Source organism: Sciurus carolinensis, chromosome 1, assembly GCF_902686445.1.
Source record: "Sciurus carolinensis chromosome 1, mSciCar1.2, whole genome shotgun sequence".
Taxonomy (NCBI): Eukaryota; Metazoa; Chordata; class Mammalia; order Rodentia; family Sciuridae; genus Sciurus; species Sciurus carolinensis.
Window position 1 is genome coordinate 97,459,835 of NC_062213.1, and position 72,089 is coordinate 97,531,923.

Genomic DNA, 72,089 nt, shown 5'->3' on the forward strand with positions numbered 1-72,089 from the left:
AACCACTACATACTTTGCTTCATAAAGAGGTCCATGAAAATACAGCATTCACTCACCCTGCTGGAATTTAGGATTTGGGCCCTACTTTGGCACCATTAAGTGTGATTCAACACCTCATCCATCTCTCACCATCCCCAACTACTGTGCCCTACTCTCTTTTCCACCCAATTCCATGTCAGATACACTGTCAAGCATCACCCTCTCTATGTCCTAGGCCCCGCAATTTACAACTTTCTATATTACATATTCATTAACAAATTATTATAGCTATAGCTATTTTTAATACTTTGTCCTTTAACTTTTATAGTTAAGTTAAAAGTTATTTATGCACCATCAGAGAAATGTTATTTATGCAATCAGAGAAATTGACAGCATGAGTCAGTCCAGATACATCCAGAAGTAATGATTTATCAAATTTCTAGGTATCTTTCATTCCAGTTAAACTGACACCCAAAATTAACCATCACAGAGACTAGTGCTAGAAACTACTATTCTGACATTTCATTGATATCACCCTCCCATATATATAGCCTTTTACATTCTCACATGTAAATCTCATATCAACCCTTCAAAATCACTATTATTATGAATACCTTACAGGTAAACCAATGAACTTAGGTGACTTTCCCAAGACGGTCAAGCTACTTAACATGCGGCAGGGCTTGAACTTGAACCCAGAACTTGAGAGTCAAAACCCAGGACTCTTGCCAGTGTCTCACAACTAGACCATCTTTGGCATAGAAATAAATGCATTGGAGCACCAAAAAAGAAATAATCAGAATCAGATAAAATCAATCAAACATTCCTTGGAGGAGCAACTTTGAACTAAATCTTTAATTGAATGAACACAGACTGGCATCCTGGAGAAGGACTCTAATTTCAGCCAAGACACAGAGGAGCATCTACCAGATAAAATGCAGGGAAGAGTAAATGGATTAGGTCCCTATAAGAGAAGCTGTGTTAAGGAGTAACTGAAGATTATGTAGGAAAGTGAATTCAACCTTATACATTCTTAGTGTCCATAACACCCTCTCCCTGATTCTCCCACTCTTTTGGAAACTTCTTTGGCTTCTCTCTTATTTTATCACCTTTAATGAGGCCCTTACAGTTTCTCTCAAACATATTCTTCTCAACATTGGCTTCCATTTTGTCATCCAGAGAATTCTAAAACACTGGTGTTGAGGTCCCATTTCTAGGATTTCTAATGTTATAGGTCTGAAGTGTGGCTCTGGCAATCTGCATTCTTAGAAGTTCCCCCAAGTGGTTTTAATGCACAACCCCTGCATTACACCCTTCCCCCTGGTCAATCTTACCTTTGCTTGTGATTTCAACTATCAAATTCTTCCAGATGGCTTCTAAATTTATACCATTATCCCAGATTTCTCTTCTGAGTTCCAGACCTATGTGTCCTACTACACCCCTGGACCATTTTACCTTAATGTCTCACAGGCATCTCAAATTCAGCATGTTCAAAATGGATATCCTCTTTCCATGTCCTTTTCCCTGTGCTGTGGTTTGGAATGTGTTTGTCTCCACCATAACTCACGCTGGAATTTAATTACCAATTTAATGGTATTGAGAGGTGCTGGGGCCTTTAAATGGTACTTGGGTCATGGGGAGAGTACATTCATGAAAGGATTAGTCTAGTTTCCAGAAGACTTGATTAGTTATTGTGAGGGTAGGTTGGTATAAAGAATCTGGTCCTCTTTTTCCTCTGCTCTCTTTTGCACATGCCCCCTTGCCCTTCCATCTTCTGACTTGAGTTGAAGAAGCATGAGGCCTTCACAAGATGCAGTCACCTACTCTGGAACTTTTTATCCTTCAGAACCATAAGGCAAAATAAACCTCCCTTCCCTATGTTACCCAATATCAGGTATACTATTCTAACAACAGAAAATGTGCTAAGATGCCATGTAAACAACCCTACCATCTTCCGTGCTACTCAAGCCAAAAGTCAAATCTGCCAGATGCCTTCCTCTTCCTCACCTTCTACATTCAATATTTCACCTAGCCCGATGTGTTTCTACTTCTCTAATTTAAAATACTCTACTTCTTTACAATTTAAAATATTTTCTCCAGCCCAACTACAAATACATTATTTCAGACTCTCAATTCTCTTCTATTTTACTAAATCATCACTGTTTCCTATCTTGCCCTCCTCCAATCCATTCTCAATGCTACTGCCACAGTGACCTTTCTAAAATACAAACTTGATTATGTCATCTCCTGCCTAAAATTCTATTGTAGCTGTCCATCGTCTGTAGGATAAAATCTATACTCCTTACTTTTGCCCACAAAATCTTTCATGATCTCCCCTGCTTAGCTCTCCTAAGCTCACCTCTCATCACTCCCTACCCCACACCCTACGCTCAACTTGTCCCACAGGATTTGGCAGACCTCTAAGTTATCCTCCTTGAGTCCACTTTATAGATGAAGTGCCCCTTCAATGTGTTCCCTTAATACCCTCTGTCATAGCCTTTCTTATCCTGGATTAAAATAATGGGTTGATCTGGATGACTCCCTGACCACACAGTAATCTCCTAAAAGGCTAGGACCATGTATTATTTCTCTTTGTATCCATGGTTCTTTGTACATCACAAGTGTTTAATTAAGGTTTGTTGAACAAATTAACGAATGAATGAATGGTCGCCGGGGAGGGCCAGCTGTCAAAAAGGGTTGAACAACTGGCTAACAATTATATATTTAGCAATAGGTGGTCACTGCAAGCTTCTTAATCAGAAGAGTAACACAAATGAAAATAGTATTTGAAGAAGAATAATTTGATAATAGATTATATGATGTAGACTGGTCACCAGATGAGGGACACTAGGCAAAATACCCTCATTATCATCAGTTTCTTCATCTAAAATAAGAGGGGGGTGGATGTGGTTATATGCAGTGCCTACTTCATGTTTGTTGCAAGCATAAAATAAAATAAAAGTTTTGAAATCTTTCTGAAGCCATAAATCATTGCATTAATATAATAAATTATAATTATGCAAATAATGAGAGGTGTGACTACCAAAAGAGTAGTTAGCAAAACCCAAGGCAGCAGGACCTTGTGGAAAAGACCATAGGCCAAATGTCAGCTCCCAGGCTTTGCTGTCACATGACCTTCAGCAGATCACTTGGCCTTTCTATGCCTCAACTTCCTCATCAGCAAAATATGAACACCACACTCATAGGTTTATTATGTTGTTTTTGTATCCCATATAGAGCATGACAAATGGAATGCATTTAACAAATTATAGTTTCCCATCCCTCCTGAGCAACCACTCTACATTTATCCTGTAAAATAATTATTCCAACCCTCTGACACAGGAACCAGAACCCAGAGAATTTGAAATAAGTGGAGTAAATGACGGATGACACTTACTGCAGCTCGTACTAAATCTTAAGTAGAAAGAGAGGTGAGAAACTCTCGGCAATGATCTGAGAACCACAGGGAGATAATGTGCTAAATGACACATTAGATAAATTAATTACATCAAAGATTAACAATGAATGGGAAAAGGTAACACAAAAGATCTGGAATGCAACTTCCAAGCAGGCAGGTCCATGAGAGGAAAGGGACTGTATGGTACAGGATCTGGGAGTGAAGTCAGGGGGTAAGAATCTCTCACTCATATCTCTCCACCCTTGTGTTCATGAGTCATCCTAAAGCCTCAGGCAAGTCCTTCCAACCTCTGCCTCCATCTCATCCTCTGAAAATGGGCATCATGATAATATAAGCACAGCAAAAAACTGGAATGACTTGGGCTCCTGACAGCACAAAACTGCCGAGATGTCAGATCCTAATGATCTGATATAAAGAACAGTCTGAGACACCAGTCCTGGATTTCCCAGGCAGATGATAAGAAAAGGTCAGTGGAGAACAAATATTCAGAAAATGTGCCTGAATTCCAGCAAATGAGTATTTCATAAGAATTAATGAAGATTTTGTTCTGAATCCTGACACATAGTAGAAAAAAGATTTAATGTAGAAATATAAAATAATCAGACTGCACACCCCACAATAATAGAAACTATCAATTGATAAAGAAAAAAGAACAAAATTCAGCATTCAAGTGGTTCAATGGTTTAAAGGAGGGCAGTGTTCCATATAAAGTTTTGTGATTGTAGGGGTCTTGCAAAGGCACTAGGCCAGTCCCATTCATAGGAATCTCTTCCCATCTCTTCATGGATATATTCCAAGGGTTTCATATTTAGATACTATGGGAAGAAAAGAACATAAAGAAACTTAAAATTCTCTTCTTGCTCTTTTTCCCCTATAAGCTAAAAGTACTTCACAATTTATGATCTAACTTATTCTAACACACCCCCTCACCCCCAACCCAGAGAGGAAGCAGGCGTCATTATAATTTTATAGGTAGACATGTAGGGCTCAGAGAGTTTAAGTGACTCACCTAAGGTCACAGAGAATACCAATTGAGCTTGTCCCATAACACAGACCCCCAGGCTCCTAATTTACCACATAGCCAGCCAGAATCTATTAAAAAATTAACAATTCCTAAGGATACATTCTTGCACCCTGACACTACCTTGTTCCAAAAAAAATCCCTATAGTAACTTATGTATAACTTATGGTAACACATACTCTATAATCAAACTCACTTATTACATTACAGTTGGTGTAATAAGCCAAGACTAAAAATAGAAATTCAACTCAAAGGATGCCTGGTTCATTTTCTGCCTTTTGTTATAGGCTCATGCTTAAATGGTTTATGCAGTAGATAAGATATTTTGCCTATGCTTCCTATAAGAGCAAAATGAAGCCCAGTGAGGAGCCACAGAAAGAAGAAAGGGGACTGTGTGCTGCCTGTCTGAATGGGATATGCTTGGTCACACTTTCTCAGGGGTATTCCATAAACCATCACCACCAGAAAACAGATCAAGGGGAAAGCAGAGTTGGCTCATGCATTTCAGCAATGCTGTATACTAGAGTCCCCCTTTGGAAACTCACAATGCATATTAGAGGTCTTGAAAAGTCCTGTGCCACAAGAATAAAAAAACAAATAACCTATTTCAATTTGCTTAACCCCTAATTCCTAAATTTAGGTAACATTAGATTCTGAAGTACATCAATACCTAAGAAGATTTCATGACCAGCACATTAACTAGAAACCCTATATGGAGAATAAGAGGATATCATAATGCCATCTCCAAGTAAAAGAGAATTACCTTGAACTCCTCATTGAACCTCTATTCAGCATGATCAGAACTACCCATCTGTGCCTTCCCTAAATGCCTGGAACTTGGAATCACTTGTCCAGGACTAACTTCTTCCTTTAGAGAACAGGGGGAATAAATGGTACAGGAGAAAGGGAGAATCAGATGAAGGTGAGTAATGACTGGCCTCTTTGACTTTTTATTCATCAAATTCTTGACACCAAAAACAAAATTCACATTGGAAAGTAAGATACAAAGTTCAAAATATCCTGGTACCATCCATATCCTCAAGATATTACTTCATTACTCTAAATCTTCATGATCCTTATATCAACAGATTGGCCCAAAGGAACCAACTCTATCTGGGCAATCCAACAAGTTGGAACCCCAACTCAGCCGCTGGATGACCTCTGGCAGGCAACTTAACCCCACAGTGTCCCTGTTTCCACACCTAGAGAGCGGAGGTGGCAGTCCTTCTTTCAGGCTAGGCAGGATGGGGAACAACTAATAAAAAGATTGTAAAAACCCTTTGCAATACATTCAGTGTCCTGTAAAAGCTTAATGATTATAATCAAGCTGCAGCTAGAAGTCTTCAAAGTCCACACATGACACTCAGCAGTCACTGCCCTGGTAACTGATAACAGGACATGGTATCTGCCCATGCCTTCATCAGCCGCACGAACTGGTCTTGACCAAGTCCGGTTTCTGCACATCAAGTTGTCAAGTTGACAACAACGACGATGATCAAAATAAAAAATAGACTCCCACCATTATGTTTTATAGGTCAAAACTTCCCCCACTAGTCTGAAGGTGCAGGACAGAGATATGTCTAGTCCATATTTAAGTTCTCAGTACATGGGTCAGTACTTTCTAAATTTGATTAGAATGAATTGATCAAATTTTGCTGAATGAAGAGGATCAGGATGAATATAGCAGATGCTTGAATTAGGCAGAGAAGGCCTTCTCCATGAGCCATTGTCTAATATGGGTAGAATCTGTCTACCTTAACCTCATCTAGGCTGGTGCCCCTGGCAGTTTTCCTGAGACAAATTCTGCTTATTCAAAGTCCTCATTTGAATAATAATAGCAGAGGAAGCCTAGACTGGCTCAGGTGATACTCATGGAATTGCTTTTAAGATATAGATATGAAACCAGCCCTGTGGCAAAAATAATTTCTTTTCCCCAACCTTTGCTTTTTAATCTCCAAAATAAGTCACTGACCAGGCCAGTGTAGCAAGAACTAGAATATTAATGTTAATGTCACCAGTCTTGCCCTCCCATCTGCTGGGCTCTGACAATCTGGTCACCCTTTCAGTACTCCCAGTAGGATTTAGAAAGGACAACCTGTGACCTCTCACCTTCTTATGGTTCCTTGTGACTTCAATGTTTCTTTTCTACTCTTCTTCTTCCTAAACTCCCCATCAAAAAAGTTACTTCTGAACTCTCACAGGGTGACTTTCTGTTCATGGCATTTGTATATGATTTTGTATGTGACACATAAACACAATTCATTCCCTCTTTCAATCAGTATTTCCTGAGTACCTGCCTAATGGCAAGCACTGGGAATAAATCCACAAACAGAACCTGCTTTCATGGAAGTTGATTCTTACTGGACTCAATTTCTTCCTAAGTGAATGGATAAGTGGTTGAAATGAGCATTCTCTTTTGTTAGGTTAACCTTTGAAAGGACGAAGGAAATGCAGTCCTTTGTCAACAAGACTACTCCTCTGTAGTCTGACTAGTCAGCTATCTTTTTTTACAAAATATACCTTGTCTGTTCCTTCACCTCATCTTTCTTCATACTCCCTGGAGTGCCTCCATTCCCCTTGGCCTGTCAGCTCATTCTATCTAGAACAAGCCCGATCTCCTCACTGAAGCCTTCCCAAACCACTTCCCCTAGCAGTGCCCACTTCCTCCTTTAACTTATAGATTACACAGCACTTCACCTCTATCCTCATTTGAAAGCTTAGGATGTGTCTTTCAGTGTTTACTCCCCTTCGCCAAGTATAGTTCCTAATTTGGTTTTGATTAGCTGGGTAGCAAGGTAATGTGGACATCCATGGATCATATGAGGGTATTTAAATTAATATTCTAGGGGCTGTATTCAGAGACTTTCAAAGAGTTTTTCACCTTTAAAAGCCTAACAAAAGTAACTCTGAACACTGATTTTGAAATAGGATGACCCTGAGAGAAATGATTACATTTATAGCAGAAAAACTGATTTTTTTCCATATGAGAAGTTGTAATTATTCCCCATTTGTAACATGTAGATTATAATTCACTTTAAAGATCCAATTTATGTTGTTGAAAGCACTTTTTTTTTTCTGCAATTTGGGAAATACTTTAAAAGATGTAGTTATAGATGAACTTTTAATGATTCACCCTCTGCCCAGGACTTACAGTAAGCCAGCAAAGAGCCCAGAACTGGGATGGGCTTGGTGATACCTTTTGGGTCCATAAAGCATTTATTAAACTCTATTCTACTCCAAACATAGTACAAGGCACTCTACTATATTATACATAAACAATACAGAATAACAGTTATTTGCATAACATTTGCATATTGCATAACATTTTTTTTATATTTTAAGTAATCTAGAAATAAAGCATGTGGGAGGATCTGCATGATTGTATGCAAAGACTATACAACTTAATACAAAGGACTTGAGCATCCTTGGACTTTGTTATTCACAGGGATCTTGGAACCAACCTCCTCCCTTGAATATCAAGGAACTACTACACAAATTAGTTACTAATATATAGTCTTCTTTCCAGAATTCAACCTTTCTTATTGCAACATATCCCACTCCAAACCATTAAGAGGTAGATGGAGTGCTTTGTAGTAAGAGCTCCAATACCATGCCTGGTGTAGAATAGAGGACTCAATAAATGCTTATGGATAACAACAACAATGAAGACTTACTGTGAGAAGAACCAATAAACACCCGTTGCCTGTCTTCCCCTACTTCACTAATGCTAATGAACTCAATCAGATCTTCACTTGATGCAAAGGGACAAGGACCTTGAATGGTCCTCCCAAAGTTCCTTCATTCCTATCCTATCTCTCTACCTGAGTTTAGAATGGTTTTGAAGGTGGCAAGGGGGAGGGAAATTTAAAAGGAGAGGAAAAAGCACAGGAAAGAAACTAAAAGAAGGATGCTGCTGTCGTTTATAACTAAAAATAACAAATAAAGGAAGAAGGATGCTGGGGATAGAGGGAAAGTAGAGCTCCAAAGAAGCACCACACCCTTCTGAAGAGGAAGGATCAGATGAATACCATGAAATACTCTGAGCATTGATTGCCACACAGCCAACTGCCTTGTTCTTCCTCCATTCTTACTTTAGGCACAGGATGATGGTATTCAAAGTGCTGCAACACCCAAGATTAGAACTCAGTAACTATATCATGCCATGAAGTAGCAATATCTGGGCTTGGAGAAAGCCTTCTAAACTAGACTGGCACATGCCCCTCTGTGCTCTTTTCCATATTTGGGAGGCCATGACCTTCACTCCAACAACTCAAAATGTGATTATGTTTTGCTTTAGCTTCAACTCGATTATGATGTGCCCTTTTGTTGGAAGCAAAACCTCTCTCAAAAAATTTTTTTAATTCTTTAGGTACACATTCTCTCTTCTCATTTCAAAGAATGGCTTATCATTCTACTAGAAGCAGAGCTAAGTCCAAGAAGAATATAGAATGTTATAGAGCACATCTACCCTTGAGGAACTCTGATCCTTCTTTCATATGGCAGCAGAGACCTTTTTATAATAAATTCCATAAAGTCTTACTGGCTTAATCAAAAATTCCTGCTTCCATCACTCACAGTATTCATTAAATTATAAAAAAATCAAATTTATCTGTCCCATTCTGGGTGTCTTTTGACAAATCCCAAAGTTCTGTGAGATTGAGAGCCACTGGTTAGGATACAGATACAATTATAGAACAAAGAAAACAAATAATTTGAAATGTATGACCAGTCTAATGACAGAAAGTCAGGAGTCCTCTGCTACCCTAGGTGACAGTGGGAATGGATGGAAGGTGGAAGTGCTCTCCCTAGGTGCAGGTGCCAGTCACCTTGCATGGCATGACGTAAGATGAAAGCATCTGCTGACTCTTAGAGGTATAATTACTAGCAGGGTGGGGGTGTAATTAAAGTAAGGATAATTTACCTTAAAGAAGATAAAAATTAAGAATTATTAATGATCATAATAATTAGCCCTTTATATCTAAGAATCACATAATGCTTTACAAGCTGTAATTATCACAGCTCCCCGATGAGGAAGGGATTCATATCTTACAGCTCCTCATTTAACAGAGGGGTGAAGTGATGGACATAGGAGAAGGCAGAGAGGGGTGGAGTACTGCCTCCTCTGTCATCTGCCCTGTATGTGGCAAAATAAGAAAGAGGCCCCAGAAGGGCTGACTCCCATTATGGTGAGTACCCTCATCCTCAAACCATCACCTAAACGGATGATCTATTCCAGAGTAAGCAATTCATCTCATTCTGACCGGTTGGCCACTTAAACTGCCACAATGCAATAAAATTATAACGTATCAGCAAGGATTTTATTAAACACCTAGAAGAAAGAAAAGGTAGGGCACCACTTTCAAGGAACATAAAACCTAATTGAGAAGACAAAATAAGCATCCATTAAATTAGAGAAGAACTCAAAATTACACATCAACTGACATTAACTAGCACTAGGGTATATGACACTGATGGTGCATGCTGTGGGGAAAAAATTAAGTGGAAGATCATGGCAGGTAAAAGTCCAGAAAGGTTTGGGGGAGGAGATGGAATTTATGTGACTTCAACTAAACCGTGTTAGGTTTTGGTTGAGCAGAGATGAGAACCCAGGAGGCAGGCCAATGACTAAGTAAAAACAATAGGAATATAATACATCAAGTCAAAGAAAAAGTCACTCCAAAGAGGTGTTTAAAGAACTTATAAAAGGATGTTATTTCTTTCAAAGTCATCTAAAATCATTCTACTTTGGACATTTTCCTGGAACATGGATATCATGGTTCATATTTGATTCTCAGAATTCCGTGAGGCTGAATATTGACCCTGGAATCTTCTCCGCTTTATCTAAATTTTCACTTTGGAATCTATCCATCTAATCACAGACAGAACCTGGGCCTAAAAAAATGCCACAGAACACCACATCTATTATCTACCTTTTCTGGGTTCTAACAGGAGCAAATGGAAAAAGATTCCTTGAATGAAATAAAAATCAGGAAGAACTAATGCTTCCTTAATTCTTTGTTTCTTAATCCACCAGACCCTAACATCTGAAGATTTTGGCACTGAGAGGGCCATGATTGTTGTGATAGTAAAGTATTTGAGTGACATAAATATTTTTTTCTCTTTTCAATTCTTCTATAATAAAGAGTCCAAGTCTCAAAGCCAGTTACTAGAATAATACTGTAGATGTGTTCTGGACCAAATGAAAAAGAAGGGCATTTGCAGAATATCCATTTCTGGGTCAGTTAATAATATTCTTTGACTTCAATACCAAGACTTAGAAAGGAAAATCTTTTTGTCTATAAAAATATAGAGTGGGCTGGAAGTGTAGCTCAGAAGCAGAGCACTTGGCTAACAGTGTGAGGCACTGGGTTCAATTCTCAGCACCACATATAAATAAATAAAATAAAGGTCCATTGACAACTAAAAAAATAAAAAATAAAAATATAGAGATCTTCATATTATAAAAACACCTTTTTTTGGATGGGGGGAATGGTACTGGGGGTTGAACTCAGGGGCACTCAACCACTGAGCCACATCCCCAGCCTTATTTTGTATTTTATTCAGAGACAGGATCTCACTGAGTTGCTTAGCACCTCACTTTTGCTGAGACTGTCTTCAAACTTGAGATCCTCCTGCCTCAGCCTCTGAGTTGCTGGGATTACAGATGTGCTCCACCATGCCCAGCTTAAAACACAATTATTTTTTGATGACTCACAATGACTGGACACAACCACATTTCAAGAATTTCCAGATGACCCTAAAAAAAATTAGACCAAAACAATTTGTGAGGACTTGAAATTTTTCTACAATCTTTTAAGAAACTAAAAATTTGATATTTTAAGAAACTAGAAATTTGATATATTACCATCTTTTAAGAAAATAGAAAACAATTGATTTTTTCCCCTGTCCAAACATTATGTCAAGAACTCCTAGTAAAATGATATTCTTAAATAATGACCCAGTTTAAAATAAAAGAGCATTATATATCAATAAGGGCCACTTTATCAGGAGGATATCACTACTTATTATAGAATTTATCATTTGAATCTACTTACTAATGGAGTAAGATGCAGAAAGGAAGAGAGGTAAATTTTCTGAAGTTCTTGCAGGTTTTAAAATATTTTTCCTTATACTGTACTGACTTTAAACGAGAGTCTCTAAGAAAGCCATTATTAGATTTAAGTAAGATCTAGCTTCATTCAGAGTGGGAACCTAGGCTGAAGTTCCCTCAAAGGTCACACATAAGCAGATAAAAATAGAAGCAGACTTAAGGCAAGCCTTCTGCAGCTAATCTCCTGAAGGGCTACAGCCCTCTATAAGATAAAGGGGCTCTGCAGTGTCTTGGTTGCAGTGTTCATTATGGACCTAAAATCCAAAGATTAAGGGAACTGTATAAAATCGTAAATAGAAGAACAAAAGAAATCTTCAAGCCTCACTAAGAACTGTCACATCAAATTGAGTCACTAAGCCTATGAAATAGTGACAGTTCTGACAGTTCAATGAAAACTTCTAAATCACAGACTTCAGTAATGAAGCTCTTAAGGAGGCAGAAGGCAGCCAGGCTTACAATTATTTTTCCTATCTCCTATCACTTCCACCTTCCTCTTAACCCCACATCTGGGATAGCAGCAACTAAGGAGGCAGATAAAATTCAACTCTGCTATCATTTGGACCAGTCTTCACATTAAAAAAATAGCCATCTAGGTTTAGGTTCTGTATTTTTATGTGCCACTGAAGGACCCTAAAGTCTCTTCAAAATTCAGAAAACCAATACTTGCTTCTGTTGAACGAAGGATGAGACAGAAATGCAGAGAAGCCACTGAATCATTTAATAGTCTCCATAAACCTATTATGAACCAAAGTCTCAAGTAGTCTGAAATGTAAGGGTGGGAGTTGCTGACAACCAGGAATAAAACCTAGTTCCTTACAATAAAACAGCACAGAGATTCACAAATGATCGCCAAGGTTGAGAAAGCCCTGATAGCTATAATGGGCTAGAATGACCGATTACCTTAATGTGCTTCCAGGAGAAGCAAACTCAAGTGTTTAGATGTTATAATCATTAGTAACTTAGGCTGAGAAGGATGATTATATCTACAATAATGCATTACATTAGCTCTTTTTCTCCAGGGACATCAATATGCTAATGAGAATAGAAATGAACAAACTTCATTTAGACCTAATATCTCTAAGAATGAAATTTCACACTTTCATGTTTTCTTATAACAGTTTAATAAAAACCGATTTTAAGGTACACACCAAAATTGTCTACTGCAGAGGCAATCCCCAATCTGTAGGGAAACCATTATCATAAAACCTAAGAAGACAAATGTAAAATGTTTTGCCATGTGCATGTTTTAGAGAAACGTTTAACAATTCCTTATCTCTTTCTCACTGTCCTAGAATTTTTTCAGGCAAGGCTTATGAGCATGCCATGGAGAAATTAATTGGTTCTCATCAGTTTATTTCAAAGATTGTTTAATTCTAACCTAGAACTTTTATCTTTTATAAAGTAAATGGCTCAGAGGTTGCTCCTTTGTAATGAAGTCATAATCAATTAAAGCTTGGAACATTTAATACCTTTGTTTTATTGTTTAATTTAGTTTTAACAATTTGAGAAAATTAGAAATTCAGCCAAATATTCTACCCTTTTATGTTAGGTGAGGCCAGTACCCTAGCTGTCAGGAGGCAAGGTCTATGAACCTCGTGCTAAATAGCTACGTGAGCAAATAGTGAGATAAACAAGCCATTCCTGGAGACAAAGGTGGAGCTAGGCTTGGAATGAATCAGGCCATCCCACAGAGTGGGTGTCTCCTTCCCAAGTTGCTCTCCAGGGCACAATTAAAACCCCTATAAAAGGCCCAGCTCCCAGTTACCCAGTACACTTGCCAGCAGTGTCAGCGAGCACTCAACGTCCACCTCTGGTAAAGTGGGTAAGTCCCATTCTATGGGATCATATTCTGTGAGATTCTTCTTCTGTCTAGCCATTGCAGATGTTGGGGAATGAGGGCAAGTTCTATGTGCTGGGCAGGTTCTCTGTGCGAGAAATGATCTTACAGTGGTGGCTAGTTCTCATTTACTCCATCCCATCTTCTTATAGTTGGACCCATAACTTGGAGTCATGGCCCTTCTCTCAAGGCTCTGAACCCAATACTTTTCACATCAAGGAATGATTACATGTGGCTCTGATGGAGCTTATTTTCCTAAATATTGCCATCTCAAAAGTTTGCCAAACCTCTAGTCTCTTTTCATATCTGTATTACCTCATATAGGCCATCTTCATATAGTTATGGCATCTAAGGTACTGGAATTGAAATGTAGATAAAGAAGTCACCTGGATGAACCACTGTGTACATGCAGTCAACAAAGACATCCATGTGTTCTTTCAATATTGTTCTGATGCTGGCTAATTTCTTGTTTTGGTTTGGGTATTTTTTTATATTTTGCAGAGTTGGGAATCAAACCCTGGGTCTTGTGCATGCTAGGCAAGCCCACTGAGCTCTTATACATACCCCAGCCTCTAATGCCAAGATTTGAATGGTTTATTGGGGTTTAACAAGGGTTTACCATAAGACCAATATCATCTGCTTTTCCCGGCTCAGTTTGACCCATTGACTCTGCCAATCAGGAAGGACCTCTTAAAATCTTTCAATAAGTGCATATGTGAAATATCCTTAATATATCTAACTTAAGGCAGGTAACATGCACCCTATGTCTTCTGTATTAGTGTATCTGAATGTTACAATGTCATCTTTTGACCAGAATGAAGCAGGGTTTAATCTTAGTACTGGTGACTTATGAATTATACTTCTTGATGTCTTATGGACTATAATGGGGAATAATTCCTATTCCCTTTTCATGGTTTTATTTACTACCAAATGTTTGCTGACACAATGAACTGTGTGGGCTAGCCACTTTAAGATGTACTCAAGTCTTCCTTCACCTTTTAGATTTCACCTATCCTCTGTTCAACTTTAGAAGAAGTTCCTTATAAGTAGCAATATATCAAATTTAAATTCCTGCACTCTTTACTATCTACTCTGAAATATGCTGGAGAGCTGAAAGAGAGAGAGAAAGGATATAGATAGTCCATAATGAATAGACAGTGAGTAGTTGGTCATAGGATTATCTGGAGATTATTTTCTGACTTGGAATTTCTCACTCAGTATCTCTTCCTCCTTTTGAATACAATATTCAAGGATAAAATGCTCTGAAAGTCCAAGGTGAAAATAACTACTGCTGAAAATTATTTAGAGATCTGCCTCAAACAGTGAGAATGAAACCTCCCAAAAGCAGAAACAAAATTTTGACTCAGGATTCTACTTTATTATTCTAGGTTTACTGAACTTGAAGGAAGGGAAAAAAATGTCTCCACTTCTGAAAAGCGTCTTCGATATCACTGAAATTTTCAATCAGTATGCCTCACATGGTTGTGATGGGGCAGCTCTAAGCAAGAAAGACCTAAAGAACCTCCTTGAAAGAGAATTTGGAGATGTCCTTCGGGTAAGAACTAACAAGAAAAGGAAATCTCTTCATTATTTTAGGACTATGAATTTTCTTCAGGAGAGAACACAGCAAGGAATGATGGCTTATATTCATTTTATACCATGCCAAGTCTACACTATACCCTTCATTCCTTTCAAAGTCTGAAGGTACTTAGTTAGCATTGTAGCATGAGTATTAAAGAAGCTGGTAACAAATAGTTCATGTACTTAATGGCACTGTCAATAAGAATGAGCTGTTCAAGGGACATTGCCACCAAAGAGGAAAAATCAAACTAGATTTGGAAGGCTTTAAATGTACCTCCAAGCTTCAAGATCTGAAATTAGCCTGTTCTCTACTAAAATGGTATTGCCATAAATATTTTAAGTTTTTTGTTTGTTTGTTTGTCACGATACTGGGGATTGAGCCCAGGGTCCTGTACAAGATAGGCAAATGCTTCACAACTGGGCTATGTCCCCAGCTCTTTTACAGCTTTGAGACAGGCTCTTGCTAAGTTGCCCAGGTTGGCCCTGAACTTGTGATCCTTCTGCCTCAGCCTACCAAGTACTTGGGATTACAGGCCTGTAGGATTACACACTAGGCTTGTTTTCAAACATGGACTAGAAATCAGAACAGAAGTACTGGCTGTTTCAAACAGAAATGGTTGCTGGAAAGTTTCATAAATTTCCATGTTATCTCTCTCTTGAGGATAAGTACATTCTTGATGACCCAGCCAAAGAGCATTTGTGTTATTTCGATCAGCAATAAATTATAAGATACAAAAATTGCCAACAAATGTATGCTTTGAAATGAGGTGTTCACATTTTACATGAGGAATTATGACTTGACACACACTGGGCTATTATTTCTAATTGCTCTGAATATCTCCAGAGTTAGCATAAAATAAGTGTGAATAAAATTTTACTGCCTGTAAACAGTACATGGTAAATTTTTTTTTTTCATCTTTTTCGTAGAGACCACATGACCCTGAGACAGTAGATCTGATCCTGGAACTTCTGGATCGCGACTGTAACGGACATGTCGATTTCAATGAATTCCTCCTGCTGGTTTTCAAGGTGGCTCATGCTTGCTATTATGCTCTTGGCCAGGCCGCGGGGCTAGAGGAGGAGGAGAGGAGAGTCCAGGATGAAGGGAAGGGAAACCTGTTACAAGATCGCAGACAAGAAGACCAAAGGAGATTCGAGTCCCGGGACAGACGATTGGATGAAGAACCTGGTCACCGACGCTGGCAAAAGAGGCAGGTACAGGAGAGGGAGCGCGCTGAGGAAGAGGAGCAAAGGAAGACGCAAAAGAGACAAGAGCAGCTCGAAAGGCAGCGCCGAGACCAAGAGCAGCGGCTGCAAAGGCAAGAACAGGAAGAGCGCCGAGCAGAGGAAGAGCAGCTGCGGAGACGCAAGAATCGAGATGCTGAGGAGTATCTTGAAGAAGAACAGCAAAGGCGAGAGAGGCGGGAGCAGCGGGAGCGCCAGGAAGAGCAACGGCAAAGGCGAGAGCGAGAAGAGCAGCGCGAGAGGGCGCTCCAGGAGGAAGATGAAAGGCTGCAAAGGCAAGAGCTGCAAGAGCTGAAGAGGGAGCGCCAAGAGGAAGAGAGACAGCTGCAGAGGCGTGAGCAGCAACTGAGGCGCGAGCAGGTGGAGGAGAGGCGCGAGCAGGAGTTGTCTGAAGAGGAGGAGCAGGCACAGGCCCGGGAGAGGGATGAAAGCCTCACCCAGAGGTGGCAATGGCAGCTAGACAGCGAGGCTGAAGCACGCCAGAGCAAAGTCTACTCCAGGCCTCGCAGGCAGGAGGAGCAGAAACGCCGCAGAGAGCAGGAGGAAGAGAGGCGTCGCCGGGAGCAGGAAGAGGAGAGGCGGCTCCGGGAGCGTGAGCTGCAACTGAGGGAGCAGGAGGAGGAGGAACAACGTCGCGACTTCAACCCGCAGTGGCAGACGGAGGAAGAGAGCGCAAAGCGCCGCCAGAGGCTATGGGCCAGACCCCAGTTGCGCGAGCAGCGGGAGAGGCAGTTGAGAGCAGAGGAGCGCCAGGAGCGGGAACAACGATTCAGCCAAGAGGAAGAGCAGCGCCTCCAGCGGCGAGAGAGAGAGCAGGAATTGCGCTTCGATGAAGAGGAACAGCTCCAGCGACCTGAGCGCGCCAGACAGCTCCAAGACAGCCTCTCCGAGGAGCAGGAGAGGAGGCGACGTCAGGAGGAGCAGCGCCGCAACCAAAACTTGAGGTGGCAACTAGAGGAAGAAAGCCAAAGACGCCACCACACGCTGTACGCCAAACCCGGCAAGCGTGAGCAGCTCAGGAAGGAGGAGCAGCTGCAGCGGGAGGAAGAGCTACTGCAGAGGGAAAGGAGGCGCCAGGAGCAGGAAAGGCAATATCGGGAGGAAGAGCAGCTGCAGCAGGAGGAGCAGCTGCGGAGGGAAAGCAGGCGCCAGCAGCGGGACAGGCAATATCGGGAGGAAGAGCTGTATCTCGAGGACGAGCAGCAGCGGGAAAGGAAGCAGCGGTTCCAGGATGAGGATCAGCGCGGTGATCTGAAATGGCAATGGCAACCAGAAAGAGAAAAGGAAGTTCGTAATAACAGGGTTTTTTCCAAACGCAGAGAGAATGAAGAAAAGATCCGGCAGCTGGATGATTCTCAGGCGTTGGACAGACCTTTCCGGCAGGATCGGCGGCCCCTGCAAGATGAAGAGGAAGAGAAGAGAAAGCTAGAGCAAGAAAGGAGGCGCCAACAACAGCGCGACCGGGAATTCCCTGCGGAAGAACAGCTGGAGCGAGAGGAGCAAAGAGAAGCGAAAAGGCAAGATGCGAAGTTCCAAGAGGAAGAGGAGCTACTGAGGGAAGAAAGAGAAGAGAAAAGACGCAGTCAGGAGAGAAACCGAAAGTTCCGTGAGGAGGAAGAGCAGCTGAGACGCCAAGAGCGCGACAGAAGATTCCGCGGGGAGCCCGAGCTCCGCCAGGAAGGGGAGGAAGATCAGCTGCTCCGCCAGGAACGCGAGGAACAGTTTCGCCGGGAGCGCGACAGAAAACTCCGTGAGGAAGAGCTCCGCCAGGAAAGGGAGGAGGAGCAGCTGCGCCGCCAGGAGCGCGATAGAAGATTCCGTCAGGAAGAAGAGCAACGCCAGGAAAGGGAGAAGGAGGAGCTGCGCCGCCAGGACCGCGATAGAAGATTCCGCGGAGAACAAGAGCTCCGCCAGGAAAGGGAGGAGGAGCAGCTGCGCCGCCAGGAGCGCGATAGAAGATTCCGTCAGGAAGAAGAGCAACGCCAGGAAAGGGAGAAGGAGGAGCTGCGCCACCAGGACCGCGATAGAAGATTCCGCGGAGAACAAGAGCTCCGCCAGGAAAGGGAAGAGGAGCAGCTGCGCCGCCAGGAGCGCGAGAGAAAATTCCGCGGAGAACAAAAGCTCCGCCAGGAAAGGGAGGAGGAGCAGCTGCGCCGCCGGGAACGCAACAGAAAACTCAATGAGGAAGATCTCCGCCAGGAAAGAGAGGAGGAGCAGCTGCGCCGCCAGGAGCGCGACCGAAGAGTCCGCGGAGAACAAGAGCTCCGCCAGGAAAGGGAGGAAGAGCGACTGCGACGTGAGGAACAGCAGCTGCGCCGCCAGGAACGCGAGCAGCAGCTGCGCCGCGACCGCGATAGAAAATTCCGTCAGGAAGAAGAGCTCCGCCAGGAAAGAGAGCAGCAATTGCGCCTCCAGGAGCGCGACAGACGATTCCGCCAGGAACCAGAGCTCCGCCAGGAAAGGGAGGAGGAGCAGCTGCGCCGTGAGGAACAGCAGATTCGCCGGGATCGCGACAGAAAATTCCACGAGGAAGAAGAGCTCCGCCAGGAAAGAGAGGAGGAACAGCTGCGTCGCCAGGAGCGGGATAGAAGATTCCGCCAGGAAAGGGAAGAGGAGCAGCTGCGTCGCCAGGAGCGCGACAGACGATTCCGTCAGGAAGAAGAGCTCCGCCAGGAAAGGGAGGAGGAGCAGCTGCGCCGCCAGGACCGCGATAGAAGATTCCGTCAGGAAGAAGAGCTCCGCCAGGAAAGGGAGGAGGAGCAGCTGCGTCGCCAGGAGCGCGACAGACGATTCCGTCAGGAAGAAGAGCTCCGCCAGGAAAGGGAGGAGGAGCAGCTGCGCCGCCAGGAGCGCGACAGAAGATTCCGCCGGGAAGGAGAAGAGGAGCAGCTGCGTCGCCAGGAGCGCGATAGAAGATTCCGTCAGGAAGAAGAGCTCCGCCAGGAAAGGGAGGAGGAGCAGCTGCGTCGCCAGGAGCGCGACAGAAGATTCCGCCAGGAAGGAGAAGAGGAGCAGCTGCGTCGCCAGGAGCACGACAGACGATTCCGCCAGGAAGAAGAGCTCCGCCAGGAAAGGGAGGAGGAGCAGCTGCGTCGCCAGGAGCGCGACAGAAGATTCCGCCGGGAAGGAGAAGAGGAGCAGCTGCGTCGCCAGGAGCGCGACAGACGATTCCGCCAGGAAGAAGAGCTCCGCCAGGAAAGGGAGGAGGAGCAGCTGCGCCGCCAGGAGCGCGACAGACGATTCCGCCAGGATGGAGAAGAGGAGCAGGTGCGTCGCCAGGAGCGCGACAGACGATTCCGCCAGGAACCAGAGCTCCGCCAGGAGAGGGAGGAGGAGCAGCTGCGCCGCCAGGAGCGCGACAGACGATTCCGCCAGGAAGGAGAAGAGGAGCAGGTGCGTCGCCAGGAGCGCGACAGACGATTCCGCCAGGAACCAGAGCTCCGCCAGGAGAGGGAGGAGGAGGAGCAGCTGCGCCGCCAGGAGCGCGATAGAAGATTCCGCCAGGAAGAAGAGCTCCGCCAGGAAAGGGAGGAGGAGCAGCTGCGCCGCCAGGAGCGCGATAGAAGATTCCGCCAGGAAGGAGAAGAGGAGCAGGTGCGTCGCCAGGAGCGCGACAGACGATTCCGCCAGGAAGAAGAGCTCCGCCAGGAAAGGGAGGAGGAGCAGCTGCGCCGCCAGGAGCGCGACAGAAAATTCCGTCAGGAAGAAGAGCTCCGCCAGGAAAGGGAGGAGGAGCAGCTGCACCGCCAGGAACAGGACCGTCAGTATCGGGCGGAGGAACAATTTGCCAGGGAGGAGAAGCGTCGCCAGGAACAAGAATTGCGGCAAGAAGAGCAGAGACGTCGCCAGGAGCGGGAGAGGAAATTCCAAGAAGAGCAACTCCGCCGCCAGCAGGAGGAGGAGCAGAGGCGCCGCCGAGTCCGGGATAGACAATCCGGAGAAGACAAGGGTCATAGGCAGGTCCTGGAGCCTGGCACGCGTCAGTTCGTCAATGTTCCAGTGCGCTCCAGCCCTCTCTATGAGTACATCCAAGAGCAGAGATCTCAGTACCGCCCTTAAGAGATGCCTCCGATATCCCGAAACCTGCCAAAGCTTCCAGCCAAAGAAAATGAGAAACACTGGGCACCACGTGTTTCTGGTTGTGGGAAAACTCTCTGATGTTAGAATGTGTCTTTTCTTCCAAAATCTTAAACTATCTTCATTTCATTACTTTGTACTCCTGCTTTTAATTCTTTCTCAGGTAGTGCTTTACTGCAAGATGTCTTTGCTCTTTGATGCAGATATGGTGTGCAGTTTTTAAAAGATGTCATTTAACTTGTTTACAGAGTTTTGTTTGAGGAACACATTGATTTATTGACTTGTAAGGTAACAATACAAGTTGAGAGTCAAAAGAATTGAGTATATTTTTAATGACTGCTCATCTCTGATGTTTTTAACATTGATATTTTGTGCCTAAATTTCATTAATCTACTGCCAAATAGCTTCTCGGGTTTTTATTTTTGTGGCATAATTAATATACTCCATTAGGTGACTGAATTTTTGCAACCCTCAAATAATGCAGGGAGAGGAACTTCTGGCAGAAAAACTCCCTGTGAAATCAGTGCCTACAACTAAAAGAAATATCTATTAAGTTTAGTTTGCAGATTTAAAATTCGAATTTAAATTTTTTTTAAATATACTTAACTCCACTTAAAACACTTAAGACCTTATGAAGCAAATTTGTTTCTCAAACAACTTCATAGCACAAATTTTAAAACTGTATCTGCTGTAGTTTGTAGTGCTCAGTTCTATTCCCCCAATGATGAATTTGAGATTATTGCTACTTTTGTTAATGTTAGCTTAGAGGAAACCTCAGGATCCTGTAAAAGTTTGTCTTGCTCTAGTGCCAATAGATGACAGTGAGTGTGTTGGGAAAGGAAAGAGGGAAGTGTGTGAACAGAGAGGCAAATTTCTAGAGGTTCTTTGAGAAGACTTATCAGTCCACAATCCTTTGAGTTCTGATATTACCTTGGAGACATTCTTGTTGAAATAATTGGACTGTATAAAAATTTAATAAATGTTTGGCAAATACTTATTTTTGTCTGTTTTAACTCTGTCATACCTCACCTTCCAATAATCTGGAAACACATAAGTTCCCAGTCACAACCATGTTACTATCATTTATGTATGAACATGAAAGGGGGAGTGGAAAACCTTTTCTCCATCCATTTTTCCCAGTTAGAGTGAACCCTATATTTTTCCTAATGCCACTGGGGTTCTCTTTGCAAGTGTATGTGGGGCTTTTTTGTGTTGCTTTGTTTTTGTTTTTGTTGTCCATACAGCTTTCTGTGCCCTTTATTGTAGTAACCCATTCACTGGTCATGGAAAACCCCGGTCCCCGCAATGTTTGTCAGTATTTCCTTCTGAGAATGCAGCAAGTTCTTGGTCTCTGAGGTCTGATGAGCCAATAGTAAAACATGGCCTGAAACTTAACATCAGCACTCTAGATCAAAGATTACCTTTTGATTTAAGTAATGTAATACATGAGGCAACTTAGCCAGAAGATGCTAAATAGTAATCAGGCCAAAGTATTAAGTTATCATTTCATATTCAAACACCCCTTTGTCAACCACCTGGAGTCTCTATTTAGTATTCATCACTTGGTAACAAGGAATAAGTCCAAGAAGGCCCTGCTCAGGATATCATCATTTGTAATTATAAGAGTCATGAATAAGAAGATGCCCTAAAGTTATAGTCCATCAACAGTTTGGTCAATGGTATAGACAAGGAATCTAAGTATTTAACTCCTAAGTATCATTCTGATGGAGTGGGGCAAGGGTGCTTTCTGCAAGAATCACAGCCTGTCTCTCCTAGTTTAATACAAATGTAAGATACCCATCAAAGACAAAACCAAGGAATCCCCTGAGACTGTCTTAGAATTTTGAGCCTTCCAAGGTGCAGTTATTTTTCTTCTAAATTAAATGTATACTTTCTCTTGCCTAAAGGTCTTCACAGAAACCATGTAAGAGCTTCACTAGCTTTCCCAGTATCCTCTCAAGAAGCACTAATTCGAGAGCCTCCTTATAAATGCCCAGCCCAGGATAATACTGAAATGTACATTATCAGTAAGTTGCAGTTCAACAATAATAATTCTATTAAAAACAAAGCCCTTCCGACTTCTTATAGCACTTTACAAGATAAGGAAAACATCAATTGCCAAGGAAGAAAATTTTATTACAGTTTTAATAATCATTTTTTAAAAACTGTATCATCCAACCCATGCCCTCCAGCTGCTCTTTTAGCACATTGACAGGAAAACTTGGAGGACAACCTTCCTACTCCACCTGAATAATATACATGTGTGGGCAGGACCTTAGGGCTGTTGGGCAATTGCCTGCTTCATTATAAACTGAGAGCTCTATTAACATCATGTTGACTACTGCTAGGAAGTAGTGTGCAGGGTTTACTATGCTGTGATGACAAAGTAATCTCCTTGTATAGTGAACTGAATTGTGCCCCTAAAACCCCACCCCAGGTTTATATGTGAAAGTCCTAACCCTCAGTAACTCAGAATGTACCCAAATTTGGAGATACAGCATATAAAAGAGGTAATTAAATTAAATGAGGTTGTTAGGTTGGATCCTAATCCAATACAACTGCTACCCTTACAGTAAGAGGAAATTTGAATATAGACAAAGGGATGATGATGTGAAGACAAGAGGGAAGATGGCAACCTAAAAACCAACAATAAAGGCCAAGAACAGATCCCTTCCTTATGGGCCTCAGGAGAAACCAACATTCTGACTCCTTGAGCTTGAACTTCAAGTTTCCAAAACTGTGAGAAAACAAATTCCTTTTGTTAAAGGCACTTAGTCTGTGGTACTTTGTTATGACAGACTTGGCAAACTAATACATCGTGTAAGGTGATGTTGTGTTGCTAGACAAGACTATCTGTATAGGGATGATATTTATCCTTTGAAATTCATTGTATAAGCAGGCCCTGGTTGCTTAAAGACACTCTTTTATTTAATCTGCCATAATTTCTATGGTTCAATGGAAAGAATGCTAAAAGAAAAGTTTAAAACCTGGGGTTTAGTCATTCATTTATTCAGTCAACAAATATTTCCTGAGCTCCTGCTATGTGTCAGACGTTGCTCCAAGCAATACACATATAGTGGTGAAAGTAGAATGCTGGCCTTTTCCTTCACTATCTGTGTAGCCTTCTGTGAGGCCCTTAGGTTTTCTGGGTCTCCATTGTTTTTTCATCTATCAAGCTAAAATAGTTATCACCAAGGTTACTCCCAGAACTGAAAAAAAATCAATTCTAACATTCAGCTTACAAAATAGTTATCACCAAGGTTATTCCAAGAGCTGAAAAAACTCAATTCTAACATTCAGCTTATTCAACTGAAACTCTCAAAACAACTCAAATAATTCGCATGCCAACTTCTAGCTTTAGCTAACAGAAAACAAGAAAAAGAATTAACTGACAAAAGTGATCAGAGCCAAATTCAGCTTCAAAGATCTTTCCTTTTTAATCAATCATGTGTCTCCCAAAATCTTTCCCAGAGCTCTTTTTAGTGTCATAGGTCCATTCATTGAGGGAGAAGACCCTAAACCTACACCACTTTCTTTGACCCCAATAATATCAAAGATCATTGCCCTTCTGATTTATGAGCTTCACATATGCATTTAATTCTTCTCATTCTCTTCTAAGGAGAAAAATATGACCTAGAATGTAATCCCACTCAAACTAAAATTCAGTGATCATTAGTGTTAAGTATGATTCTTTCTGTGCTCCATCTTCTGTACTAATTACATATTGCTAACATTTGCATTCAGTCATGATAATTATGAGTTTTTTTCAGCAAGTGTACTGGGGCTGTAATCTGAAGATTATAATCTGTGTAATATATAATAAGCATATTTCCTTTGTTAAAAACTGACAGAGTCACATGCAATAATCTGAAACTAATTCAAAAGATAGATTTCTGAACAAGCTGTCATTTTCTGAACCCTCAGAACATCTATGGCAAGCTCTCAACAAAAACTTCTAGAAATCGATTTGTTGCTTCTCCCCTTTCAAAAAAAGCATGTGCATTTTCTGCAATATGAAGTTCAACATCTTCAGTTTGGAATTTAAGACCCTCTACAATCTAGTGTCAATCTACCTTCTAAATGTTGGATCCCAGGATACCTCTGGAGCCAACCATGTGCTCAAAGCAGACTGGCTGATTTATTGTCATGAGGACATCTTGTGATTGTCCTAATTCAAAGATATATTGGTACAATTTTATCTATTTAGAATGCCTCTCTCTTTCCTGTCAACCGTCAGTTTATAAGACCCAGGTTAAATACCCATCCCCCCTAAAAATCTTTCCTAATCACCCTGATACACAATGATAACTCTCATTGAGATCCTAAGACATCTATTACCTTTACCAATCATTAATTGATTACAATTATCTGCCTTAGTTGACTCTCTACTTGCTTCATTTTTGCAATTACACCATTAACTCTTTGAAAACAGAAACTACAACTTGAACATTTTTTATTTTCTTTTCACAATTAACAGTAAGAAACATAGCTCTATGAACTTCTGAGGAAAGATGTGGACTCTCTCTTTAGAAAACAATATTTTAAAAATTTGCCTAGGACTTCAAAAGTTCTTAGTTACAATGAACTTTAATTTAACCTCCTAACTTTATGCCACTTGCTCAAGGAGTTGTGCAAATCACATGCATAATGTAAATATTCAATAGATGTGTGTGAATTAATTAATGTAGGCTTTAAGTTTGTTTTCTGTTCAGTGTCTCTACTGCCAATCTATGAAACATGGCATCCCACTCTTCTGAATGTTGAAACCCTAGGTCCTTTCCTATAGTTCAGCCTCAGGCATTACAAAATATTCTTGATTTCTTCTGCTTCCATCTATTCAGGTTCTTCCTGGATATTGGAGTGAGCTCTGGTCTTAGCACCTGTCAGTACTCCTTGGTGAGATAAGAATGCAGGAGTAGGAGCTGGGCGTGGTTTAGTGTGGGAAGTCATTCTTCTTTAGCAGAATCAGACTAGGTTGAGCCATGGGCAGAGGCCTCGCTTCTAGGAACTGCTGGGAAGTATGTGGCGGCTATGTGGGAGTGGTTCCCTGTTTCCTTCTAGAATATTCCCCCTAAGTGAATGACTCCCCTAAATCTACCCTATTCTGTCCATCACAGAAGAAGCCCTCCCAGTCCTGGCCCCCTTTACCTGTGTATTATAAATAAAAAAGAGTTGGGCAAGTTGTTGTTGTAAGAGGCCAGAGCTGGTATGGCCAGACCTGTCATGCCCCTCTCATTTAAAGAGTATTGGCTCTTGTGTGTTTATTGAGTAGATAAGATTTTGGGTAATTGAGTGATATTCAGTCAACATCCTCCTCCATCAGTTGACCCTTTTCTCATCCACTCAGGATGTGGCAGAGAGGCCCACCACAGTTGAGCATGACTATAATCCCAATGATTTGGGAGACTGAGGGAGGAGAATTGCAAGTTTGAGGTCAACCTCGCAACTTAGCAAGACCCTGTCTCAAATTTTAAAAGGGGGATGGGGAATGAGGGTTGTAGCTCAGTGGTAAAACACCCCCGGTTCAACCCCTAGTGCCAAAAAAAAAAAAAAAATCCAAGGCTAGGTCAAGGGAAAGGTGAATTCTGGTCCCATATATTATTGTGAGGGGGTAAATGCAGTGAGAAGCAGAAGTGAGATTTCCAAACTGGGGCTGGTTTTCTCATATGCATTTGAATTTAGATATAACACGCCTATTAAAGGTCTGCCTTATACATCTAATTCTCACAACTCCTTGAGCCAGGTTTCTTAGCGTGAAATTAAGGAGGCTGCATTGTAACCTTGAGGAGTATTTTCCTTCCTGTCTGGTATATATGAGTCAATTTTATTCCTCCCTTAGCATTATTTTGACCCTATTTCTTATGAAGTAATGACACTGCTTTTATGCTAAGAGTTCCTGTGCCTCCCTTTTTTGGAATTTTAGGAAATAAATGGCAAGGGATGAGAATAGAGGGGAGAGTCTTGCATGCTCTATTAAGCTTATCTTGAGGGCAATAAAGAATCATTGTCATTTAAAGCAGGGAAAGGATTAGGTTGGCTGTGTATGAAGATCACTGGCTGCAATGTGGAGAACTGGTTGGAGAGGGTTAATATGGAAGCAAGAATATTAGGAGGATATTACAGTAGTCTCTCTGAGAGACAATGATGGTCCAGCTAGAATAACAGGAGTAGAGGAAAAAAAGGTTATATTTGAGAGGTGTTTGAGAATTAAAATCAACAGAAGTTATATATTGAAGGAATGATGGAGAGGAGGAGGTTTATAGTTGAGGAAACTTTGTGGGTAGTGGTTCCATTATTGAGATGAAAGCATAAAGGAGTGTCAGTTTGATAGTGAGAGGAGATAACAAATTCAGTTTTGCTTACTTTGAATTGTAAGTATCTTTGAGGCTTCCAGGAAGTGGTATCCTATTGGCACCAGGCTCTATGTGTTTGAAGCTGAGGTGAGACATTTGGATTTCATATATAAATGGGAAATACCAACCTATTAGTAGTAACAGAAACCATAAGAGTAGATGAGTTTATTCAGGACATGGAGGGAAGAGGAGATGGAGAACTAGGCTAGAGCAAATCTTCAGGATCTGCTACATTTTAGGGAAAGTCAGTGGGGAAAAAATCAACAGGAAAATTCAAGGTAGAGGGGTAGGAGGTGAAAAAGGTGAAATAGGAGTCATAAAAGCTAGAAAATAACATGCTACAAGAAAGAGGAGGTAGTTATCATCAAATGTTTTTGAGAACCTAAGACAAGTGCTGCAAATTTCCTGATGATTGGTAATGTGATCAGTGGGAAGCAATGGAATGGGTTGAGGAATGCAAGGTAAATAAGCATTCCTGCAAATCTCACAAGAATGCTATGAAGGGGAGGAGAAAGGATAGGTAAAGTTGTGGGTACAAGGTGGGACTTAGTAAAATGGGAGAGACTTGAGTATACATAAACACTAATGAGAAGGGTCCTGGAGGAGGTAGCTCAGTGGTAGAGTGCTTGAGGTTCTGGATTCAAAAAAATACTGATGAGAAGGAACTAAAAAGAAGAAGCTAAAGTATAGAAAAGGGAGGGAATGACTAACAGCAAGTTTCTTGAGAAGGCATAAGATATCCAGAGAAAACAGCTATAGAATATACTATGTGCATTTATAATAGCTATTTTATGTATTGTAGAGTCAACATTTTTAAATTAAATGTTTTGCATTCACAAGTGGTGGGGAGTCTTGTCATTAAGTTGTGCAGAGTCCATCTGGTTTTCTCCTAACTAGAGACTACATTTGTTATCATAGTAGTAAAATGTTACATGTAATATACTTTGCATAAATCCTCATTCTACCACATGTTAACTAACCCTCTAGCTGATAATGCAAACAGTAACTGGGGGATTTTATTTATAAGGGCTCTAGAATAAAATAACAAGTTATTCACACCAGCATCATCTGTTAACTAATATTCTATCTAGTTTAGTTTTTCATGGTGGTGTGGTTGGTCTCAAATCTAGGTTTTCTTCTAAGAGGAAACAATATCAAGGGTTGGTTCTTTTCCTTGTGGAGTTTAGTGTAAACTTGCTATGGGGGAGGAGCAGGCAGCTCCAGGATTATTGAACCTTTGCAAATTAAGATGGTGTTAGGATAGATTACATCTGGTTATTTACCATCCTGGGAAAATCCATTTTGTAGAGATGGCCTTCTAAGTGATTTTTAAATTTATCCTTTATTGAGATTTTTAGGTCAATTATGTATGTTGACTAAATTTACAAATACACTTGTTTATCAAAAAAAAAAAAAGATATCCAGAAAATACCTTTTCTGATGGAACAGAAAGAAAATATGAATGTAAATGGATGCCTGCAGGTTTAAAGTTTGGTAGAAGAACATTTAGCAATTCAAATTTGATAATTTTAATTTCTTTGTGAAGCAAGGGGTGAGATCATCTTTTGCAAATGAAAGGAGGGGAGGTGTCTAATAGTTAAAGAGAACAGAGATGGTTTAAAGCATAATAACTGTTGTAGAACACAGAAAATAACACCAGCCACAGAAGTTGTATGATCACACAAAAAGTGCTAAGCTTCCAAAGTTAGAGATCATGAATATATCAGGACAGCAATGTTCTTAGCGATGAGAGTTTCTCCAGCTATGCTCTGAAGAAAAATGCAGAAGACAAAGTTAGACCCAGGGCTAAAAGATAAACAGGGAAATGGAACTGAGGATACCAGCAAGAAACAGTGTGGTTGAAATAATGTACCCTGAAATCAGTATTACTCAGTGTTCTCCAGAGCAATTGGACCCATTTTATTTAGAGACTGTATATAGAGAGTTTATTTTAAGGAATTGATTCATCCAATAATCCAAAATCTTCAGGGTGAGCTGTCAAGCTGGAGACCCAGGGAAGAACCAATGGTGTAGTTCAAATCTGAGTGTCATTTGCTAGCAGAACTTCCTCTTGCTCAAAGGAGTCAGTATTTTTTTTTTCCAATTCAGGCCTTCAACTACCTGGATCAGGCCCCATTTAAATACTAATCTCATCAATAAACATCCTCACATTCAGAATAATATTAGACCATATATCTGGGCACCATGACCAGCAAAGTTAGCATACAAAGTTAGGCATCACAGAATCTAAGCAGAAAAGTGATAGAAATCTACTATCTTGGGAGTCAATGAATGGGAGAGTTTTAAGGAGAAAAGGCTACGGACAGGAACATGTAAAAACTGAATTTATTATTTCACCAGAAGTTCTGCCCAGAATCTCTGGATGGACTGGGTGATTGTTGAAGTTCTCTCCTAGACAAAGCCAGTCTATAAAAACTAGATTAAGTACCTACTACTTCAAACGTGCAGATACCAAAACATGGCCACAAGGTCAAACAGGGAAACATGACATCACAAATGGAACGAAATAAAATGCCAGTGACCAACCCTGAAGCAAAGCAAATGTATGAATTGACAGAGTTCAAAATAACTATTATAAGGAGACTAAGTGAACCACAAGGAAATAGAGAAACAATTAAATGAAACAAGGAAAGTAACAAATGACAAATACAAGAACTATAATAGAGAAGTTGAAATCATGAATTTAATATTCCAGAGGTGGGAGTAGTTCTAGTAGTAATAAGTTCCAAGGCACTATGCAATAAAATAATCCTCTTCTATAAAATTAGTAGACCAATATTTATCACCACTATTCCTAGAAGTTTAAAATATATTATAAGGTCAGCGCTCTTACTTTTCCCAACATGGCGCTGGTCAGCCTTCTTTTTTGGATTCTACCTCCCATCGCTGTTCCCCTCCCCCTCCTCACCCCACACCCAATCAGTATTCAACACCTCCACCTGAAACCAGCAGGAGCGGGACTCGTCCTATCAGCTCTCACCCCGTTTCATGCCCCAACCAATCAGTCCACACCTGGCTCTATATAAACACACTCCTTTCTGAATAAAGCGGAACTAGTCCCGCACTTAGCTTTGACTCATGTCTCTGTGTGAAATTCTTTCATATATTTGTGACAAATGTGGAGTAGAATAGACTGGTGAGCTCTTAGAGCTTGGGGGAAACTTGTCATAGATTGAATGTTTGAATCTCTTAAAATTTTATCCATAACTGTTATGGAATGCACAAGAATTACAAACTACCACGCATATTGAGACAAAATGAAAGGAGAAAAAAGGTTCTTTAATGAGCATGCCAGGCACTAGTGACTGGGAGCCAGCTAATGACTCAAAGAACTCCCAGTACCTGAATTTTGGAAGTACAGAGTTTATAAAGGCAAAAATCAAAAAAAAAAAAAAAAAAAAAAAAAAAAAAAAAAAAAAAAAACCCAAGAACAACTGAGGCACATGTAGGTCAGAAAGACCCTGTGGAGATAGCTGTTTTGATTACATGAGATAATTGTTTTGATTATACATTTCAGAGTCATTTTGTTATACATCAGGGCCCCAGTCAGGGAGAAGAGAAGGTCTTACTGTACTATCAACATAGATACAGCTTCAGGAGACTGAAAGGAAAACATTAGGAGCAAGCTTACACTGGAGTCAGGTCAGAACAAAATGGCGTTACTTTTTTTTTTTTTTTTTTTTTTTCCCATTTCATTACCTCATTTCTTTTTAGGGACCTTCAAATCCTTGATTTTGGCTTAGGGGCAGATACTGGGTCCTGAGGATCATTATTATTAATCACTTTTACACAAGAACACTTTTTTATAGCCTCTAACTTTACTTACTTTTGGTAGGGCTGACATAAGTGTACATCTTCAGTTTTAGTTAAAAAAAAAAAAAAAAAAATTTTTTTTTTTTTTTTCTTTTTAAATGTCCATGTAGAACTATGCTCAGGCTATACTCTCCTGCCAGGTGTTTCAGACCAAGTTGGTCAAAACTGACCTTGTTTTTATCTATTTTTAAGAGTCAGCTGAGATTGTCTCCCTGATCAGGGTGACTTACCAAAGTTGCAGGGTCCAAAAGAGTCTTATTATTCCCTGAGTTTCAACTGACCTTAGAGGGCAATGGCCAAAATATTGGTTGAGTTTTCCTCAGTCCTTTTACTTCCTTGACTGTGGTCTCCAAGTTTTTGGTTTTAAACATCCAGCAAGCCAGTTTCACCAGTCTTAGAGAGGGAGTAACAGGTTATAACTTTAACATCTATAATTTTACAGTTATCCCTTTAATTTAATTGGGATCAGTATTAATACTAGAAGTCAGCATTATATACTATATGTTCTGTAGGTGATGACTTATTATCTCGAATTAACCCAGGTTGTTTTTTTCAAAGCAGCACCTCTGCAAAACACTAATAGGCGACAGTTATAAAGTTTATAAGGAAAATATAAAATGAAATTGACAGAGCAAAAACATTTAGTTTGTGTACTAGCTATGAACCAAGAAAAATGACTTTCATGATCTTGAAGCTTTACTTAGTTATACATTATAGCTCTTGTTTGATATCACAGTAATCTTTATAACAAAAATCAACCTTTTGAACACAACTTTAAATCAGTTGAAGTCTAGCCTAATTTGGAGCCATTTTAACATGGATGAGGGGTGATGGCAAAGCCTTATCTCAGGTAAGCCTGGGCTCTTTACAAATAACATAATACAACTTTACATCTGAAACATGAAAGAGAGCTTTTATCTTTTTTGTGTGTGGAAAAAGTGGCAGAAATCTTCCATGTTTTACAATGTCACCTTTAAACAGATCAGGTTCTCCTTAATATCTTTTTAAAATGTATTTAAATTCCAATTTTAGTGCGAAGAATAACACAAAATTGTATATATAACTTGCTGACAAGAGTTTACTTTATCCAACTATAAGACACCAAATGGCATAAATAAATACCAACCAAATTTGCTATTTCTGTACAAATCTGAAACTTTTGCTACACATAATTTTAGTTTGGAGAAACACCAAGTTGGCAAAGTATTTTCCCAAACTTTACATTTAACCAAGTTTAACTTTTTAAAGTACAATTTAGAATCCAAAGTGTATGGTAACAATAATCATAAGTCTGTATGGGTTAACAGAAATCAAAGGATAGCCTTAAATCTCTTGTACATTTAGGAAACAGTGTTAATGATCAGAAATTGACTTAGTCAAAGCAAACAGATATAAGACAGGTCTTTAAACTTTTACATAACACTTAGACAAGGATTAGGTATAGTTCATACAGTACATATACTGCATACATATACCTAGTCTCACATATTTTGGGTGTTAACAATATTGTTATAACCTAAATAACAGTTATTTGTTTAACCAGTTACAAAGTAATTATTTAAGACTTTAAAAGAGGAACACACCTTAATTTCTTTAAAACTCAGTTTCCCCAAGTAATAAAACCTGACAAATACAAGACATTATCTTGATAGGGGCATATCAATATTTTAGATTTTGTTTCATATCAGTACATTGAAGTTTAAATAAATTTAATTGACTGTGTTAATTATAGCCAATTTAATCACAAACACAAACTTTTTGAAATTTACCCTTTGATTACTCAGACCCTCTCATTATTTACTTAGACCTTTCTTATCACTTACTCAGACCCACTTATCACTTAACTCAGATCCTCTTGTCACTTACTCAGAATTTTTTTCTTCCGAACACAAGCCTTATATATAATTCCCATCAGAAGCCTTATATCTAATTCCCATCACAAACTTTAGATCTAATTTCCCATCACAAACCTTCTTAAAACTCTCTCCCTTTATAAACGTTCTTATATCTTTTTTCCTTTAAACTTTACAATTTGAAAACAATCTTTATAAAATTATAAATTTAGACAAATTACTCCATTTTAATAAGATGAAATGCTTTATATAACTGACAGTATTCTAATTGAAATGCAGTTGAAACTTTTGGACCCTTTCTTAAATTTATATCCTGAAACAGACCTTATGAATGTTATTTGTGTATTTAATTTACACAACAAATTTTATTTCAGGAGAGTATTGGAAAGTGAATGGATACTATTTTAGCAAAAACTGTTTTTGCTCCAGTGATAACCATTCTCTAGCTAAATGTGGTGTCCTGTCAGAGCTTAAAAGGAGAAATTATTCTTGTCCCCCAAGTAATAAACTAAAGGTCTGGAACCTATCGCCACATCCTTTGTGGCTAGCAGCCTCCACCCTCCAGGGGCAAAAGACAGGGAAAGGTAGGGGAGAGGCCAGGTTCTCTTTGGCCATTTTTTACATCCCAGGCAGCTTTTGACTGGCTCACCAACCAGTCACGCGCCCATGCAGGCTGCTGCTGCGGGCTCGTGTTGAGCATTTGTCCCCAACAACTTCTCCGGGCTGGCTCCCAAGCCGAGACTTTCGCCCCTCAGCAGCAAGCTGCTGCCAGACTGGGTGCATTCTGCACAGGAGCAGCCACTGCGACCCCTGCCCACCCCAGGAGTTGACCTTTGGTAGTCAACGGTGGCTCCGCACCTCCTCAACTGGCCAGCAGGAGGCCGCAGGGGAACCCCCCGACCCAGGGTGTGTGCCTTGTGCCTGGGCCCCCCCGCACAAGGCAATGGGCAGTGCTCCGAGCCAGAGGGGGCGGATCCAGGAGCAGGCTGGGGTGGTTGGAAACTTCCCATCTTAACGCGGGAGTGTCTCCACTGCACCTGGGGTCAGGCACTCGGGTGGAGGGAAAGAGGGACAATGGAGAAGTCTGCAGCCAAGTGACAGGAAAAAAAAAAAAAAAAAAAAAAAAAAAAAAAAAAAGCTCAGAGCACAGAATTTACATGAACAGGACAAAACTAACAAAAGACTTAGAGGAAGAGTGTAGTGGAACTGTCAAGATAAACCCAGAAAGGGGTCAGCACCGCTGATGTAGTATAGGCGACGAGGGCAGAGGAGTTCTTCCCGCAGGGAGAGGCGAGTACCCGGGTCCGTTTCCGATGGCCACTAAACCAAAGTGAGCTCAGAGAACGGTCCAGCTCCTTTCCTCAGAACAAATAACAGAGACCAGACAGGACAAAGACATTGAGGAGGACATATATTTAAGGAAAGTATCTACCCAGAACATATTCAGTCATTCGTGCAACAATACAGCGAATCAGGCAGTCAGACAAATCCAAAAGCAAGCAGCCAGACAAAACACAACCAAAACCAAATTTTTCAAGGGCTATTGGCGTCCCAATATAATGTGAGAGAACTGGGGAAGGTTCCTGTCAGGCGCTCTCTTCCCAACCCAAAACCAGAACTGATGTCAGTGAGGGTTAGAAGAACCGGATCCTTTTGGTGTCCCGGAGTACAGCAGTCATTCCAGACCTCCCCAGACTCAGTAGGAGGTATGGGGCCCTGGGATCATCAGGGGACTTCCCTTGCATCTTCCTCACTGATAGGGAAGGTCCCAAGCCAGGCTGAGTCCCAGGTTGTGGGGTGACCTCGCAACCTTCCCCCATCTCACTGAGGGCTCCAAATGTTACCAAATGAGCAAGGATTACAAACCACCACGCATATGGAGACAAATTGAAAGGGGAAAAGGGTGTTTTAATGAGCATGCCAGGCAAGAGGTGGCTGGGAGCAGGTAACGCCTCAAAGAACTCCCAGCACCTGAATTTTGAAAGTACAGAGTTTATAAAGGCAAAAACCCACAAAAACCACAAGAACAATTAAGGCACATGTAGGTCAGAAAGACCCTGTAGAGATATTTTGATTACATGAGAGAATTGTTTTGATTATACATTTCAGAGTCATTTTGTTATACATCAGGGTCACAGGGAGGTGGGAAGGTCCTACTGTACAGTCAACATAGATACAGCTTCAGGAGGCTGAAAGGAAAACATTACAAGCAAGCATACAATGGAGTCAGGTCAGAAAGAAATGGTGTTATTCCATTTCACTAACTCCCAATGTGATATTAGAAGATGAAACCTTTGGAAGGTGATTAAATCATAAGAGTGGAGCACCCATAAATAGGATCAGTGCCATTATAAATAGAGACCCAGAGTGGTCTCACCACCATTCCACCAAGGGAAGATAGAGAGAAAAGATGGCCATCTGTGAACCAAGAAGCAAGCCCTCATCAGACCTGACCATGCCAGTTGACTTCCAACTTCCCAAACTATGAGAAATAAATTTGTTTATAAACCTCCAATCTATGGCACTTTTGTTATAACAGCATTATCTGACTAAATTAACCATTAGCAAGGAAGCAACATAGTGTAGCAGAAAGAACTCAGATTTTTGGAGTAATGAAGACCCAGGTTTGGAAGTCCAATGTGAGGCAATTTACATAATCTCTTTAAGCTTCGATTTCTTTGTAATTCTCCCTACCCTTCAGGATTATGAAGAAGAGAAATAATGTTTGCAAAATATAAGGTTGACAGTCAATAAATAAGAGAGATCACTATTGTCTAGTTCATATACTTCAATTTTCATGAAGATACTAAATCTACAGAAATAAAAGACCCAAAGTCATATAACTAGAGATAAGAATAAGCCCAGTTCTTTTAATTCTGGCATCTCATTTTAGTTTGCTTCTCTCAATCTTTTTTTACTTAACAAATATTTATTGAGCACCTGCTATGTTCCAGGTTCTGTGATGGCCTGGTGATATAACAGTGATCAAGGCAGACTTCTCAGAGTTGTTAGTTCAGCAGAAAGTACGATGAACCGAATGTTTTTACTACGTGTTTTTACATGTTACTTCATTTATTCAACACTAGAGTTCTGAAATTCTGGATGATATTATCCTACCTTCTCCATTCCTAGATAAGGAAATTAACTCAGAACACTTTAGAAATTTGTGTAAGGTCAGATAATTACCAGAGTTAAGTGCTAGAATTCTGACTTTATTTCAGAGTTCTCACCACCATTTTTTCTTCATTTGTTTACTCAACAGTTATTTCTTGGTCACCTAATAGTCATTGAAAGAAACTCCTGTAATGTGAGCATAAACACACTGCACACACTGATTATTCAAGGACCTCAATGCACTATTAAGTGTTTGCATAACCCATGAAAACATTTTTCTATTTAAATACATAGTGATATGTTAGCTATAACAAACATCAACTATTTCATTTACGAAATTGTGCTTGATAAGAATGACTTGTTAAGAAGGGATGACTTGGAGGAGTCTATGACTCTAACAGTTTGAGCATGATGTGCACAAAGATTTAGCTTCAAGATGTCCATCACATTGTAGCTCATAATAATGAAAAACTGGAAACAATTAAGATATCCCAAAACAGATGATTATGTGTACTATATACAGTACATTCATGTGATCAAAGGCTGTGAACATATCAAAACAAGTAGAAAAATGTTGAATGAACTGGAAAGCTGTCATCATATAAAATATTGCAAAGAAGAAATGAGAGAAATATATAGAACAAAATGTACACAGTGGCAGTATATGAATTATAAGTGATAGAAGTGGGTTTTCAACCAGATTGTCTAATTCTAACTCAAGTGGATTTTTTCCACTTAATTTCTAATCATAAAGAATCTATAATTCAGTCTCTCCCATCAGGTAATTAAAATGTTCTTGGGAAGGTAGAATTTATACACATAAAAATGCTTACTGAGTAAGAACAGTTGATAAGTGTTCATTTCTCCTCTGTATATTCTACAATTATTGTTCATAATATTGGAAATTATTTTATTAAAGTAATTCAGAATATAAATGATAGTGTATCAAGCAGTATAGAAAAGCTTATTATAAAATGAATCAATAAATAAATGTCTTGCTCCACATCTTTTCAATTCCCATTCCTTATTCTAATTATTTTATTTTTATTTTTCAGGTAATAACCTCAGGTAGCAAAATTTATTAAATTTTAAATTATATCTCCACCATGACAAGTGACTATTTAAATCACACTACCTCTCTTCTCTCCCTTTTTCAATGTTTACTGTCATTGTTGTTTTAACTTTAATGCTTTTAGACTTTTGATAGTATTGCTTAACTTAGTCATTTCCAACTAAACCAAATATGCCCTGCTTTTACACTGGAGAGACTCTAACATTTTGAGACTTGAAAAAATAAATGTCTATTTTGCTGTATCAAACACAGAGGCAAGAAAATAAGATTGCCTGAGGCCAAAACCAGGTTCACCATTTATTCAATTTGTAGCTTCAAACAAGATATTTGACCCATCTTCTCCTTACCTTTAATGTTCTAAGATTTCCAAGGACATATCTAAGTGAACATTTTGTGCGCCTTTAAAAATCAGAAGTCTCTAGGAAATCTTCATTAATTTTTTGATAGAACTATCTTTCATTTTTTTCTTATTTTATCCTGAAGTCCTTGTTAATTGAAAGTAGGACCTCCTAAGTTGATTATATATGTTTCTCATCCTTCTTCCCACCTCTTGCATTTCTTTCTCTTTTTCTTTCTATTCTAAAACTGTATTGCCCAATAAGGTAATCACTAGCTACATGTGGCTATTTAAACTTAAATTAATATATACTAAGTAAAATTTAAAATTTAGTTCCTCAGTCACATTAGTCACATTTCAAGTGCTTAATAGATATATATAGCTCTATTGGTTAATACTACTCTAGGAGATTTTGTCAACATTAGGGGGCTTAATTACTAATTTTTTTTATTTCTTAATCTACTTTTAATCTAGAAATACATTTTAGTTCTCTAACTGTCCCTTTTTAGAGCATTCTGGTCTTGTCTCATTTAATTTATTTGAGTAAATTAATTAGAGTTACTTTTTAATTGACACATATGAGTTGTTTATAATTATGTCATATGATGTGATGCTTTGATCTGCATAAACTGTGGAAGAATTAAATCAAGCTAGTTAACACATTGATTTTTTGGTGTTAATATTTGAAATCTCCTCTCTTAGCAATGTTCAAGTATATAATACATCATTATTAACTGTAGTCACCGATGGTATATAATGGATCTCCAGAAATATTCCTCTCATCTAAATGAAACTTCGTACCCTTTGACATCTCCCCATTCTCTGCCCATTCAGCCTCTGGTAACCACCATCCTTCCCTCTGTTTCTATCATGCTGACTCCTTTTCAAGTATAAGTGAGCTCATTCAGTATTTGTGTTTCTGTATCTAGCTATTTCACTTAACATAATGTCCTCTGGGTTCATCCATGTTGTCCAAATGACAGGATTTATTTCCTTCTTACGGTCAAATAGTATTCCATTGTGTATATATGCCACACTTTCTTTATTCATTCTCTGAACACCTATATTGATTCTATATGTTGGCTATTGAGAATAATGCTGCAATGGACACGGGAACCAGGTACCTCTTTAACAATGAAATTATATCTCCTTAGAATATATACCATGAAGTGAAGGTAAGAGTTAATATTCAAAATACATAAGGAACTCAAACAACTAAATAGCAAAAAAAAAAAAAAAAAAAATTACAAAGGAAGTAGAGGTCTAGCCCAGGGGTAGAGCACATACTTAGCATATGTGAGGTCCTACATTCTACCTCCAGAATCACAAAAATAAATAAATAAATAAATATGGACAAAGGACCTGAATACACATTTCTCAAAAGAAGACATAGGAAAGATCAACAGGTATGTTCAACATCACTAATCACCAGGAAAACACAAACTAAAACCACAATTATCACTTCATCTGTTAGAACATCTATTATCAAAAAGATAAAAGTGCATGTGCTGGTCAGGATCTGAAATAAAGGGAACCTTTGAACACTGTTGGTGGAAATGTAAATTAATATGGTCATATGGAAAACAGTATGAAGTTCAAACAATTAAAAATATAGATGCCTTTAACTTCTACTTTCTGAATTATATCTATTTTCTCTGTGACCAGTTTTTCCATAATCTTTAATGCTACTGACATTATATGTACAAATATTCTTAGTGGCCCCTTTATATCAATGAAAAGATATGAGTTTCTCTTGATTTGCATAAATAGGTTTGTTTTCACAGTAAGTAGGAAAATTGTGGAAGAATTGAGAATCTGTGAGTAAATGGCTAGATGGCTGCAAACCACCACGCCTCCGAATGCCATAATGGAGTCGTTTTCCTGGAGAACCAATGTCTGTATTAGAGGCCTTAGCTCTCAATCTATTGTTCAACAAATATTGATAGAGCTCCTACTATAATCCAGACTCTCTACTAACTAGACAAAGTCCTGCCCTCAAGAAGCTTACATTTAGCGTTTCTAGAGAGGTTGCTAAATTTCTTTAGGGAAGAAATTTGGAGATTTTGTTAGGAAGGTTAGGCAGTAAATGTCCACATGTCTATGCTCTGTGCTCTAAAGTGAAAGAAGAAGGGAATAACCATGGAGAAAAACTTCAGTCTCTGTTCCTGTTGACAGTTCTCTTTCACCTCTGTCATACCTGCTAATTCTGTGTCCAGCACATCTCCAGGTTTTGATGGTCAACTCTGACATTCAAGACTTTAGTTGTGGGGACTGGGTTGTGGCTCACTGGTAGAGTGCTCACCTAGCATGTGTGAGGCACTGGGTTCAATTTTCAATAAATATAATAAAGATATCATGTCCCCAAAAAATGACTTTAGTTATAACCTTTAAAGATAGTTCTATATTAATCAAATTTTTTCATTACACATCCCCCCCCCTCCTTTTTGTAGGAGAATTGAGCAATTGGGGTCTTTGGTAATGATAGAATTGTTTGAGGCTTATTGTACTGCGGTCTACTTTTCTTAAGTACCAGATAGAGAGCAAGCCTCCTCCTTCTGTCATTCCCTCTGAGTCACTACCCACCCAGAGCATGAGTATTAATTAAATGGTCTTGAGTAAGCACTGAAAAAATAGAAGCACTTGTGAAAGGACTTGGGAGTCCTTAGAGACAAGGCAAGATCCAACTTTGACTTTCTAAATAGGAACTATAACATAAAACCACAGACATTTAAAGATGGAAGAGTTCTGTGCTCCTCACTATGAACCTCTCTTGTCTCCCCTCTTCCCCGTGGTAGGATTCGTTCTATAATTAGCCAACAGGTAATGATTCAGCCTCTACAGGAACAGTACTAGTGGCAGAGATTTCATTGTTTTATGAGCAGCACATGTCATTGTCAGATCACTCTACTCATTACAAGTTCTAAGTAAGAACTAGAGTCTACTTTCTAGAAAGTTTCAACCTTTGATTACAGCTATATTCTCTGGCATTGCACAGAATAAAGAACTCAAGTTCACAGAAAAGACTGTGTGCTCAGAAACATATGCTTAGACATTTCAGTTCTGGCTCTGCCATTTGTCCATAGACAAGTTGCTCAACATCTAAGAGTCTTAACTTCCCTATCTGTTAAAAGAGGATAATAACTACCTATACAGTCTGTGAGGGTTAAGACAGCCCATCTAAAGTGCCTGACATGTCATGAGTGTTCAAGGAACATTAATTCCTTTCTCTCCCACACCCTTGAAAACCCTTCAGATATTTGAAGACAGTTATTTATATCTTCCTTAAGTATGTCTTTCCAATTGAGCCTGAACATACCCAGTTTCCCTCAACCACTTGTCACGATACTGACCAGTGAGCTCCAGGACAGGGAAACATGTTTATTCAACTCTAAACACCCCAATGCCTGGCATAGTGTTTGAGAAATAGTTGGTACTCAGGGAATATTAATTAATCAGAATTAGGGTGACATTCCTGGGCCAATCCTAATTCTCAGAAGTCACCTCTTTTGGGGGTGATGCTGAGAAATTGTTCTTAGATGTAACCTCTCAGAATGAATTTCTCTCCAATGTTCAATTACCCTCTACTTGTGTTCATTTCAGGAAACTAAGAACAAAGTTTTTGTTCAATAGCAATGCAGTTTAGTTTCTCACTTAATTATCCCCATCTCTTTGTTAACTTGGTCTTTGTCTTTTACGCTTGTTTCCATGACTCTGTTGTCTACTTCTTACATCCATTGAAAAAGAAATGAGGATATAAAACATACTCTAGTCTCATTTTAAACATCTAAGAAAACAACTAGATTTAAATCTTCTGTTAATTAAATACTCTTTACTAAGAGAGACCAGTTCTGAGGTAATAAAAACATTTTCCCATTCAGCATCTCAGGCTCATTTCTGTCCTTACTTCAGCCTCCTGGCTCCTTTTTTGTTGTTGTTGTTACAAAGAGAACACAGTGATGTGTATGCTAATTTCTAAGTTCCTTGAATTACAAAAATGCCTTTTAAAAGTAGTTGTCAATTATATTCTTAAATAGCACATCTTAGGTAAGCAAGGTCCAGCACCCAACAAGAGATTTTTTTCCTCCTAACTCTGCCTCTGGGGCAAGAAAAGCAAAGCATTAAAACAGCTGAATCAACTGGTATCTCCACTTTTGTCATATGACTAAATGGAGCCTTTATTTTTAAACACATGATTGACATTAATCTCTCAGGGTTAGGTCAAATACAGGCCATTCGGCATTCAGAGAGAGGAATCAGATGACTTCTGAGCCCTGTGACTTGTCGAACAGAAACGTAATTGTGTCCTCAGGTTAAAAGAAAGAAAGAAAGAAAGAAACACTATCCTGAAGCCCTGAAGATCCCACAAAATTCTAATCTGCAAAAGTCCATAAATATAAAAGGAACCCTTACCTGTTGCTTTGCATGAGTCTGAAACTAAGACTTAATTGAAGCTACCTAAAGAAGGAAATAAAAATAAGACAAGCAGAGAAGCAAGGGAGACTGGGCTTGGTGGTGATGAATCAGGTCATTAGACCCAGAGGGTGTCTCCCTCCTAAATATGCAATTAGAGACTCAATAAAAGGTCCCAGTGCCTACTGCCGGCTCAGAGCCCGCTGTCCCACATTCCGCTTGCTCTCACTTGAGAACAAGGTAAGTCTCAGACTATCTGCTAGAACATATTAGGGATCTCAGGGGCTGCTTCACTTATTCGTAAAGTTGTGTTAATAGTTCAGAGGAAACATACTCTAAGCTAAACTCTACTGATAATATTAAATGGGGAATCCAGCTATCTAAAATGCATTCTTTGCTTATGGAAACTCTTTGATCATTTTCTTTTTTACAAAATATTAACTGGGTAAAATAGGTATGGATGTTATTTAATAAGACTCAGGACTCAGATCTATATTAAAATGAAAATGTAGACTCATTTTAATTATGGACCATATCTGAAGGGTTAAAAATGTTTAACCAGTAAGTTCAATGGAACTGTGTCTTCCTGTTTAAAAACATGTTGCTTCCAACTGCAAATGCAGTGGTTGACTTCTTTGGCATTACTTCTTTTTCCTCTAGAAGTTTTACTAATTAAAAGTTATAAGGTCTTTCCTAAGCAGAAGAGGCTGGGCAGAGCCAAGGTTGGAAGAAAGCAAGTGAGTATTCTCAAATGAGGCTCAAAAGACTGATTTCCTCTGTTGGCTTTATTTGTGCATCTCAATACTTACATTTGAGTTCTTTTTTCACCCTCTTCTTACAATGAAACATTCTCTGAACACATGAGTACTGTTACTTACTGAAGGGTAGGATACAGTGTCTCTTCTAATAACCTGTGCTAAATCTGATCTCATCATAAGAACCAAGGCAAAACTAAATCGTTCCTAGAATGATATCATATTTCAAGATAAGAATAGAGCAGGTGATGTAATCAGAGTTGGAGAAGGAGTAGAAAGGATGATCTTAGTATTTCCTTCCTGGAGGAACTATCCTGGGAAATGGGTTTTGTTTGTTCTTTCTTGCAGTCTCTCCTGAGTTTGTAAAGATGCCTCGACTCCTGAGAAATGTCCTCTGTGTAATTGAGACATTCCACAAATATGCCAGTGAGGATGGTGACAAGGCAAGGCTGACCTGCAGAGAGTTGAAACGGCTCCTTCAGGGCGAGTTTGGGGACTTGCTTCAGGTGAGGTGCTCCCAGAGCTGGGAAATTTTTATCCACTTTCCAGGTCTCCATAATCCAGGCAAGGTCAGTTTAGGTCATCTCTGCACGTTTTACATCTGGCCATCAGTTCTCAGCACTCGCTGATTTTTGAACAATTGCTTGTGGTCTCAGTTGCCTATCATGTGTAATTGATTAGTCAGTCCTACAGAGAAAATGAGGCTTTCATTACTGGGACTGTTGCTTCAGAAAAGTAGACTTATGAGTGGAGTCACAAACCATGATGCATCTAACTAAAACTCATAAGGGATGTAAATGCTCCTTTGTTGTAACTCTCTGGTGAAAGGTGACAACCACAACCAATGAATTCTCACTGTTTGGGAACGTTTTGCTCACTCTTGAGGAATAGGGTAAATAAACAAATAAATAAATAAGAGAGGTTTTTGTTTGTTTGTTTTTGTTTTGTGGTGCTGGGGATTGAACCCAGGGCCTTGTGCATGTGAGGCAAGCACTCTACCAACTGAGCTATATCCCTAGCCCAAAATATAAGATATTCTTAAGATATAGATACTCTGGACACTTGACCAGATATGAATAAGCTGGTTTCTCATTGTGTTTTCATGCAGCCCCATGTTATGCATGCTGTGGAGAGAAACTTGAATCTTCTGGATATTGATAAAGACAGCACCATCAGTTTTGATGAATTTGTTCTTGCGATCTTCAGTTTATTGAACTTCTGTTATCTTGACATACAATCATTACTGAATTCAGAACCAAGACAGGTGTCTAAATCAGAGAATAAGCCAGATGAAGAGCATGCTGACCTGCCAGAACAAGCTGCTGCCAGGAACTTACCTGCAACACAGAAATCAACTGATCCTGAGGATGACAGTGGAATATCTGAGATCCAAGAACCAGAAAAGGATGCTGATGGAACACTACCTGAGACAAGTAATTCAGAAGAACCCGAGGCCTATGGTAGAACATCTGAGACCCAAGAATCATCTGCACAAGGAAGAGAACATGAAACAAAGGCCCTACCAGTCCAAGGTAGCAGCAAAAATGTTTCAGAAATACCCGATGTTAGAGCTAAAAGAGAAGAAGGACACCGAACAGCAGGGCAGAAAGATCGTGAGAGAATAGCTGAGGCACCAGTCCTGGAAACCCAAACACAGGATGGGAAGTATCAGGAACTCCAAGAATCATCAAAAGAGAAAGATGCTGAAAAATGGTCTGAAACACAATATCTAAGATCAGAAGAAAGGAATCAGAATCATCCTGAAATTGAAGAAGCATCAATCCCAGGAGAAGAGGCAAAATATGCTGAAGAAGGCACAGCAGAAGCATTTGTGAACAGCAAAAACAGTCCTACAGCTAAAGGGACACCAGAAGCAAGAGATAGAACACAAGAGTCAGCACCACTGGAGAATCAGTCTGAAGGAGAAAATGGCAGAACCACTGAGATTTATGACAAGCCAATCATGGAGGAAAGTTACCAGAAGGAGGATCCCGAGTCACCAGTTACACAGAATGAGTCTTGTGAAACTCCCAACAGCCTAACTCTAGAGGAAGGGAACCTCAGCTCAGAGACAAGAGAGCTGCATGTGCGAAGGGATTCCCAGGGTCACAGAGACCCACATAGAGGGTCTATGCAAGGAGGTCAGAATAACAATCCAGATCCCCAGGAACAGGGACCATCAGGTGAAAACAGAGTGCAGGAGGCAGTTGGGCTGTCAGTCAGAGGAACCGATGTTCAGTTCCCAGAAGAACAGGAACAGCCTGCCAAAGGGGAACACAAGAGTCAAGTCTCAGGGAGAAAAGACCCAGGTGCAACTGTGGAACACAATGGACATGCAGAGGCACAGGAGACCACAGCAGGAGGTAAAGACAGAAAGTTCCTGGAAGCAGTGATCCCAAGTGGCCTGGATGCAGATTTCACCGACCATATTTCTGTAATGCAGCTCCCTAAAAAAGAAAACAGCAGAAAAGAGGTAAAGATCCAGGGCCCAGAGACCAAAGAAGAGAAAGGTGAAGCACCAGAGACCCGGGAGACTCTATTAAAAAGTCAGGATGAGGACCATTTGGCCTCCCCTGAAACACATGCAACATTGGAGGAAGAGCATAGAAGTCCTCAAAAGCAAGCAGGAGTAGTAGATGACCAACAAAACCCAGCCAAGACTGAATACAGTTCTTCAGTCACCCGGTTAGGCTGTGAAGAAGGGATGCAGAGAGACCAGGATCCCAGTTCTGTGTAGAGAGGTGCCATCCAATCCAGTGCACTATACCACTACCTACCTGCAAGAGAAGATATGGAAGCAAACAAACACAAATCAAGAGGAGAATCAAAATCAAATCAAACTCAGGCAGGCAGAGCATCAGGCCCAGAGCTTCTTAATTTTCTACAAGAGCAAATTACCAAGTAAATAGCCATGGGAATCACCACCAAAGAAACACCTGACCAAACAAATAAAATCTGTAAAAATTTTACCATACCTTGGTACTCCCAAGTGTCAAAGTGAACTTTCTCATCACAAAATTTATCATTTATCTGTCACTAAAAATAGAAAAATTCCTTCCACATCTTTAGTAGGTGCCAATACTTCAACTGATTCATTGGTTTTTAAAAATACAGCATTAGAAAGTTAGGAAACTTTGTAATATTATCTTACCTCAAAATATTAATTCATAGGTTATTCTGCTTTATGACATTTCCTAGAGGAACTTCAAGTTTATCCTAAAATTTTGTCCCTCAAAATAACTTTGGATATGACCGCAACTTAAAGTAATTGTGATTTTATAGTACCTGATTGAAGTAAACTTATTTATTTATTTGATTCAGGTACAACTAAATCTATGCCTTGTATTTATTCATTCCCTTATTCAACAAACTTTCATTTAATGCTACTCCTTATATAACCCTTTCATAGCTTCTGCTTCAAATATGCAATCTGAATAATTATGAGAGAAAAAGAGAGAGCATACAGATTGAAAACACACTTGATTCCATAAGAAGCTCTTAGAACCAATCATCCAGCGAGTCTATTAATCTTTTACCCATATCATTTACTAGGACTTTTGAATTAAAATTGACAATTAAATAACCTGATGATCAATTTCTTTTGTTGGTTAACTTTTTTTCTTCATTTTCCTTATTACCTTGGAGATATTGATCAGAAACAGCAACAAAACACACACACACAATCTTAGCTATTTGTGTTTTTTCAAGACTGTAATTAAAAGATAATGCTCCAAGCTTAGTAATGACCCATGGATAGTTATCATGCAATGGTTCCTGAGGCCAAAAAGCAGCCTAGACACCCTCCCTTTCCATTCTGTCCTTCACGCTCAATCTTGTTCCACTTCAATGTACACCTGTTTCAAAACTTAAAATCCAAGTATAGAACTCTTCCAGCAAAATTTTTAGCTCTTTTAATTCTACCTTGAAACATTAATGAATATCCCTATCTGACAAATATTATCTTAAATAATCAAAAGACAGGAGACAATTCACAAAAGAAAAACGTATACTACAACATAAACCAATCAGCCATCTTGGCAAGCAACTTGGCAATGTGTATCTGCATTCAAAAGATCACAAAGTTTATCAATAATAAATTCACAATGGAAGTTATCCTGATGGCCAATAAACATATTGCTATAGTTTGGATCTGAAATGTTCCCCAAAGTTCCATGTGTTAAAGACTTGGTCCCCAGTCTGGTGCTAAGGGGAGGTGGTAGAACTTTTAAAATACATGGCTTAGTGGAAGGTCTTAGGTCATTAGGGACATGTACTTAAAGGGAATTGTGAGATTCTGGTCTCTTCCTCTTCCTTTCTTTGTTTCCTGGATGCCATGAGGTGAGCGTGTTGCTCTGTCATGCATTCCCTGCCATGGTGTGCTGCCTCACCACAGGCCCAAAAGCAATGGTTCCAAGCAATCAGAGACTGAAACCTTCAAAACAGTGAATCAAAATAAATCTTTCATTTCTATAAGTTAATTTATCTCAGGTATTAGTTATAGTAACAGAAAGTTGACTAATACACCTATGAAATCTTGGCCAGACTTCAAAGAAATGCAAATTACAAATACCTTTTTCACCTATCAAATTAGTTAAAATTTTGTGTTTGCTTTTTTCTTTTTGATAGCCATGCAATGAAGTTGAGAGTGAGAGGAAACATGAACTCTCAAATATAGTAGATAGGAATATAAATTAGTGCAATCTTCCAGTAAAGCGATTCAATATGCATCAAAAAATTGAAAATGTCCTTCAGATAGCTTTATAAGAAAATAATCAGGGATGTATATTAGGATTTATTCATAAATATAGTCTTAGCATATTAAAAAGATCAAAAATCAAAAATTACATAAATGTCCAGCCTTACAGAAATGGCTAGATTATGATTCCTAGATATTGTGTAATGACAAAAACCACTAGAAATTATGAGGTAAGATTTTTTTTAGTTAAAAGAGGAAGGATTATATAGAATATATATATGGCTATATTACCAAATATGTAGTTTGACTGGGACCATGCCAAGGTATATTTATTACATCATATATACATATAATATGTAATTTTTGCCACCATCTTATAAAAATCCTTTTATTGAAGGTGACATTTCCCTCTATCAAGCCTAAATACCTCTAACTTCCATAATTTGGGACTGTTTTGTGACATTTGGCATTGATGATCACCTCTCCTGAAATGCTCCTTTTGCAGATCTTACCCCACCTCCCTGGCTAATCTGTCTCACCCAATTCCCAAGACTGTGGCCTGTTCCCAAGAGTCCTTTTTCTGGGCTTTCTCCCTTTGATAACCCATCCTTGGTTCAAGTTATTAGTATCTCTTCCAAACTAGTGAGTCTCAATTCACCATATTCAGATCTGACTCTGAACTTCAATCTAGTCTCTACAAATGTTCACAGGTGTCACCCTTGAGATTTTCAACCACTTCCTGATAAAATAGCCTATTCTCTCAATTTCCCTTCTTCTGTCATTCATTCACTCAATCTCCATTCTATTAGGTTTCAAAGATACAAACTTTGGAATTGTCATTTGCTTGCCTCTTTTGTCCTTCATATGTAATACACCATAGTATCTCAATAGTTTTCCTTAAATCCATTGTCCAGATGCATCTTTTATTCTCCACTCCTTATAGGACTTCATATACCCTCCACCTAAAATGTCTCTTCCTCCACTTTTAATGAATATCCAAATCCTGCCCACCCTATGGTATCAAACTCCAGTGACACTTTATTCATTCATTCATTTTTAAATGTTTATTGAAAAACCTGGCAGTGAGAGATACTATGTAGAGCGTTAGGAATAAGACAGCAACCAGAACAAACAAGAATTCTTTATCTTGAATCCTATAATCTCAACAGGAAGAGAGAGATAAAGAACAAGAAATAGACAAGAGAATTTCAGATGAGAAAGTAAAGTAACAAGATAAAGAGGAAGCGAGAAAATGGAGAGGTAGAGACAGGTAGAAGCACTGCTCTAGAATATTACAATAGCCCTTTCTGATGCCCCCAGCAGAACAAATTTTACCCTCCTGAAGTCTGGAGTCTTTACTTGTCACTTTTTTTTTTTTTTACTTTCTCCATTGAATTATAATTATTTGTGTGCTTTCCTTAGTTACCCTCTCACACTATAAACCCCTTGATTGCAAGGTTCACCACTTACACATCTTGCTATCCTTCATTAGCATAAAGTCTAATTTTAGATGTGTACTATAATTTTAATACATGCTTATTGAATAAGCAAATCAATGCCTATATCACTGCAACATCCTCTTATCTGGTTCCCTTACTTCCCCATCCCTTTGCATTCAATCGCTCTTGAATTTGGAAAACAGTGTTTTGATCTCTTCACCTCCCTCTGTTCAAGACATTCCAAGCAACACCTTATACTTTCCTATGTACCACTTCAAGCCTAAACTGATTGAACTCTCTATAATCTCTCTAATTGCAATTTATTATTTGTTTCTATAGAGATCCTTCTGAGGGTATCAGGTTGATCATCTAATTGTCTTTAACCCTCACCTTGATCATTTAAATCTTATCCCACTAAGTTGACAGGGAGATTGTTGAGATTGAATTCATTCATTTATTTCAACACATTTATTAGGCACTAGCTACGTTCCAGACACTATGGTGGACATTGGACATGCCCAAGAGAATGGAACAGTCACAGTTCCTCATGAAGTGCATAAGACAACTGTAAAGTCCTGCAAAGGGCTATTCAGAAGTTAGTAGTATTAGTACTTCCATCTCCATGCCTCTGCTCTTGTGGTTCACACTCCCAAATGTTATTCCACGTCCTCTCTACTTCCTCAATTATACCTGTCCTTAAGTTCTAGACTAAGTCTGAACTCCACTAGAAAACTTGCTCCAATTCTTTAACTATCATCCCATTCATAACCTATACCACCCAGATTAATGTTCACTGGCTAATATTACTTACCAATTGTTATCTGAATGTTATTTCCCTAACTAAATAGATCGTAAGCCACTAGGGGAAAGGAATAATTCCAATATCCCAATGTCCCTGAGCAAGTTATTTAACTTCTCTGAGCTCAGTATCTGCCTGTGGAAAGTGTCATCTAACTCACAGGGCTATTGCAAATTTTTTTTTAAATAAAGTTAGTATTCAGAATTTTTTAGAATATTTTTTAATTCTTATAATTCAATGAATAAAATGCAACCTAATTTCTAAAAAAAATAAAAGATATAAAATAAAATATCAAAAAGCCAGCAAAAAGGTATTCAACCTCTTTAGACATCAAGCAAATGCAGATTAAACCACAATCAGGACCTCTCATATTTGCCAAGTATCTGAAATTAAAAAGTGATAAGATCAAGTATATTCATTGATATAGAGCAACTACAACTCTCACACTGGTAATAGGATCATAAATTAATATAATAATCTCTTGGAGAATTACAGGGCTATATCTACTACAATTGAACATATGCAACCCCTGTGACTAAGTAATCCTACCCCAGATATATAGCCCAACAGGAATGTATCAAAAGACATGTTCACAAATACAGCAGCATGGTTTATAAGACCCAAAAAAGAAGACAATCCAAAGATCCAGTAGCCAAAAATGGACGCTAAGTTGTGCTATATTCAAACAATGGACTATTGAACAGCAATGAAACTGAAAGAATTAAAGCCTTGTGCCACACCATAGAAGAACTTCACAGACATGATGTTGAACACAATAAAGCCAGACACACAAACCTTCATACTGAATGACTGCATTTACATAAAGTTCAAAAGGAGAAAACACTAATCTGTGGTATTAGAAGTCAGGATAATGGTTACCACTAGGGAAGAAAGAGTGGGTAGAGTGTGGGCCAGACACTTTTGGGGACTAGTTAATATTCTGTTTCTTGATGTGGGTTGTAGTTCCATGGGAGAATCTACTTTATGATAATTCATCAAGTGTACACTTATGATTTGAATATTACACGTCAATAAGAAAGTTTATCTAAAAAGAACAAATAGAATAAAGTATATGAAATTGCCCAGCAAACTGTTTGGCATTAGTTAAGTGCTTGCTACATGTGTGGTGACCATTTAAACTGGACTTAGTATCAAATACTAGAGGCACTTTATTCATCTATTAACTAAACAAATGATCACCAGTAGAACTACATATACAGGGTACACAATAGTGAACAAAACAGATGTAACTCAACCCCTAAAACATAAAGTTGGATGAGAGAAGAGAGTCATTTAAAAAGTTAGCACAAAAACAATTCATAATTACAAACTTCCATAAGTACAATGAGAAAAATAAATAAATAAATAGGAAGACCTAATTTAAAATCAGGGCCATAAAAGACTTCTCTGAGACAGTGGCCTGTTTCCATGACTGACTACTGGATCCTAAGATTGCAAGGTCAGGAGGCTCAATCCTAGGAGATGAATGGCAACCAAGTTTCTCAGTATCTACCACGCCGGTCTATACCATTCAAGGTGCATTTACTCCTACCAGTTCTATTATGGTAATGGTGAGTAAAAAATTCATGATTCTGTCTCAAAACTCTCTAGAAGCAAGTATCTAAGAAGTGAGGAAATGAGGAACGAAGGCAGAATGGAGACCAAAAATTCAGAATTAAGAACACAGGTTCAGCACTAGGCAAGGTGGCACAGGCCTATGATCCTAGGGCCTCAGCAACATAGTGAGACCCAGTCTCAAAGTTAAAAATCAAAAGGACTGGGGATGTGTCTCGATGATAAAGGGTTTCTGGGTTCAATCCCCATTTTAAAAAAAACAGGCTCAGGCCTGGGAGTCCGACCATGCCCAAGCTAGTTAGAGTGTGTCATTGGGCAAGTCCTTTCTGTGCTTCACTTTTTGCATTTGTTAAAAATGTTGCACTAAATCTCAAGTTCATCAGCCAGTCCCAAACATTAGTTAGAAACCCCACAATATGTATAATCAGAAAAATAAGAGATTACACTCCATTTATGTATGATCAATCAAAATGTATAAATGTATTCTACTGATATGTACAACAAATTAGAACAAATTTTTAAAAAAATTTTTTAAAGAATTCCTGAACTTCAGAACAGAAGGTCAACTCACTGCCTGCAGAAAGACTGAGTAAGATCCAGAGCAGGAAAATGATTTGCTCACAGTCACCATGCCCTAGAGGGGTAGCGCCAAGCTGGCTCCCTGAGCACAGGATACCTCAGCTGATTCAGTTTTCCAACACCAGGAGCACATTCAGGTTGTGGGTCCATAAATCTAAATGGAACACAGTCCAAAAGACAAGAAGTGGTATCAAGAAAACAGCTTCACAAATCCACCTTTTCCTCCCAGCCCAACCACCCGCTGGGAGAAATCATGCTGAGTCAGTGACAGCACCCAGGATGCAGTCCCAGGATTTTGACAGACCCATTGAAGATGCCAGTGCCCTGACTAGTGCCCCCTGATCAAAGCCTTCAAAGAGGGCAGGTGGAGGCCAGTTTTCCAAAGCCAATCAGAATCACCTTGTAATTAAATCTGATACCCGTTCTACTTGCCCTGCTGATCCACACGACAGCACCCACTACTTTGTCAATCCTGATGCTGATTACTCATGGAGTGTAGTTAAGTCCAGGATTCTATTAATTAACAGAAAACCGCCCTTATAGCCCATCTCCCCGCAGAAATGCGGCTGTGTCTCATCCAGCCGAGAAGACTGCTTCAGCACCATTTTCATATCATCCTGCCTGACACTTGTTCTTCTGGTTTTCAGAGTTTCAGGACCCACCCTCCACTGCAATGCTGAGGGAGGACCAGCTCCCTCAAAAGGATGGGAAGTAGACCTCAAAGGATTCAGAGAAACCTTTATTCATTCACGGACTTGGGCACTGTTGGGGCTCATTTTCCAGATGGAAAAATGACCGTCAGTTACAGAGGGGATTTGTTTTATAGGGTACAATGAGGATGATGTAATCATTGGAAGCTGTGCATGTGCAGTTTTGAACCTCAGAGGCTAGTTGTACAGGTTAAAACCAGACCCCAAGGGATGAGTACTCAAATCTTGCCCATTATTATTCACTGTAGTTCCTTTTAAGACTAAATTGCCATGGTCAAGGTTTAGGGCCCAGCATTCAGTATCTGCCCCTTTCCCCCAGGGCCCATTACTATCAGGAAAGAGTGCTCTGGGAGGGGTTTAATGTTTGGGCAATTTCCCCTCCTTCTTCCTGAGCCACACGTCCCTCCATTTTTCTTGGGGAGCTGTCTTGTAGGAATATTATTTTCCATAACCCTTCATTGTGCTCTCACCAAAGTCGCCAACCCCGATGCTCCTGCTGAGGGGATGATGTTTATGGACACTTGTGTACGAAACAAATCCTCTCACTTCTCAAAGGGCCTAAATTCTATCCCTGCCTGGAGCTCAATCTTGAGGAAGCCATAGAGAGGAAACATATTCATCTACATTTTGGAGTTGCCTTTGCTGAGTTACGTAATAAAGTCACATCCTCAATATTTTATACCCATTGAAAAGCACTTTCCCATTCACATTCTCAACATTGGTCAAAACTGCAAGAAATAGACATGTGAAATTCACTACTGCTTTGGTTGGCAAAACATTGCGGAGAACTCTGTCCATTGTATCTTGAGATACCTGCTTTTATGAAGTCCCACAAAAGATATTTTTTTTAGAATTCGATTCTAAGAAATACTCTCTTTCCCTGGGAAAACAACAATTCCTTTGCTTTCTGATCACAAAGACCATATAACTGATGGTGTTTTCTTTGGGGAACTACTGTCAGAAAACTGAGCCAAGAAGAAAGTGTAATAACATAAATTATGGTGATCCACCATGGTTGGCAAATTTGGTTTCTTTGCCTTTCTAATTCTTTTCTTATTATACTGTTATTGTCTGTATATTTTTTGGTAATCAGCTTCAAATCTATCTAAATAGGCTAGAAATAAATACATTAAAAAGGACATATCAATTTTGTCAAAGGACATTTTGTAAATAGTAGATAAAGGCATACTTTGGTTTATGTACAGTGATACTGTTTGCACTTACTCTTAATAACAGGAATATGTTATCAGACACTAGATTAAGGTGTCAAAAGAGCCATGGATGTTCAGACACCAATCAGAAATTCACACCCCTGCAAGCAGGACCCTGCATAAAGGAACAAATGCAACATCCAACCACCAAATCCACTCTGTCCTTAGGGTCAATTTGACCCCATCAAAAGTTGTCATCCCTGATCCATCAGTCAATAATTAGTTATTGACCACCATTAGCAATCTTTCCTTTCTTTCTTTTTTTCTTTTGCCTTTCTTTCTTTTCTTTTTTTTCTTTTTCTTTTTCTTTTTTTTTTTTTTGGTGGCAGGGGGCATGGACATGATAGTGTATGGATCAACAATTATTAATAGCAACTAGAACCACTTCAAGTGCTAAGTAATTAAGAAGAATAAAATTTGATCTCTATCCCCAAGCATCTCACAATATAACTGAGGAACTGAGATGTACTCATGAACAACTGAAGGATATGCAGGTCAGTGATGGAGACATAAGTAGGTGCCAAGTACCTTGGTACAGGCCTGGCTGGGTGTGACACTGACAATCAGTGTGGGGACTGCCAAACTGGGCAAGATTAAGATAATAAGAGTCATTGATTTATTTGCTCAACGAATATTTGGCTACTACCTGGTAGATATTTTCTAGGCATTGGGAATAAAGTAGTGAACAAAACAGACCAAGTCCCTGTCTTATGGAGCTACAGTCTAGTGGAGAAAATAGAAAATAAACAGATAAACAAACAACTGTGTAATGTGTCAGATAAGATCAATATTAGGGACAGCAAAAAGAGTGAGAGTGCAGGGAGGGAGTTGGGGGACTTAAGAATGTTTAAGCGATGGATGTCTGATGACACCTGAGCAGAGACCTGAGATGAGGAAGGAACTATGCAGTGGTTACAAGGGAGAGAGCATGCCGGCAGAGGGAACAACAGATGCTAAAGCCCTGAGGTCAGCATGCCTAGCAAGTTCAAGGAGCAATGAGGAAGGCTATAAGGCAGGAACATAATGAGCAATGCTGGGGACAGTAGGAGATAAGATGAGAGGCAGTGAGAACCCAACCAAGTTACAAGGTGTTATGGTTTGGATGTGGTTTGAGTGCCACAGAACTTGATGTGGTAGAAGCTTGGTCCCCTGTGTTGGTGGTGAGAAGTGGTAAAACCGATGAGAGGTAGGACTCAGTGCAAAATCACTGGGGGCATCACCCTCGGGAGAGATTAATACAGTTCTCGTCAGATCAGGCTAGTTCCTGTGAGAGTGAGTTGTTAAAAAGAGTAAACCTGGCCCGGGACTCTCGCTTGCTGCCTGTCTGGCCATGTGATCTCTCCCTCTCAGAAAAATTCCCACCATGAGGCCCTCATCAGAACTAAGCAGATGCTGGCACCATGCTCTTGAATGTCCAGAACTGTAATCTAAATAAATCTCTTTTCTTTATAAAATACACAGCCTCAGGTATTTTGATATAAGAACAGAACAGACTAATAGTAGGAAAGGCTCCCAGGAGAAGATGATGCTTGGTTAGAAAGGAATGTGGCTGGTTCCCCTCAGGTCAAAGGGGATGCTGTGAACACTGACACAGAGTCAGAGAAGAACACAGGAAGGATACAGTGCCTAAGAGACTAGAGAACGAAACCAATCTGATTCCAGGTGTGGACAAACACCAAAGAAGCCTGGTTGGTGAGGAGGGTCCTATAATGCCATCTTATTCAGTCTCATTCAGACACCTTATTTCTCCAGGTCTTCTCAGAAATCACTTGGGTGGTAATAGTAACCCCAATACTTTGCTTTCCACAGGGACTCACATGAGGCACCATTTTAATAAAAGTGGGAAAATAGAGAGTAGAATTTGATGAAAAGATAGAATTCAGCTCCAGGTACTAATCTAGTTCTTATACTGACTAGTTCCTAATCTTATCTGACCACTTGCAGTGATTCTACCTTTGCTCTCAGTTCAGCCTCCTAAACACCTGTGGCCACCTTAACCCTTTCTTAGCCTTTTTGTAACCTATATACATCATCATGTAAAGTGTAATATGTAACTTGAGTGTTACAGATATTAGAAATAAGGATTGGATTGGAATAAAAGAACATGTGATTGCCTGACTTATGACTATCAGGTGAGTGGCAAGTACTTGGTGAATGGCAACTGATGAAAGAGCTATAGCTTGTGAGTTTATCCTTATTCAATAAATTCTAACATTGTGGAAATAAACAAATGTGTTTGGTCTCTGTTATTGTCATAGCTGGCTCATGACCATTCTTCCATCATTATTGACATGGGGCTGGGTGCATATGTTACCTGAAGGGGCAATCACAGCTCAGGAGCACTTTAAAGGTGTTCTAAGAACTTCCAGGAAACATCACAAACATTTCTTTCTGCCCTCTATTAACCAGTGAAGGAGAAATCAGGGAAGATTTCAGAGCCTACACTGAGGTTAGCTGATGACACAGCCACCCATGAAGGGGTCTCCGTGACAATGAAGCACTAGAGTTGTCTTTCGGATCTGCTTCTGATGAAGCAGAACATGAGGAGTACACCTGGAGGCCAAGACACCACAGAGACTCCCCCCAGCACTGCTGCCGCTCTTTGAAGAGAGCCCAGACAAATGCTGAGCCTTTGTATTAAGTTTAAAGCTCTAGGCCTTGTTATGGACCCATAAGAGAATGTTCTGGTTTCTATGGGTAAGATGGTGACTTTGAAACCCAGAAGCAGAAACTGTTCCTAGCCAAGCCACTAACTCTACTTGTGTAAAATGCTATTCAATAATTTCTCTCCAACAAGTTCTAGCTAACTATTGCTCACCACTCCCCCCATTCCTTACCATTCTATGCCAGGCTTTGGAGTAGGCCTGGTAGGGTGGAATCAGATCAAGGAGATGTGACTTCTGGTCAAAAAATATTCAATCTGAAAGAGAAGACAGGGCTATGGGAAAACTTATGGAGACTTGTGTACCATGGCCACCTTGATTTTCTCTACCTACAAAAACTAAAAGGTAAAGAAAGATCTGGAATAAAACACCAAGTGATAATGGTCATTGCCTCTGAAAAGAAAAAAAGGGAGACTCTAGTATTCCCATAACTTGGGCATGTAATAAATTTTGTGTGTACTTTTTCCTGTACAGAGAGAGAGAGAAAGGACTGGAGGTGACAGTAGTAGTCAAAGAAGTCTTTGATTTTATCTGTAATGTTTTAATATTTTTAAGGATTGGAAATTTATAGACTGTGTGTAAATTAAAATTTCACACAAATAAAATTTTCAATCACAAAAATGTAAACCATGCCCAATACTGATTTGGGTCTTATTTAAAAACCTTAACAATCATAGTTTTAGAAATAAGTCCTGATACATTAAGGAAGTTGGTTAAATGTCCCTATTCTTTGGCCACAGAGTTTAATATTTTCTTCCAAGAAAGATAGAAGGATAAGCATTTCAGGGGACAAGGGGAGTTCCATTTTTTAATCAAGGAAAGCTTGAGCAAGCTGAAGAAGGGCATTGTAAGAAATGGAATCTGCCTCATACTGCAGTTTGTTCAGTCATGCCCTTTCCTAATGGTGAACATATTTGGGGGTGTCTTACAGTTCTGTAATTACACGAGCATATTTAAGGAGCCTCATTCAGATGGAACAAATGTTTCATATTTAATCATGCTGAATCCCATAATATACGGATGAGCTTAAAACATACCACAATACAATGTTTCCTTGAGCCACTCAGTATCCTGGTGAGACATCCAGGAGGTGGCACACACCCAAACTTGCTACTGAGGCTCAGAGAGATTTCATAAAGTGCCTGAGACTGCACAGCTGCAGAGTCCAAAAGGGCACCCAGGATAGCCACATCCATCAGTGACCCCCAATCACTAAGCTTCTCCCATAGACGATTTAATGCATTCAAGTGATCCTCTCATGAGATGAGATGCAGTCCCCTCTCATCTTGGCCATGACTATGGACACTCCCCAGGGAGCTTCTCCCAGTCAGGACTAAGACCTCAATACTGAGGGGTGAAGATGACATCACCAGAAGGTTGTCACACAGTAGAAATCACTCTAATGCCATTTGGTCCTGGGCCCTGGTGAAAAAATGTCCTCTTCATACAAACATGTGGGTGGGACAGTGGAAAAAGCATGAAACGCACCTGGGTTGATACCAGTGTCCCTACTGTGCAACTGGCAGCATCTCATTCCCCTGGAGTGAGTAGAGCTTATGCTCAAAACATGTCACTTGCCCTTCTCATAGCAAGAACTGAACATTTACATTCCAATGTACTTTGTTTTGTCTTCCCTCATAGAAAATAATAAATTTTTAATCAAGAGAACAAAAGAGAAGACCCAAATGAATGGAGATTCCAGATATTCTAGAATGAACTGTGTCAGAGTGGCCAACAGGAGGCATGGGGGAGGGAGGGGGTCAGTAGAAGAGACAGAGGTTAAAAAAGTCATGGAAGGAAAGGGCAAGGAGAAACAGAAAGGGGCTCAAAGGCTGAAAGGAGAGAAAGACAGAAGGAAGAGAGTCAAGAAAATAGATCAAAACAATAAGAAAATGAGAAAGAGTGAGAAGAGAAAAGCAAGGAGACCCCAGGAATTAGAAAAGCCAAACTCAAAACAGCAGGTACTCCAGGTGTGGTGACATGTAATCCCAGTGACCAGGGAGGCTGAGGCAGGAGAATCACATATTTAAGGTCAGCCTGGGCAATAGGGAGATCCTGTCTTAAAATAAAAATATAAAGGGTTGGAGATGTAGCTCATAGGCAGAGCACCCCTAGGTTTAATCCCCAGTACCAAAAAAAGAAAAAAAAAAAAAAAAAAAAAGTCCACAGCATCAGTCACCAGCAACTATGTGCAAAACCAGAGATGGCAGATCCGGCAGCCCATGACTGACTTACCAAAGGGTGGGGAGATATTTACACATGGATAATTCCTGTCAAAAGAAAGGTTTTTCAAAGCAAGAATTATAATTACTTGTAAATTACTTGTATTACTGTTATTAATCTTACCCCAACAATGGCCATAAGTACCACTGGGGCCCCTCCCTTGACACTGGACTCTTCCAGAGTGACATGGGGTGGGGAGCCAGGTCTTCCCTCTTCCTTCAGTAGCAGAAAACATTTCAGCTCATACCTGGAGCCCTCCCAATATGGGCAGGAAAGAGTTTCCTATACAAATTCACAAATAATGAAATACTATTTAGTCAAGTATTCAGAATACTTCCTTTAAAAAAGCTCTTTTTGTTTTGTTTTGGGGAGGCTTTTGTTGTTGGTTGGTTGGTTGGTTGTTGTTGTTGTTTGGAACCAGGGATTGAACTCAGGGGCACTCAACAACTGAGCCACATCCCCAGTCCTATTTTGTATTTTATTTAGAGACAGGGCCTCACTGAGTTTCTCAGGGTCTCACTGTTGCTGAGGAAGGCTGGCATTGAACTCTCAATCCTCCTGCCTCAGCCTCCCAAGCCGCTGGGATTACAGGAGTACACCACCGCGCCCAGCCTCTTTTGGCTTTGTTTTGTTTAATTAATATACTTTGTGAATTCTGTGGAAATAAATCTTCCAGTGTAATGTGCATGTTCAGAAGGAAAACAACAGTAACATAGGAGACTCAGAAACAAACAAACAACTAACTACACTGGAGGCAAAAAGATTTAGAATCCAGGCCTGTGTTTTGGGAAATAGCCTCCTGGCCTCAGTTGCCATGTTATGGGTGGAGATGAAAGTGTGTGGTTGTAGAGCGGGTCTCAGAATCAGCGCCACAGGCAAAAGCCTCACAAGAGAAATTCACCTGTGTTCACTTCGACTGACTTTATATTTCTTCCAACTTGCCACAGCCACAAGGCCATCTGAGATTTTTCCAATCCCATTCACCTCAAAACCATTAACAAGATCATAAGACTAGCTTTCTCTACAAGATGTTCACAGAATTTCTGCAATAAAGGTAAGTGGAAATCATTTTTATTATCATAAAAGATCCTGAGAGTGTATCACCCATCATAATTCATTTAGAAACTTAGGACTAATTTATAGACTGGTGTGATTTTTTAAATAATGGGGGGAAAAACTTGCTTCTAAGACCATGATAATTAAGATGAATAAAACCAAATGAAAGGCCCTAGGTTGACAAGATTCTATTAAAGCAGGGGAATTTCAACAGATCACCAATTATACAGCACATAGATCCTTTCCTAAGTTCAACATTTTGCATCAAAGAAGAGAAGCCTGATGACCTGCTATTATCTTGAATGTAGTGCAAACATCTTTCGCTGTGACAGCAGATGGGCTCAGGGAGGGGGTCCTGAGGCACAGAGGTGCTAGCCTGGGAGAGGCCAGATGGACTCTGAGACAGATTCACATTTGGGTTCATCATCACATTAGCAACCATATAATGTTATCAGATCCAAACAAGATGTGCCATCACAAACTGTGACAGCAATCTTATTTGTAACTATATTGTAGTTTCAGGAGATGAGGCCACTTTTAGTTCTCCGGGTTTTTCTTGAGAATGCTTCAGAACAAAGTCAACACATTCTGGTGGTACAATGACCTTACGAAGGCATGAGACATAGCTGCCCCTCAGGGGCCAGGTTGAAGACATCGGATGAATGCAAAACAGGAACAGCTTTCAAGGAAATCCTGAGTTTAAAAGTACAGTGGAGAAGAAATGGGTGGAATGAGGTTTAGTTGGCAATGAATCAGTCCATCAAACACCAAGGGTGTTGTCTGCAAAGATATCTGGTTAAAGGGTATAATTAAAATCCCTATATAAGTCCCAAGATCTCCACACCCAGCATTTGATGAGCTCTCAGCTCTGAGTCCTACATTTCTCCTAGCAACCTAGGTAAGTCTATTCTATTCCTGTTTTTATAAATGTTTCTCTTTCATGGTATTTTTACATAGACAAATAGACTGCAGATATGTTTCTGACTTTCTGGAGGATTCTGACATTCCCAAAACTGACAAGTTCTTATTAAAATGAGAGGAGCAAAATCCTAGTGGACATTGCCTGTTTTAGTCAGCTTTTTTCACTGCTGTGACTAAATGATCTGACCAGCACAATTGTAGAGGAGAAAAGTTTTATTTGAGGGCTCACGGTTTCAGAGGTCTTAGTCCATAGAAGGCCGACTCCATTCCTCAGGGCTCAAAGGTGAGGTTGAACATCATTTCAGGAGAGGGTGATGGAGGGAAGCAGTTTTCCTGATGGTCAGGAAGCAGAGAGAGTCTCCACTCTCCAAATATAAAATATATATCTCATGACTATGCCCCAGTTCCTACCTCCTCCAACCACACCCTACCACTTCAATTAATCCCACCAGAGATTAATTCACTAATTGGGTTAAGACTCTTACAACCCAATCATTTCTTCTCTGAATCTTCCTGCATTGTCTCACATGTGAGCTTTTGGGGGATACCTCACATGCAAACCATAACATTGCCCAAATGCTAAGAGTTTTGAAATACTTCTCTGTCATCTTCAAGAACAATATCTGAAGAACGCTGCCTGTCTTGGTCCCCAGTTGTTGCTCTGTGTCCATTAAGGGACTTCACTGAGAGAACTCAGCATCTCCTCCTTCCGACTGTTAGTTCTTTGAGAAAAAGAACTGATTCTGTTCATCTTCCACTCCCAGGACACTCACACAAAGCCATCACATAAAGGAAATCACTAACAAATGCTCCTTTATTCAGTTAATTTATTACTATTGCCATCACAATAGTAGCAGCAAAGGATCTTGAAGTCATGTGGCCAGTGTTGCTTAAGGCTGTGTAGGAATCAGGCAGGAACTTTTTAAATGCAGAGTCCAGGGTCCCTCCATGAAACTGTTGAATCAGTATCTCTGAAGGTGGAGTCTGGAGGCTTCTACTATGTTCTAGGCACTAGGAGAAATAAAAAAATAGATAAGAAATTGTCCTAATACTCTAAAGACATCAGATAAGAAACAAGTAACTAATATACATTGTGATTTGTGTCATAACAAGGGGTAAATATGAAGAAAAAGATAATTTGATGCAAATGAATCTCTAAATCTACTCTTTACTTGCTGTGTCAGGCAATCTAGCATAGAGAGCCTCCTGGAATCTTTCATCAGCACTGTCCATTAGGGACATTTCAGATGTAGAAGAGGCCACATTGTCCTCATTGCAGATGAGGATTCCATGGTGAATTCTATCTGGTGCATTCATGGCTACAAGGCCTGTTCAGTTTATGCCCTTTTCTTTGGAAGGATTGTAGTCAGACACTACCATTGGAAGCAAAAAATAAGGCAAAATTTCAAAATCCCAACTAGGTATCTAGCATTTCAAATAAGTCATATCCTTACATTATAGTGTAAGTTCCACAATGGCCCACATAGCAATGGCTGGGGAACCAAGACAGGAAATATTCTCCAGTTGTTGCTCTTCTTGGAGATCAAGGAATAGCTTTCTTGAAGAACTTTTCTAAGTTGTTAAAAGAAATGGAGAACTCAGCCTGAGTCCTATAAGAGGTAGAAGAAGAAAGAATGATATAAATTCAGGAAAATGAAACAAGTGGGATATTCTTGGTTGTGTTCCAGGTATGCTCTAGTTGGAAAGACAAGATGCCCCAGTGTCTTCTGAGGAGCACCATCAGTATCATTAATGTATTCCACAAGCATGCAAAGAATGATGGAGGCCAGAGGCTGAGCAGGACAGAACTCAAGACACTTCTCAAAGAAGAGTTGGAAGTAACCCTGGAGGTATAGAGGACTGGAGCTCCTTTTCTCTCCCTGCCCATTTACTATGTTGCTTAGGACTGTCTTCTTGGCTCCGGTGATACTCCACACTTCTGATTTTCTTCCTAGATCTCTAGAAACTTCCTCTGAAAGTCATTTCAAGTTCCTCTTCCTCTGTCCATCACTTAAGGATTGATAGTCTCTGGAATCTTCTCCTCACTCTATGCATTTCCTCTGGTGACTTCACTGACACTTTTTTACTACAACCACTTTGTATGCCAAAGCTATCAGAATCACCTCATCAGCCAGGTCACTATTTTGCACTTCAGACACATGGAGCATTTCAATTAGATATCACACAAGCATCTCAAATTCAACCTGTGCAAAAATGACCACTAAACCTAATCCTCCTTCCACATCCTATATCTCAAAAAACACAGCAGCATTACCCACTCATTTGCCTCAGCCACAAACTTGGGCACTAGTCTTGACACTTCCATCTTTGTTACCTCTCACATCTAATTCAGTCACCAAGTCCTGCTGATTCTGACTTCTAAATAAATGTCTCTCAGACTTCTCCTGATCACTGCCCCTGCAGTGGTCCAGGACACCAGCATCTCTTACTTGAATTGTTATAACAACCTCCTAATTGGTCTCTCCATCTCTATTTTTGCTCCTCCCTATCACCACTACCATAATCTATTACCTAACTGCAGGCGAAGTGATATTGTTCAGGTGTTTGTCTTACAAGTTCAGCTTATCACAGTGTGTTATTTAGGACAGGACAGGGGATGGGTTGTACATTTTTGTTTAGTTTTGGTTTTGGTCCTAGGGATTGAACCCAGGGGGCACTGTTCCTCATCCCCAGCCCTTTTTTATGTTTTATGTTGAGACAGGGTGTTGCTAAGTTACTTAGGGCCTCCATAAATTGCCAAGGCTGCCCTTGAACTTGTGTTCCTCCTGCCTCAGACTCTCGAGTCACTGGGATTACCACCACATCCAACTATCACAGTGCGTTATAATGACTTGTCTGTGAATGCAGTGACCATGTCAGTTGTTTTCCTTCTCATCTCCAGCACCTGGCACCATTCCTGGCACACATTCATTTATTTACTCTATATTTAACTTAGCCTCGGTTGTGTGCCAGGTATCTTCTAGGTTTTGGGGAGTATTTGCAGACAAAACAGACCATGTTCATTACAACATACAGTTAAATATGATGATAAATGTTATGTTCTATTAGAGAGTCAAAGAAGGTTCTTTGAGGAAGAGAACATTGAAGTCAAGACTTGAATGATACATATAGAAGTTGGCTGGGTGAGACATACAAAGAAGAATGGGAAGGGGAGAAGAACACGAAGTAAGTCCCAGAGTTGGAAACAGCTGCTGGTGCTCAAGGAACTGGAATAAGGCTGGTATGGACATGAAGAATGACAGGAGATGAAAGTGGAGAGCCAGGCAGGGACTAAATCATATAGGACTTTTGAGACCATGTTAAGGAGTTTGGACATTTTTCCAAATAACAAAAGTCATTAAAGAATTCTGAACAGAGGAATAACACGATTCAATTCACAGTTTTTTAAATTTCTTTGATATCTTGGAGGATAACAGATTGTGAAGCAACAAAAGAAGAAACAAAGACACCAATTAGAAGACTACTGCCACAACAGACAGAAGATGACAATGACCTGGATGGGTGGCACACTCCTGTAATCCCAGCAAGTCGGAAAGCTGAGGCAGGAGGATCACAAGTTCAAGGACGGCCTTAGCAACTTAGCAAGGCTCTAAGCAACTTAGTGAGACCCTGTCTCAAAATAAAAAATAAAAAGGACTGGGGATGTAACTCAGTGGTAAAGCACATTTGGGTTCAATCCCCAGTATCAAAAAAAAAAAAAAAAATGACAATAGCTTGCAGTGGGGACCAAGAAGTGAAGAAGAAAATAAGTGAGTAGATTCATAATATAATATGTTTCAAAGACAGAAACAAATTGCTTTACTAGGGAATGGATTGGAGGAGTAAATCAGTGCAAAATAACAAAAATAGCTACCAAGCTTCTGACTTGAGAAACTGGAAGGAGGTACCATTTAATAAGACAAGGTAAGAAAAAGCCATAGAATGAGAATGTCTTTGATTTATTTTACTTGTGATATATCACAAGGAATATATCCAAAGCAGTTGAACATATAGGTTTGGAACTCAAAAGAGAAATCTTATCCAAAGTCAAAGATCTGATTATCATCTGATAATTGATTATATAAAGTGGTAAGAATGAATGAAAAGGTAAAAATATAGAACAAGAATGGTGTCCAAGACTAAATATTGAATAACTCCAATATTTAAAGTTCAGGTAGAAGAGGAGAAATAAGGATAGAAAATTGAAAAACGGGGCCAGAGATTAAGGAAGAAAACCAGGAGAGTGAAATGTCGTAGTATACAAGAGAAGAAAATGTTCTGAAAGAAATATTACCCAGTTGTGTCAATTAAAACTGAAAGGTGGAATAAAGGGAGGATTATGCCCATTGTATTTGGCATTAAGGAAGCCATTTGTGGTAAATATGGATGCCAGAAAAACATGCATTAATGTGAGGATGGGGGGTACATACGTGAAGACATTTACAACTCTTTCGACTCTTCCAAGAATCTTGGCAATAAAGGGTAAGAGAGAGATGTGGTGGTATAAATAAGGAGAGGTAAGATGTGACCACATGATGAAGAGGAAGACTTTTTAAATATGATAACTGATAAAGTATACTGTTACTCTTTTAGGAATGACCCATTGGGAACTAAAATATCCAAGAATCCAGAAAAAGTAGGATTATCAAAAGCAACTTAAAGAGAATGAAATTCAGAGCACAGAGAGAGAGATTTTCCTTTGATAGCAACAGATGAATTTCCTCTATTATCTTATGAAAAAGAATATACATCAAGAAAGCTTCATTTCTTTGCATGGATAGATGACAGAGTTCTAGTTTAGTGGTTTGTATTTTATTTTTGACACATGAAACAGTTGTCAATGAGAGTTGGAGAAGGAGAAGGGGTATTAATGAGTAATAAATATTTAATGAAACAATGATATATTTTAGTAACACTTGTTAGGAATAAGCCTTTCATTTGCTGTGATCTCAAAGTATAAAAATATAAATAATATTGCTATAGAAAATATTATCCAAAGAGGTAACTAACAATAAGAACTAAAAATAGAACTTTTAAATTCCCCTAAGAAATTTTCTAGGAAACAAAGAAGACATAAGAGAAAGAAAAAAATAACAAATGATTTTCACAGTATTTCTTTTCTTGATTTTTTTCTCTCATAGAAAACAAATAATTCTGAGACAATAAAAAAAATCCTCCAACAACTGGATCAAGATGCTGACAAAACTGTTGATTTTAATGAATTTGTTTTACTGGTTTTCAGAGTGACAAAAGCCTATTATGCCAGCCTAAAACCTCTTCTCTACCCTGAATTAAAAGTAAGGGAGAGAATATATGAAATTCAAGGACATCAAGCTACAGAGCTAAAAAACAAGCAACTAGAAGAAAAACTCCAAGAAAGAGACCAGAACCAAGGTCCCCAAGATATTCAGAGACAGAAAGTTAGAGACCAGATCCCAACACCCAGTGAGGAGAGTGAAGGAGTGAAAGACCAGAACCTAGAATCACAACATGTTAGAAGACACCAAGTGAGAGACCAGAGCCCTGAACCACAAGCTATTAGAAGACACCATCTGAAAGACCAAACTCAAATACCAAGGGGTAATAGAAGGTATCAAGAGAGTTACCAGAACCTAAGATACCAGGATGCTGGGACACACCAAGGGAGAGACCAGATGCCAATGCTGAAGGATAATGGATGTCATGTAGTGCAAGATCAGAACCTAGATTCTCAGGATGTTAGGAGATATCAGGAGAGAGATGATATCACAACATTGACAGATGATGGGAGTCATCAGTTTAGAGATCACAGGCAACAATCACAGAATGTTCCACAACATGAAGCAAGAAATCTGAATCCTGAACCCTCGGATGGTGAAAAACACCAAATGAGTAGATTGATCCCAATACCAAAGCACAATAAGAGGCCTCAAGTGATAGACTTCAGCGTAGAATCCCCGGATATGAGAAAACTCCAAGTAAGAGACATTAGTCCTAAACCTCAGGATTTTAGGAAACACCACACAAGAGACCTACACCCTGATGTTTGTGATCTTAGAAGAAATCAAGTGGAAAACCAGATCCCAACACCAAGGAATGAAGGCAATCTTAACATGGAAGATCAAAGGCAAGATTCCCAGGATATGCAAAATTACTTACTGAGAAACCAAATTTCAATAGCAAATGATGATGAACAACAAGTAAGGGATCCAAATCTAGAGTCCCAAGACTCTGAGAGATGCCCAGAAAGATACCAGATTCCACCACAAAGTGAATATCGAAGTCTTCAAGTAAGAGACCAGAGGTTAGAACACCAAGATTATGCAAGACAACCTGGTAGGGAGCAGATCTTAGATTCAAGGGTTGATGAACATCACCAAGTAAGAACCCAGAACACAGCAGAAAAGGATATTTGGAGTGCCCAAGTAAGAGAAGACAAATCTCTAATATCTCAGGATTTGGAGAGTCAACAAGACAGAAAACAGGTTTTAGCTCCAAGCAAGTATGAGAAACATCAAGGACCAGATCACAGACCAGAACCACAAAATCAAGCAAGGCAACAAGATGGTGTGCAAACAATACAACTAAGAGTTGATAAGGGTAACCAAGGGGGAAATCAGATCCCAACATCAGTAGATGAGATAATCTATCAAATGAGGGACAAAGTTACAACACCAAAGGACGTTGAAAGGTATCACAGGAGATACCAGAGCCAAGAATTTAAGTATAATACAAGGCAACAAAATGGAGAACAGATCCCAACACCAAAAACTGGGGAGTACCACCAAGTTAGAAATCAGAACCCAGAACTAAGTAACAGTGAAATGCAAATTGGAGAACAGAGACCTTCACCAAGAAAGAATGAGATACAGCAAGTTAGTTATCAGACCACAGCACCAAGAAATGATGACAGAAGATACCCAATGAGAGAATTGAGTCTGCAGTCCAAAGGTGATGAGGCACAACAAATTATAAAACAAAGACCAGAAGCAAAGGATGATGAGAAACAACAGAAGCATGCTCAGACCTCAGCCCCAACAGATGAAGAGAAACATCCATTAAGAAAGCTGAATTCAGAAATTTCAAATAATAGGAGATGGCAAATTAGAGAGCAGAGATCATTTCCAAGAGAGGATCAAATACTGGGAGTTAGTGATAAGACCCCAATACCACAAAAAAACAGGAAATACAAGGTGACAATTCATACTCTCGTAACAAAGAATGATGAGAAATACCAAGTGAGAGACCTAAGCCCAGAACACAGGGACGATGAGAGACACCAACTTAGGGAGCAAAGACCAGCTCCAAAACAACGTGAAAGACTCAAAGATAGGGACCTAACCCTGACACCAAAGGATGATGAGAAACATCAAGTAAGAGACTTGAACTCACAACAAATGAATGATGAAATATACCAAGTTAGGGAACAGAGAGCATCTTCAACAGAAGATGAGAGACACCAAATGAGAGATAAAACCCAAGTATCAAGGGATGATGGGAGATATCAAGTAAGAGACCTAAGACCAAAGCCCAGGAATGATCAGAGACACCATGCTAGAGAGCAGAGATCAGCTCCAACAGAAGGTGACAGGCACCAAGTAAATGAAGAACACCTTGCATCCAAGGATAATGGGAGAAGTCAACTTAGGGAACAGAGACTAGTCCCACAAATATATGAAAGACTACAATACAGAGACCCTATATCCACACAAAGAGAAGGTGAGAGTAACCAAATGAGAAACCTGAACTCTAAACCTAAGAATGATGGGAGATGCCGTGTGAAAGACCAAGACCAAGAACTCAGTAGTGATAGTGAACATGTTCTGAACAAGAGACCAGCTCCAAAAGAAAATCGGAGACATCAAGTGAGAGAAATAAACTCAGCACAAGATGATGGAAGAGGTCAAGAGAGAGACCTGAGCTCTGAACCTCAGGATGATGGAGGACATCAAGTGAGACAACACAGACCAGCTGCAAGACAGTTTGAAAGATTCAAACATAGAAACCAGTTCTCTGCACTAAAGGATGATGAGAGAAACCAAATGAGACACCTAATCCTTGAGCCTAGGAATGATGAAGAACACCAAGTTAGGGAGAAGAGACCAGAACCCAGAAATGAAGACAGACAACTAGATAGAGGGCAGAGACAAACTTCAACAGAAAATGAGAGCTACTGTGTGAGAAATGAAAATCCAGCATCAAGGGATGGTGGGAGAAACCAAGTGAGAGACCTGAGTCCTGCACCCAGAAATGATGGGAGACACACAGTTAGGGAACAGAAACCAGCTCCACAACATTATGAAAGATTCCAACATAAAGACCAGATCCCAACACCAAGGGACGATGAGAGAATCCATGAGGGAGATCTAAGCACCAAATTCAGCAATGATAGAAGGTACCAAGTGAGAGCCCTGAGATCAGAACTTGAGAGTGATGGGAGAATTCAAGTTAGGAAACAGAGAACAACTCCAAGACAATATGAAAGATTCCAACATACAGACCAGATCTCTGCAGTAAGGGATGATGAGAGAAGTCAATGGAGAGACCTGAGCCCTAAACCCAGCAGTGATGAGAGAGACTACATTACAGATTATAGACCAGCTTTAAGACATTATGAAGGATTCCAACATAGAGACCAAATCCTCACATGGGAGGATGATGAGAGAAGCCAAGTGAGAGACCTAAGCCCTGAGTTTAGGAATGAGAGGAAATACCAAGTGAGAGATGTGAAACCAGAACCCAGGTATGATAGGAGAAGTCAAGTTAGGGAGCAGAGCTCAACTCCAAGACAACACGAAAAACTCCACCAAAGAGAACAGATCTCTGCACTAAGGGATGATGAGAAATGCCAAGCGAGAGACTCGAGCCCACTTCTAAGGAATGATAGAAGAAACCAAGAGAGAGGCCTGAGCCCAGAACTCAGGAAGAAGAAGAACCAGAACTTTGGAAGACACCAAGTAAGGGACATGAAACCTAAGAATGATGGGAGGCAAGAAATTAGAGAGCAAAGGCCACCTTCAAGAAAGGATGAGGGTCATCTTAGGGGCAACAATGAGAAAAACTCTGGAAGAGGTATATCTCTGAGAGAACCTAACCATGAAATACAAGAGCAACTGTGGAAAGAACAAGAGCAGAAGCATCTTCCCAAGCAGGAGGATGTTGTGCTTGGGGATCAAGATCCTCAGGAACCAGCATCCACCAGAAAAATTGGACCAATAACCTGTGAGGTATATTTTTTTCCCAAAGAGAAAGGTAACTGGTTATGCTATTACTTACACAACCAATTGGAAACAACAAACACAAAAGATGGGCTCAGTGAGACAGGTTTGGGGATGTTTAAGAAGCACAAGAGTAGAGGAAGTTACAGCTACTGCCCAGCTGGGGATCCAGAAGAAGACTATTTGTACCAGGATGAGAAAGAAAGATGGGAATATGATGGTGATGATCAGCAGGACAGTTTCTGTCATGTTTGGAAATCTGGCAATTGCACCAGCTCTTCTGAGGATGAGTTCTAAAGTCACTGCCAAATGTCTTAAGAAATTCTGCCTCCCCGGTTGGTTGAGTTGATTGATTTAGGCATTCTTGGTTCTTTTTAATTTTTTCTCTGTAAACCTCAGATATCTAGCTCTAACCTAAAATTGGTACAATTCTTCAACTTTTGGTGTTGGGGCCTCAAACATTTTTTAGGAATATCATAGTGAAAAGAAGAATCAAATGTTGTATGATACCATCCAATAACCTTATGATTTTAACATTATAACTCTCTCAAGGCTAATCTGAAGGACTTGTGTATTCAAAGGATAAACCTTACAAAAACTAACAATAAATAATTGGCAAGCATTAATTTCTCTTTGGATTTATTTTATGCTCATATTGAAAACTGCGATGAAGCATCATAGTCATGATCTGTAGAACAGGGCTTCTTTTTCACTCATAAATCAAATATTCTTTCATCTATTCAAATGACATTCATATTCTCATTCCCCGATTTGTGTCCAAAAAATACAAAAAACAAAAGCAAGTCCTGTTTTATGCTGCTATGAAAAATACCTCTTGGGAAAAAACAACTCTCCATTCAAAAGATAAAGGAGATAAATGCAAACAAAGCAGATATTGCAGGGTAAGATTAGATCAGTAAAATTCAACATAAAAAACAACATGAATCCATTTTTATCATTGAAGAATACAATCCAACATGAAGACATAACTGTCATTCAATGATCCAACACCTATTTATTGAACAACTACTGTGTACTGGGCACTATCCTACATATTAAAGATAAACTGCAAATGAAACAAACCCTCCCACCATAGAGTTGACAGCTAGTGGGGAAAATCATGTGTCAGATATTCCCATCAATGTGGCATCCAAATGTGTTATGGTTTGGATGTGAGGTGTCCCCAAAAAAACTCACATGTGAGACAATGCAAGAAGGTTCAAAGAAGAAATGATTGGGTAGTGAGAATCTTACCCAATCAGTGAATTAATCCCCTGAGAGGGATTAACTGAGTGGTAACTGAAGTGGTGGGGTGTGGTTGGAGAAGGCGGGAATTGGGCGTGGCTTTGGGGTATATATTTGTATCTGGCAAGTGGAGACCTCTCGCTCTGCTTTCTGATCATGATGTGAGCTGCCACTCTCTCCCACCATGATGTTCAGCCTAGAGGAAGGGAGCTGGCCCTCTATGGACTAAGACCTCTGAAACCATGAGCTCTCAAATTAACTTTTCCTCCTCTACAATTCTGTTGGGTCTTTTAGTTGCAGTAGTGAAAAAGCTGACTAAAACAAAATGCAAAGAAAAACCAGCTGGAGATATAAGGTGAAGTGGACAAGGACACAATCAGTATGAACACACTTCTCTATCTTTAGCAGGAGAATAAAAAAATAAGTTTGTAGAAAACTTGTTTAAAATAGCATGGGCTTTGTGGGCAAGCCAACCCAATTTGGATTTGTGGCTCCATCATACCACCTTCATGATGTTGTGCACTAAAACCTCTTTAAATCTTAGTGTCCTCATCTGTAAAATGGAAGTGATGAAAATAACATTATCTATTAAAATGTTTCATATTGTACCTGATGTATAGAAATGTGTAGTAGATGTTAATACCTTTCTTTTATATTTATCTAATAACTATATATATGAACTCTATATACTTTAGAAGATACATATATTTTAAGCACCATGAAAGATTTATAAAAACCAATGAGAACACAATTAAAACTTCAATAAATAACAAAAAGTATAAATAATGTAGGTCATATATTTGATGAATGCAATAAAACTAAACATTAATAGTCGATAAATATATTTAAAACCCTTGAAATTTAAAAAGCACTTCTCTTAAAAAAAAAACTCAGATTAATCTAGGTGTGGGGGCACACATCACTGTAATCCCCACTACTTTTGAGGCTGAGGCAGGAGGATGGTAAGTTCTAGGTGCCTGGGTAACTCATCAAGACCCTGTGTCAAAATAAAATAGAAAAGGTTGGGGGATGGGGTAACTCAGTGGTAAAGCGCTTGCCTAGCATGCACAGGCCCTGGTTCAGTGCCCAGTACCATAGAGAGAGAAAGAGAGAAAGGGAAAGGAGAGAAAGAGAGAGAGAGAGAGAGAGAGAGAGAGAGAGAGAGAGAGAGAGAATAGGTTAAATAAGCAAATCATTTTAAAATAACAATAAAAAGTCGCTAAATATTAAATATTACAAGAAAGAGTAAATAAGGAATAAACTAAGTATTTGATAAAATAAGGTAGAAAAATAAGACACAAAACAGACCTTTAAAAAAGCAGAAAATAGAATAATTTTCAACCCTAAAAAAATTTTGCCATTTGCAACACCATACTGTGTTATGCAAAGGGAAGTGAGCCAATTACAAAGGGACAGAGTGTTTGCTTCCATTTACATGAAGTCAAACACTCAGACTCATACAAGCAGAGAACAGAGTGGTGGGTGGGAACAGCTAGCAGGAGGGAGAGATGGGAAATTGTTTTTCAGAGTATATTGTTTCTGTTATGCAAACTTTAGAGTTCTAGGTACAATATAATACCTGTAGTTAATATGGTGTGATGCACTTTAAAATATGTTAAAAGAATAGAATTCACATTATGTGTTCATATCACAAACAAATCACAAAAGAACACAGGGACATTTTAGAGATGATGAATATGTTTAGTTCCCTGATTGTGGTGATGGTATCAAGTATACATAGATATTCACACTCATCAAGATGTGATGTGTACATTAAA

The 72,089-nt window shown here is 39.7% G+C and overlaps 2 protein-coding genes and 1 pseudogene across 5 annotated transcripts; 2 read left to right on the forward strand and 1 right to left on the reverse strand.

Annotated features, from left to right (window-relative positions):
- The window catches only part of LOC124988543 (mortality factor 4-like protein 1), a 932-nt pseudogene extending 836 nt beyond the window's left edge, over positions 1-96 (reverse strand).
- Positions 97-14,783: 14,687 nt separating this feature from the next.
- On the forward strand, positions 14,784-20,393 carry Tchh (trichohyalin). 4 transcript variants are annotated; one of them, XM_047519914.1, is made up of 3 exons: positions 14,784-14,921; positions 15,875-19,189; positions 19,244-20,393. In XM_047519914.1, the coding sequence occupies exons 1-3, from the start codon at positions 14,784-14,786 to the stop codon at positions 20,249-20,251; spliced, it is 4,461 nt and encodes a 1,486-aa protein (XP_047375870.1). In that variant the 3' UTR covers positions 20,252-20,393. The 4 variants fall into 4 exon arrangements, with proteins under 4 accessions (XP_047375870.1, XP_047375892.1, XP_047375913.1 ...); XM_047519936.1 differs by having other exon boundaries at positions 15,875-19,039; positions 19,094-20,393; XM_047519957.1 differs by having other exon boundaries at positions 15,875-18,802; positions 18,947-20,393.
- Positions 20,394-42,365: 21,972 nt separating this feature from the next.
- Tchhl1 (trichohyalin like 1) lies at positions 42,366-44,960 on the forward strand. The gene is given in 3 exon segments (XM_047528299.1): positions 42,366-42,503; positions 43,106-44,767; positions 44,769-44,960. Coding segments are annotated over 3 exon segments (1,938 nt in total). The 3' UTR covers positions 44,907-44,960.
- Positions 44,961-72,089: the final 27,129 nt, after the last annotated feature.

Excerpts from the sequence above, each read along its gene's own strand:
- Tchh (XM_047519900.1), top strand. The coding sequence starts at position 14,784 with ATGTCTCCACTTCTGAAAAGCGTCTTCGATATCACTGAAATTTTCAAT. Across the intron at positions 14,922-15,874 it reads AATTTGGAGATGTCCTTCGG|AGACCACATGACCCTGAGAC; the intron begins GTAAGAACTAAC and ends TCTTTTTCGTAG.